This window comes from Salvia hispanica, chromosome 6 (genome assembly GCF_029641045.1).
Source record: "Salvia hispanica isolate PSC_SH4W2 chromosome 6, Shi_PSC_v1, whole genome shotgun sequence".
Classification (NCBI taxonomy): Eukaryota; Viridiplantae; Streptophyta; class Magnoliopsida; order Lamiales; family Lamiaceae; genus Salvia; species Salvia hispanica.
The window spans coordinates 2,943,683-3,015,771 of record NC_142697.1 but is presented as its reverse complement, the minus strand read 5'-3'; the positions used below and the strand labels follow the sequence as shown (position 1 = coordinate 3,015,771).

Genomic DNA, 72,089 nt, shown 5'->3' with positions numbered 1-72,089 from the left:
CATTTCTCGATGTGGAAAACAAGAATTTTATTTTAAAAATAAAATATCACCCTTAAATCCTCTTCTAGTCCATTTTAATTTGTACATAGTATGTTTTTGTAAAATATTTCTCTCTGTTTCAAATTTCTTTATGCGTTTTGATTATTTCTAGAGCATTATGCATTTTCTAAAACAAACCATTTTCTTGTAAAATATTTTAGTTATCTTCTAATACATTTTACTTTCTTCTCTTCTAGTGCAATTTATTTTCTAACTTTCTATTTAAAACTTTATTTGCATTTTATGCATTTTGTTTTCAAAAATTTGCTTCTCTTGTAAATCATTATGCATTTTTTTAAAAAAAATTCTATTTTCTTATAAAATATTTTAATTCTCTTCTAATGCATTTTATTTGTACCTTTTCAATGTTACATTCTTATAAATCATTTTGTGCTTTTTTTAATCTTTATTTTTAAAATATACAATAGTATTTAGCTAGTGATGAAATTGACAATATAAAATAGAGTGATGCTAAATGACCATATTATGACCAGCCATAATTTGTCTTTTAGCTGAAAATTAAATGAGTTTACTCAGTAATTAACTCGCCTTAAAAGTATCAAAACTCTTAAGACAACTCTACCCTTTACCTTAGTTTATAAAGTAAGTACTCCCTCCGTCCCATAAAAGTTGAGACAAAACTTTTGGGCACGGAGATTAAGAATTTATATTAAATAAATAGGAGAGATGAAAAAAGTAGGAAAGATAAGAGAGAATAAAGTAAATGATGGAATAAAGTAAGAGTGATTAGATGTTTTGTCTTTTGTTAAAAAAGGAAATGACTCAACTTTATTGGGACGGACTAAAAAGGAATACGACTCAACTTTTATGGGACGGAGAGAGTACTTTATATTCGTCCATCCAACATTATTTTTATTATTTTTAGAAGATATTTACGTTTTATTAGAGTACTTTCTATCCTTTTGCTTTTTATTCAGATTTTTATTTAAAATAATATTACTCGACATCTACTACAATCTTAAGAAATATGTTTATCATTACTATTATTATTTTTATTTTAATAAGTTAAGTATGACGAAAAAGTTATCATAATATGACCACATAGCATTATCCTTAAAATAATAACCTAAAGGGAAATGCTATGTGGTTGGCTGGCCACACTAATTATAATTTCTAAAATATTAAATATACTAAGTTCAATTTTGAGTGCTTTGGTGGTTTTACTTAATTGTCCTTTGGAATATTTTAAAGAGTACTAATGTTCTTTATGCATTTAATTATCCAATCACTATTGAATAACTACAAGTCTTTAATGCATTTATTCATCCTTCTTCGCCGGAGAATAATAAAGAATGGCTTCTCCACTGGTCTATTCTCACATATCCTTCAAGTATCTGCAAATTTCCCACCTTTTTATTCCATTTCTCATTTCTTATAAATTTTAGTTTATCTAACCTATCTCAATTAAATAAAGTGAATATTTCATCACTATATAGAAGTAAAATAAACTTTTAAAAAAAGTATTCTATTTATTAAAATCAGTCAAAAGAGAAATATAAGTATAAAATAATAGTAATAATATTATTTCATTAACATAATACGCTCTTTTTTGTTCTTATAATGTGATATATTGGTATATATAGTACATTATATTCTATTTCATATTTTAACACAATTAAATTATTAATCTATACTGTACATTATAAAATACATTAACACATACTATTAATCGATTGATTTCCACTTATATTCGATCTCCCTGATTAAATTAATTTCGATTGAACGATTATATTGTTAAATTTCTGTCTTAATATATCATAGTATAATTTAACGAACAATTTTGAATACGGTGGATCATATATTTAATAAAACAACTTAACAATATAAGCTAATGACACTCATCATTAATTATATAATTATATAACAATCATAATTCGTATAATTTTTAATGCAGTATCATTAATGAAAGTTAAAAAATTAAGCATTAAACCATCAATGAATAAAATATAAAAGAGGTTTTGTTTTATGAATTTTGTAGAATTGAAAATATGAATAATATTTTTAATATATTAAAATTAAATATAAAACAAATAATACTAAATGTGCATTAAACGATGAAGATATTCATTTAAGATTCTTACATTAAGATTCTTACACAAGGTACGTAGCGTATCATATTTCCTGCATTACATCTCAATAGTTAGTATAAATAGATTTATTTGAATAATTGATTGTTTCAATTGATTTTGGACCAAATTGAACAATTAAAGGTGCCGATTGATTCGTTGTTATTATTATTGGTATAGTTATCGTTGTTATTATTTTATAATATAATCATCTAGTTTAATATGATTTCTAACTATATTAAATATGGTATCATAATAACTATATGCATTATTAGATAAATATTAAAATAATTATATAATAATAATAATAATAATTCATTCATTCAGTACTTCAAAAACAATCCAAGTTAGAATAGTAACATCCTTTCAATCTCATGCTGCCACGCGACACATACAATGCAAAATAATAACGTTGTTATGCAAAAACATTAGAAGGCATTGTAGGTGAATTTTCCATAGATTGCATTGTATACAGTGTATTTTGTATTATAAGATTTATTTTTACATTATAGATATAGACGGTATATAATGCAAAATGAATTATCAGTAAAGAGATATACTATCTATAATATAAATTGTAAGCGAATTTCCACGGATTGCATTATAAACTTTATAATTTGCATTGTACACTATTTATTTGCATTATGGTGTTGTTATTTTGTATTATACGTGTCATGTTGTAGAACAAAGTTGGGACAATGTTATGATTGTAACGGTGGAAGGACACTAGTGCACACATATATATTAATTATCATTTAATAAAAATTAGTCAGTCACTAATTAGTCTCATGATTTAAATTTATACTATTAATTTAAATTGATTATTGTTTCATTTGAATAATTAAGGATTTGAATTGACTACCGATTTAATTTCACATATGATAATCCCAAATGATCTTCAATTCCAATGAATTTTGGTTGAAGTTTACAAATCACAAATAAGAATTTTAATTGTGGTTTAGTTCAACTTATCACTTAGGATATTTCATTTGATATTATGTACTCCCTCCGTCCCCCATTAGGAGTAGCACTTTGACTGGGCACAAGTTTTAAGAAATGTAAAAAAAAGTTGGTTGAAAAAGTTAGTGGAATGTGGAACCCACTTTTTTATATTGGTTTTATAATAAAACATGAGTGAAATGAGTTAGTGGAATGTGGGACCTACTTACTATTTATGGTAAAAGTGAAGTGCTACTCTTAATTGGGGACGGACCAAAATGGAAATTAGTATCTTATTCGGGGACGAAGGGAGCGGTTGATAATTAAATTTCTTTTTCAATTGATTTGAACAATGAGAATTCTTATTGCTTTTTAGATTTAATTGATTGAGTTTGAGATTTCGATAGTTCAATGATCCCACTAAATAATTGGAAATTTCAATTGAACAATTAAATAATATTAATGTTAAATTATAAGTATCCAAAAAGCATCATCATCATCATCATCATCATCATCATCATCATCATCATCATCATCATCATCATCATCATCATCATCATCATCATTATTATTATTATTATTATTATTATTATTATTATTATTATTATTATTATTATTATTATTATTATTATTATTATTATTATTATTATTATTATTATTATTATTACAACAATTACATTGATTTTCCTTTTCAACAGCTAATTATGTACTAGTATTTCACAAGTATATTACTTACATCTGTATCAATTTGTTAATTATGTAGTATATCATAGTTCACATTGTATACTTTGTATCAATTTATTATCATTATGTTTATATATATTTTTATCCATATACTATTCATGTATTGTTGAATAAAATTTAATTAATTTATTAGTATTATGAAGATATTTTATAATGTAACCTTTTAAAGTTAAATAACATAATAATTTAATAAATAAAAAGAAAAGGAAATCAAAATGAAAGAAATACAATGGGTTAGTCATCTTCTAAGTAATCTGAAACTTATCGATATCTTATTTTTCCTTTTCGTTTCACGTAATTGTTTGTTTTTTAAGATTCAGTTTTTGGATTTCACATTCACAGGCCACAGCCTACAACAAAAATTCCAATTCCATTATTATTGATTAGGGTTCAATATTGAAGGGATAAAGATTCATGGAATATTTGATTTTATTTCTTTAATTTTGAACTGTCCATTTTCTACTTATCTGTCCGAGAGAAATGGAGGAGAGAGGAGAGTGGCCGGAGAAGAAGGGTCGATGGAATTATGGAGGAGGAGTCATCGGAGATTTAAAAAGAGAGTGGGTAGATGTAGCCGAAATAAGTGGAGGCCAGAATTTATTACTCTTTGAAAATATGTGAGCAGTAAATTACAGCCAATAAAAAAAGATGTTGTGCAAAGTAATTAAAAAGATGTATAAAAAAACCGCTTTATGGCCGGCCATAGTCTGGCCATTTAGCATCACTCTAACCTAAATACCTAATCATACCAGTCTTTCAACATCTTAACTAAGTCGTATTTTCCCGTGAAGATGCTCTTGGGTCAAGTGTAAGAGCGTCTCTGGTGGCGCTCCTCCCACTAAGACTTCTACTAGGACTTCCCACAAAAACTTTCTGCCACGTCATCACTAGGACTTCCCATTTTACTGCCACATCACTTGGACTTCCTATGCACTAGGACTTCCCACTAGGACATCCACTAGGACTTCCCGCAATTATTCAATCTACGAACTTTTTTATTTACGGAATTAAAATATCGACACGGAATACGGGAAAATTCGAATACTTCATTAAAAAATTTACACAATACTTAAAAAAAATTACATAATTAAAAAAAATATATATAAAAAATCGGACATCCGACCTCACCACTATGGCGGACGTCCACCCGCCCGTGGATCGGACGTCCGAGCCCATCCGACGGGCGTTGGGGACGGGCGTGCGCGCCCTTCTTCTTCACTACAGCGGACGTCCGGTCGGACGTCGGTGACGTCCTACCGCGACGTCCGCCATTGGAGACGCTCTAATAGCCATAAAAAAGCTAAGTAAAAAAGTATTGACTCTTCGAGTTATAATTGCTCACACATGCGAATTTACAAACACAGTCAACATTGTTGGACAGATTCATTTGTGATCTTAATTAAATTTACTGGACAGCCTAATAAATTATTTTACAGAAAAACAGAACTAGTTATAAGTTTTAATAGAAAAGTAAAGACACCAAATCGTAGTAAGGTAATATTATCTCACATGTTGAATTAGTTGGTACTAGAAGATCATGAAAATAATACTTCTATACAGTTCTACTCATTTTAGAATGATTGTTATGTTTAATTTTATTATCTTTAGCCACCAGCTACACGCATTTAAATAAATATAGCTCTAACTGAGATTCGATTGGACTGGATTAACAAGGCATTTTTGCTAACTTATTAGCTCTATGTCCCTTTTCTTTAATAGAAATTTTTTTGCGATGATTAATTATTTAATGTTGACTTCTACTCCATCCGTTCCATAGTAATAGAGTCATTTTGTCATTTTGGTACGTTCCATAGTAATAGAGTCATTTACTTTTTTAGTAAAAGTCAACATATTTTTCCACACTTACTTTACTCTCTCTTACTTTATTCTCTCTTCGTCTCTCTACCTTTTTCATTTTCTAATTTACTCTCTCGTACCTAACACAATTTTTCTTAATCTCCGTGCCGAAAAGAAACGCCTCCATTACTATGGAACGGAGGGAGTATTAGTTAACTATAAATGATGTATATCACACCTAATGTGTCTAAAATAACAACTTAAATGGTACTCCCTCCGTCCCATAAAAGTTGAGACAAAACTTTTAAGCACGGAGATTAAGATTTATATTAAATAAATAGGAGAGATGAAAAAAGTATAAAGGATAAGAGAGTAAAGTAAATGATGAAATAAAGTAAGAGTGATTAGATACTTTGTCTTTTGTCAAAAAAAGAAATGACTCAACTTTTATGAGACGGATTAAAAAGAAATACAACTCAACTTTGATGGGATGGAGAGAATACTACATAAAGAAATTTGATATACATATATATCCTAATTAATTTACTAAAGTATAATTTATTCATTTACAGATTATGTTAAGGATCATCAATGCACCTTTAAACTCTACATTAATACTCCCTCCATTTCATTAAATATGAAAATTTTATTTTTCTACATGAGATTTTATATAGTGTTATTTTGTGAGTTTAGGAAGAGAGAATATAAAATAAGAGAGTGGAAAAAGTAGAGATGATATTGTTCATTTAAAGAAATATTTCATTTTTAATGGGACAACCCAAAAGAGAAAACATTTCATTTTTTATGAGACAAGAAAGAGTAAAATATTATTTACTTGAGTGTAATATTATTTGCTTTAGATCAAACCCTCACATATTTATTTTCAGATCACTTCTAAAGAGTTCATATTAATTAGAGTTAAAAACAGTAATATATCATCTTCATTTTTTCTTGATCTCTAAATCGATAAGTTTGAACCCAACAATATAAACCTCTTTCGCACACTAGAAACTTATCATGCAGGACATCTGAAGAAGAGAAATCGCCTGCGGTTATGAAGGAAACAAATCTACTCAATGGTGATGAGCATGGTTTGATGGATGAAGTTGTGAATTGCCTTCACGAAGTATCGTATCCGTCAGTCATGGTCTGTGCACTCACATGTGCGGTATCAGATATTCCTAGGAAGCTAGCAGGCAGAGAAAAAGATGTTGTGTGGCATGAGAGTATTGTTCAAATCGGATGGACAGAAAATGCCAAAGGACCGACAGGATTAGTTGTGGGTAAAGGTGGTGCAGTTAGTGATATATTTAAGATGAACAAACTGATCCCATTGTGTGCATTCGATCCTGGTATATGTGTTAGTTTTAGCATACAAAATTGTGAATTTCTTGCTAAGCAATTGGCAGAAATGGATCTACGTGATGAGAATGAGAAACTGCACATTGACAATGTTTTCTGGAATGCTATGAATATGCTGTCAGATGATAAGGAGCTGCCACATGAGGGATTTATCAAGTATTTGTTTGCCACAGAGACTTGTAGCCTCTGGCTAAACATGCCATCAAAACCCGTTCTCTTCACTAATGCTCAGAAATTTGAAGGAGATGATGGGAGACGTTTGCCTATTTGGTCTTCGTTCGATCCAGGAGGAGAAGCCTCGCCGAAGTTGTTGCTTTCAATTGTCATCGTTGCTTCGTGGTTCCCACTTTGAGGACAAGGTGGATTTCAACCGTGGGGGAGTTGTTACGATCCCCAAATCTTAGGTTTTCCCAATTAGTTAGTTATCTATTGATTCCCTATATCTTTCCATATATTATTTTCTTGTTTAGTAAATTAAGGTTTAGTATTATAAATAGGGAAGAATGTAATTATTTTAGGGAGAAATCAATGAAGAATTATTTCACCAACAAACTTGCGTAATACTCTTGAAAATCTAATCACTGCCGACGGAGGAGAATCTCCGCGCCAGTTCGTTTGTTTCAGCCGCCGACCCCCATTGTTGAGGGCGCCGGATTGTTGTATTTCGTTCGTGTTGCAGATTGATCTTCGTTAAGGGAAGGAGTTCGTAACAGAATGTCATTGGTGTCCTAGAACACAAAAAGCATTAACCCCAATATTTTTATAACTCGTTATCGAATAAATTAATTTCATTAAAATTTATGTGGGTTGTGAGTATGTGTGATAAGTGCCTCATCTTGCACGACACAAGTACGAACCCATTAGCTTTGATGCGTCCGCGCTTAGAGCTTTTAGTGTTGGACATAATTTATCATCATATATTCAAGAAGACATAATTGAATATAAGTAAAGCAAGATCTTCGAACATCATGTATTTCACGTAAAACCATAAACATAATAGGATCGAAACATACCTTGGCGATCCATAGCGAAAGCGAATGAGGAAGGAGGAGACGATTTCCTTGAACTCCTTTTTTTGGCGTAGTAGCGCAGCTCCAACTCGAAGGATTTGTTTCTCTCTCTTTTCCTCGTTTATGTGTTCTCTATAATGTGTGTGATTTGATGGGATCCCACACTTGTATTTATAGGCAGAGAGAGGACAAACCCTAATTATCAAACCCTAAAAGCCCTTTCCATCAAAGAGGCCCAAAATAATTTATTCATAATCATAAACTTGATTCTCAAGTCTCACGTAAATCACAAACATTATTCCTTACTTATATATTCCTTTCCTTAATATATGATAGGAAATATATTATTCCCAAATCAGTGACTATATATTAGTCAACTAACAATCGGCCATATACAATTATATATAACCTCAATTTCCTTGTTAGTCATAGGAATCATATTGTGAATTACCATTAATTGACTAATTAATCACATGATTAGGAAACATCCCAATAACAATAATTAATTAGGGAAAAATGTGTCTAATACCATGTTAATGTATTATATTAAATATCCAATTCTATTTAGGATTCTATCACATGTCACATATGTGAGACATAAAACTTACATTCTCCCACTTGGCGAACATGTGGGACACAAAGTTTTCGATTCTCCCACTTGTCACACGTGACAGAGCCACGATAAAATAGACATAACAAACATAAGGCGCGCATAATATTGGAATTTATAAATACTTTCATCATTGGTAAACATAAGTATTATATTAGAGAGACTACTAATGCGAGTCATGGCGGGCGTATATCATTCAATCGATACAGTTCCTTCCATGTACCACATCACCAATATCCACTCTAGTATAATCTATAAGTGACACCGTGTCCGTAATTGTCTTATTTCAAGACCTACTGCATTAATACTAAAAACGTACATATGCATTTCAAATAATAAGTATATGCAGAAAAAGTAGAAACAACTTTATTGAATTCAAAATATCCATAACTTAAGTGTCTGAACCAACATGGAAACATAAAGATTAGACGTTTCCATACCCAAGACCCATTTTGTTAACTTATTCCATAAATGTCTTAGGCGGTAACGTCTTAGTCAATGGATCATCAACCATAAGCTGTGTGCTTATATATTATATAGATATTCTTTGTTCCTGAACTTCATCTTTCATGACAAGAAACTTTAATTCCATGTGTTTTGCTCCTTTAATACTTGTCATACTTACAGAAAGATACGATTGCACTATCATCACAATATAATTTCAACGGCTTGGATATTGAGGAGACAATACCAAGGCCTGAAATAAAATTTTGCAATCATTAATGCTTCAAAGCAAACCATAAATTTAGCTTTAATGGAAATCCAATAATTTCTAGTTGATCAGATTTCCGTAATGTGAGCATAAAATCTTTTGTTCACTTTAAGTATCTCATTATTATCTTCGCAGTTCTCCAATGTTCAACACCAGGGTTACTTTGGTAACGGCCTAGCATTCCAACTGCAAAGCTGATGTCTAGTCTAGTACAGACTTGAGCATACATCAACTTCCCACAATAGATGTATAAGGAATATTTTCCACATCCTTACGTTCCAATTCAGTTTTTGGACATTGATCCAAACTGAATTTGTCACCTTTATGAATTTGAACAACACTTGGAGAACAAGCACTCATGCCATATCTCTCTAAAAGATTCGATCTATGTAGCTTTTATGAGATAATCCAAGAGTCCACGTGATTGATCACAAGATATTTCTATCATATGCCATAGGATGTCTCACACATATCTTTTATGTTGAAATTTTTAGAGAGATAATTTTAATACATGTAGTAATCCAATGTCACTATTAGCAAGCAATATATCATCAACATACAAAACCAAAAATATGAACTTGCTCCCACTAACCTTGAGGTATATACACCGATCAACAGTGTTTTCTTAAAACCAAAAGCAGTAATAGTGTCATGGAATTTAAAATACCATTGTCGAGAAGCTTGTTTCAGTCCATAAATTGATGTCTTAAGTTTGCAGACTAAAAATTTTCATTCCATTTCTTAATGAAGTCTTCAAGTTGTTTCATGTAGACTTCTTCTTACAAATCGCCATTTAGAAAAGCAGTTTTTCACATCCATTTGATGTAGTTCCAAGTCGAAATGGGCTACAAGTGCCAAAATGATTCTAAGTGAGTCCTTCTTTGATACTTGAGAGAAAGTCTCTTTATAATCAATGCTATTTTTTATGAGTATAACCTTTGGCAACAAGTCTGGCTTTAAATCGTTCGATTAAACCATTTATGTCGAATTTGGTCTTGAAGACCCATTTACACCCAATATACTTTTGTCTATCAGGTAATTCGACAAGGTCCCAGACTGTATTACAATCCATAGATTTTAACTCTTTCATCATGCATCAATCCATTTATTAGAATTATTACACTTAATGGCTAGTGAATATGAAACTGGATCATTACGTATTCATATATCACATTCGGATTCTTGGAGATATGCCACATAGTCATCAGAAATGACCACATTCGTTCTCATTAAGAAAACATCAATGACACTTCTAGAGATGCTTCTTCCACACCTATGTTCAATGAACTTGGCATCATCATTAGTCGTTCAAATGTTCAATATTGTTAGGCTATTCAACAATATTTGGCACACTTAATTCTTAAGGAAATGAGGGAAGAGGAAAATCTACCCTTATTTCACTAATGACCGCATTATGAGTGTTAAAACTCCCACTGATCTCACCATTCTCAAAGAATTATATATTTCCAGTTTCCATAATTCTCATGTTATCATTAGGATAATAAAACCTTTACCCTTTGGATTTATCTGGTAACCTATAAAGTAACCACTAACTGTCTAAAATTCAATTTCTTTTCTTGCGAAGAGTATACTCTAGTTTCTGCTGAACAGCCCCAAATATGAAGGTGCTGCAAACTGGGTTTTCTACCTGCCCAAAGTTCATAAGAGAGTCTTTGGTACAACCTTACTAGAAACCCGGTTTAATACATAAATAGCGGTTCTAAGAGCATAAATTCACACAACAATATGGGTAAGGTAGAATTATCATACTTTTAATCATTTCCATGAGAATTCAGTTTCGTCTCTTAGCAACATCATTCTGCTGAGGCGTACTTGGTATAGTATATTAAGCATAAATGCCAAGCTTTTCTAAGAATTTGGTAAAAAGTCCAAGTAATTGACTTATTTTAGTGGTACGATCATAACATTCACCACCTCTATCAGATCGAATAATTTTCACCTTTCTATTTAATTGTCTTTCAACCTCAGTCATAAAATAACTGTGTCTGAGATTTTTCTTGCAATAAATAAATCCATAACGTGAAAAAAAAAAAATCATCAATAAAGGTGATAAACTATTTTTATCCACCAAAAGTCGAGACATCAAAGGTCCGCAAATATTTGTATATATAATTTAAGGAGCTCATTGCTTCTTATGGCATTTTTAGTATTGTGTTTGGTTTGTTTACATTTAATACAATCCACACAAACTGTAATGCTTGTAAAGTATAGATTCGAATGAATATTATCCTTTATAAGCCTCTTAATTCTTTCACTAGAATATGATCCAGTTCCTTTATGCCATAAGAATGATAAATTCGAATGAATATTATCCTTTAGATGCTCCTTCGGTTGCAGTGTGAGCATGAGATGCACCCATTCCATACTTCTTCATCTTATGCTCCTCCTAGACCAATACGTTTCCCAATTCTAAGAGTCCACTAATCTTTTATAGTGAATCAATTTGGAATGGTCCAGATTGAGGAGGTAAGGAAATTAGGGTCAATTGGACAAGGAAATCCTCATTCATCTATAATCCTAATTTCAGCTTAGAAGAGATGTTATTTATGTCCATCACATGCTCGTACATAGTCTGAGAACCATTATATTGCATGCTCATGAGATCCTTCATAAGTTTCCTGCAATAGACTTTATATGCAGTTGTGAAGCGATCCTCAACATTCTGCAAACATTCTTTTGCAATGTCAGTCGTTGAGAGACTTTATCTGCAACGAATATTCTAATGAACTGTAAACTTAGTCCTATTAGATTTTTCCCTAGTATTATGGGTAATCAGCCAACTACTTTGATCATAAAATAATTGGTTTATCATTCAACAGTGTTAGGTCCTAGTCCATTACTTCAAGAGTGAACTTAAGTTTCTCTTTCCATTCAGAGAAGCTAGTTCCATTAAGTGCGGGAAAATTTGAGATAAACATACTAGTAGCAAAAAATATATGTTTTTACATTATAAGAGCAATTAAGAAATGAATGCTCACATATAAAAGCTTTGAATAATAACACGAACATTAATTTGAAAACCCATATCATGAGGCAATTATGAAAACTCCTTTGGGTAGTCTTCATACAATTATAAAAATCATGCTTTTAATATTCATATCTTAGTTCAATAATTGAGTAATAAAAAATTGGCGTTACCTTTGGGTAATCGACACCAATTTAAATTATTAACTTCATAAGTGTTTATTATGTTGCAAAGACTATTTCCTTTGGGAATCTAGACCTTGTAACAAACAAACTATTTAGATAATGAATAGCCACAACAAGCATGATGATTAATTGCATACATAGATTTTCATATTAACTTGATTATAAACTCTTCTCATTTTACCTCACTTTGGTGATTGCAAAATAAACATAATATAATCAAGAATGTATAGCAATTAATTGCTTAAGCAGGTTTTTACTTAATTTGATTATAAACTCCTAATATTTTACCTCACTTTGGTGATTGTAAAATAAACATAATATAATCAAGAACATATAGAGATTAATTGCTTAAACAAATTTTAATATGAGTTTGATTATAGACTCTCCTTATTTTGCCTCACTTTGGTGATTGCAAAATAAACATAATATAATCAAAATACATATTAAAACGAGAATTGAATTATATAATCATTCATTCCACCGTCTCGGTAGATTCATAATCATGAAACATTTAATTGAAATCTTAGTTCATCAATGCATATATTCAAACTCAATTTACATAAAATATATACACAATCAAAATACCCAAATTAATTCCATATACATAAATAGAATCAATATGGAAACAATATATTTCAAACATGGAAGGAAAACCATTAGTTCACGATAGAGAACATTAAAATATAAATTGACAATTCATCAATTAAAATATCCATGATTAAAACTATGAAAATAAGATTTTGATAAACATAAATCCTCAAAATCAATATGCATATGATGCGTGCATAATTATATGAAAACATAAATATATTTTTCACTGTTTTCTTGGTAATTGAAATTAAGAGAATTAAAAATACACACTTACTGTACAACATATTCTCTCGAATCTATGGCATCAAATAACCATCATTCAATTTAAATTTCAATTTGATAAGCGTACATAATTAGACATATAAAAATACGTAATACACGAATTGAACCAACTGAATTTGAAATCACAATCCATTAAAATGCCGACAGAGATTTACCGAAACCAAATATACAATAATACATAAGTCTCAATTAAGCATATGAATTCATTAAAGTCACGTAATACATGAATTGAATTCAGAATTCATACTATGCCAACATATTAAAATCACCGATTCATTCATAGCAATTTATTAAAATAAATTAACAAATATGGTTTTCAATCATACGAAAATACATGAGTTCTCAACCATGCTCTGATACCACATGTTGGACATAATTTATCATCATATATTCAAGAAGACATAATTGAATATAAGTAAAGCAAGATCTTCGAACATCATGTATTTCACGTAAAACCATAAACATAATAGGATCGAAACATACCTTGGCGATCCATAGCGGAAGCGAATGAGGAAGGAGGAGACGATTTCCTTGAACTCCTTTTTTTGGCGTAGTAGCGCAGCTCCAACTCGAAGGATTTGTTTCTCTCTCTTTTCCTCGTTTATGTGTTCTCTATAATGTGTGTGATTTGATGGGATCCCACACTTGTATTTATAGGCAGAGAGAGGACAAACCCTAATTATCAAACCCTAAAAGCCCTTTCCATCAAAGAGGCCCAAAATAATTTATTCATAATCATAAACTTGATTCTCAAGTCTCACGTAAATCACAAACATTATTCCTTACTTATATATTCCTTTCCTTAATATATGATAGGAAATATATGATTCCCAAATCAGTGACTATATATTAGTCAACTAACAATCGGCCATATACAATTATATATAACCTCAATTTCCTTGTTAGTCATAGGAATCATATTGTGAATTACCATTAATTGACTAATTAATCACATGATTAGGAAACATCCCAATAACAATAATTAATTAGGGAAAAATGTGTCTAATACCAAGTTAATGTATTATATTAAATATCCAATTCTATTTAGGATTCTATCACATGTCACATATGTGAGACATAAAACTTACATTTAGTATTAAAAAATAAAAAAAAACGAATTTACATATGGCAATTTATAGACCATTAGATCTTTAAAATCTTATGGGGTTAAATTAGTTGTAGTTACGTTGCATGTACTACCATCACGCGGTTAAATGCATTTCAACCGATTTTCATCTCCCTCCGAGTATCTATAGTGATTATTAGTTGGTTGCAGTTTCAACTATTAGTACCTCATTAATTGAGCTTCTAGGAAAAATATGATAACATAAATGGTAAATCTCTGTTTACATTAGCCAACAAAATTGTTTTTTTGTTCTCTCCTTTCTGAAGTAAATGCATATGAATCAAATTATGTGGACTATAAATTGAATATATACAATTTTAAGGAAAATAAAGTTTATGATCAAATTTCCTACAAATCTAATTAACTCAAAAAACCTCCTAGCTATTCTTGAGATAGGAATTGGGCATCATTACTCTCTGTCTCAGATCCATGGCTCCATTCCTCTTGCAGATGATGATGATGATTCAGTAGTGAACTCCTCGTCCTCCTCATCATCATAAACCGGAGCAAAGGATTCAATCGGATTGAAAGGGACAGATTGATCAACATCAACTCCGGCATCATCATCCAAACCTTGAAGGAAGGGATGAAGCAGCAGCATTTCACAAGTGAATCTGAAGTTAATAAGTCTAACAAAGCAGCCCTTGAGAAAATGGAATGGTTTGATCAGTTTCCATAATTCAATCACCTCCTTGGACACCCCATTGCCAAATTCAATCACCTCATGCCCTTCTCCTATCTTTGGAAGAGGATAGAAAATCGAATGGTTTGATCAGTTTCAATGGTTTACATATATATAGAGTAGAGCAAGGGAGGAAGATGAGTATGCATGGGACATACCAAAATTTGATCAAACTTAGTGACTTAAATGACTACTAGCTCTAAATTTTAGGTAGAATTAATTAGTAATTAATGTAATTATATTTTAATTTAAAATTATTTTTTTGGTAAGTACTCCCTCTGTCCCCCATTAAGAGTCACACTTTTCCATTTCGGTCCGTCCCCAATTAAGAGTCACACTTCATTTTTACCATAAATAGTAAGTAGGTCCCACATTCCACTAACTCAACTCACTCACATTTTATTATAAAACCAATATAAAAAAATGGGTCCCACATTCCACTAACTTTTTCAACCAACTTTTCTTTACATTTCTTAAAACCCGTGTCCGGTCAAAGAGTGACTCCTAATAGGGGACGGAGGGAGTAAAAATTAACTAAAATTTGGCATCGACTCCTAATTAGACTTAATATTGTTGACATAGGACTACAAAATATATCAATTTGACATAGCGTAATTTTTTTAGTATGTCATTAAAATATCAATTAGATTTAATATAGCGAATATACGAGTTTTAAAAAAAATGAGTAAGGAATCTATAGACCTAGAATTCCCTCATGACCATGTACATATATTAGTTTTGAATATATCTCTTTTATTTAGTTAAAATTGGCTGGGAGCACGCAGAAGAATGTAAATACTTCTAAAAAAAAGAGGATTTATAGAGAAAAAAGAGTAATGCACAAATAATATCCAAAAACAACCGTAGTAAATTTAATTAAATAGCACAAAAAATTGGAATGAAAGAATAAAAAATAATCATAAAAAAAGCAAGAAATTAAAAAAGAAGGTGATAGATGATCACAAGGCGAGTTGGATGAAGAAGCGCGGTATCAACCATGCAGCCATGTGCTTGTAGCTTTGCTGAGTCATGTGAATGCCATCCCAACTCAGATGTCTATCAACATTTTCACACACAGTAACATTAATTCCACCACACATTCTTTCCAAATCAAAGTTGTATTTTCCTCCTATTCCACAACAAGCCTTCTCTACCTCATATCCATCATGTTTTCCCAATTTGAGAAGATGTTGGTAAGCATTGTAATAGTCACCGTAGACGATGATTGTATTAGGGTTCTCTTGTTTGAGTTCGTGAATGGCTTTTTGAAGACGCTCGTTGTGGTCCTTTGCAAATTCATTCAGCTCCGTCACGCAACTTTGGTTGTCAAGGGGAGCGCCTTGGAATGCTGTTTTGTATATCGGCAGGCAGCCAATTGGAAAGTTTCCGGGAACAACCAATCTTGTTGCACCCATCTCTATTACTCTCTGCAACATTATTGATATTAATAAATTTCAATAGCAAATTAAATCATAACTTTTCACCGTTTTGCAATTGATTAATATTCTGAATAAATTTGTTTGTATTATTTATGTTCGTTTATCAATATGTCTTCACTGAATCATCTAGCAAATTTACCATTATAATGTAGAAGAATGCAAAATTTTAGATACGAAATATTAATCAGGAATTGTAAAAGGTAGAAAATTGATAATTTAATTTGATATTTTTGAAAAATGACAAGTTTCTCTAATTGATGCAAAGCAATATGTCAACTCACCTTAGTTCCATTAATCACGGCTTCAACCACTTGAGGAACCATGCTTTTCAATTCCTTTATTTGTTTTCCTTGAAAGATGGCGTAATTGTAATCGTTCCCACCGGTTTCTCCCACCATGAACAGTGCCCTTTGGAGTTTCTTCCAACAATCTATATATACTCACCAAACCAAACCAAACCAATTATATACGTATTCTACAACATATATATAGAGTATATAAGTACTAAAACAAAGGGTATATACATATATATGGTTTACCTCTCTTATCAACACATATGGAATTGAAGTAGGACTCCATCCAATCCAACTGGACGCTAAGTGAACTATTCGTCACCGGATTTGTTATGTTAAGAGCAGCCAACGTCTCAGACGGTAACGCGGTGGAACCAGCCAAGGCAAAGTTTAACAATCATAATTATATTAAAAGCAACTATAATAATTAACAAAAACAATTTAGTATTGATCTTACCAATATAGTCGATCATTAGAAAGCCGCCCTGTGGCTTCCTCAAAGAACGTTTGGCCGTACGGCAGCCTTGCGAAGTTCGTGGAGACCCCAACACGATACTCTCTAATAAGATTTCCAGTATCGCTAATTGAATCACCAAGTTGGTAAATCTCATTAAAATTGCAATACCTCAAAACGTCTGGAATAGCGCCAACGCATAAAACCAAACCAAAAATAACCAAAACACTAAATATAGATTTAAACGCCATTGACAAAAACCTAAAGTGGATATCACAAGAAAAAGGCAAACACCAATGTATATAAGAGGCTTATTGAATTCCAAGTTATCACAAGAGAAATTCCAAAGTTACGAAAAAGACAAACACCAATATATATAAGAGGAATATCGAATTCTAAGTTTGAAAGGATTAGCAATTGATATAGTTATCTTTTTTAAATGATATATTGTATTAATTTATGCTGAAGATAATAGTGTATATTAGTATTTTTTTATGCGTATTATAAGGGATCATGAAACATTATGGACTAAAGGAGTACATGTAAAAGCATTTTAAAAAGGAAAATAAATCTCGTAAGTACTCCTTTTTGTAACATGGTCTATGCGCAAGGTTAATTACCTATCAGAATTTAAATTTCGATAAACTTATTTGGTACTCCATCAAATAGGACTCGAATTGAGCTAATATTCTATCGTTACTCTAATTAAAAAAAAGGTAAACCATATCTCTTTTTAATAAACTAGATTTCTAACAACAATCAAACAATTAAACCATAAAAATGAATATCGGAGAGAACTATAATTCTATTTTAACTGTAATTTAACTAGATAAACCATATCTATTATAAACTAGATAAACCATATCTCTAATAAACCATAATCAAACAATCAAGCAACGGAAAGAAATACAGCATAGACGATCCATATGAGAAAAACTCTCAACAATGGCAGCGTATTCCACCTAAGTCTCATCATATAAAATATAAAGGTATACACAAGATTTAATTAACGTCCTATACACATGTGTTGATCTTGTTTATGTAGGTTTTGAAGAAAATTCTTTTTGTTAGTTAGGGTTTTTAAGTCCCATTATCTTCTTGTGAATATTTTGATATGTAAAAAAGGAGAAAAGTTTAAGAGTCTATACAATTAACTTTTGATACTACTATTAGATTTCTATTTGATAATTGCTTTGGAGATCAAATTTTGATCTGTTTTTCTTCACTTCTCATTCATTGACTAATTGTTGTTCCCTCCTTGCTTACATTAACATACTAACCGGCTGCGATAAACTTGACAAACATATTTTAGCATTACACATTTGATAAACTAATAGTTATGGGTCTTACTATCCACTAACACTACTTTAACTACTTTTCTCCTCCTATTTCTTACTATATCAATTTTGTCTTAATTCCCGTGTCATATCATAGGCCTATATTTTTATGTGACAGAGTGAATACAATAATACTTAATAATTAATTAAAGTCGACAAACTACAAGACTAAGCATACTTTTATAAGTATTTGGGTCGTTGAGTTTAACACCTCGTCCGGAGTGCGATGGGTTCGTGTTGTTTTGGACGTGGTTCTTCTTCTTTCTCTCTCGCCCTTGTTGCTCTTCTTCCTCTTCATGTAATCAGTCTTCTATACTCTTACCATTCATAGTAAAATTTCTACATTGGTGTTATACATATTTGTACCTTGACGGTGTTTAGGACGGTTTGATCTATGGACCCAACGTATAAGGATTGACATCAGAATCTAGTTTGATCACTCCAAGAACATGGAAACCTCCAATTTGTATAATAATTATTCTCTTAATGTGTATAATACTCCTTCCGTATCATAGTAGATGTCACACTTTCATTTTTAATTTATCCTACAAAGATGTCACATTTCCTTTTTTAGAAAAAACTATTTCTCATATTAATATAAATTTATTATTTTCTCTTTCCGCCTAACATACAAAACATCTTCTAAAATCCCATGCAAACGAATAATTAGGGTTGTCGAGCGAGTGGGAGCTAGGGAGGTGATCGACCGGCGACACGCAGACGAGGATGGACTCGTGCGCGTCGCCGGCAAGACCGCCGGTCCCGGAACGCCTCGGGAATCGCGGCTAACGAGTGGGAGAGTTGGAGCGATTACGCGGCGACGTGAACACGAGCATGGGCTCGTCCACGCCGCCGGCGAGATCGCGAGCCAGCAGTTCTCCAGCGTTCGCGGCGATCGACGGTGTGGGCAATCGACGCAAGCCGCTGCTCGTCCGAGAGCAGTGGAGACCGTACCGCCTGCAAGAACCCTAACCCTAACCTAACCCTAACCCTACTTCGACCCAAGTCGTGCGACGCCGATAGGGAGCGGCTCTGCCTTGAGCGGTGGCCGCTGCAACTCAGCAGCGAGGTCGCATGGGTGGAGGGATACGCCGGAGTTGCACGGCTTCAGCCGCGCGCTGTGCGAAGACGATGGAGGGAGTGTCGCGGCACTTCGGTGCCGGAGAGGGATAGCGGGAGCAGCCGCGCGTCGCGCGGGCTGCCGGCGACAGCTGGACGGCGACAGAAGTCCTGGCGTGATTTCGTTGTTCGTCGTACGTGCGAACCTCGTGCGACGAGATAACGATGAAATCTCAATTTTAATGATTATTTAATTCCTAAATTAATAGAAATCTTTAAAATACTATTATTTAATTGAAATAAAATATTTTGGGAAGATTTCTCTAGATTTTAGGAATATTTTGATTATTTTCTATATCTATGAATATTTTATATCCTAGATGATATAGATAAGAATAATTAAATAGTTTCCTAAATTATATTATATATCTAGAATCCTAATTAGGATAGATATGTAGGATTTCATTAAATAATAAAATATATTCTCTTCCCAATCTTAAATAAGGAATTAATTTAAGTTTATTTATTCATGTCCGTAAAAGATATAAATAATTAATTATTTTAGATAAATCTTATAGAAGACATGAATATGGATTAAACTTTAGTAATTAATATATTATCCTTTATTAAGATGTTTAAAAGATTATAAAAGATTTAATTATCCAGTTAATTAAATACCAACAGAATTTAATTAAGCCTTTAATCTGCACTAAGGCTAAGGATAATTAATGAAAAACCATAACTTAAATATCTAAGCGATAATTACGAACTAAGTTTGTATATGGTCTCCATCGATTGGTCCACAACTTATGAAGCTGATTTCTAATATTATCGCCACCCATGCTGTGGGGACAATAATCCTAAGAAATAGCGAGTTCATATAGGTGGACTTCTCATTTGTAAATAGTATGGACTAGAAAGTAGTTTCCAATATTATCGCCACCCATGCTGTGGGGACAATAATCCTAAGAAATTACAAGTTTCAGAAGTTCAAACAGAATTTACGAGATAGCTTGGTCTTGTTATCAACACATGAGCATTGTTATGGGAGTGTGTTGTAGAAACGAGATTCTGTAATGCTAAATCTGATGGTCGTGCTTAGGCAATATTTGGCGGCCATGCCGTGCTGCGGTCTCTGGACTATTCGTCGGTGTTGTGACCAGTAAAAATGTTAAAATTTTAATGCGTATTGACCTCTGCTTGAGGGTACAAAATTTTAATTTTACAGTTGTGAGAATTTGAAAAGTTTTATGGTTTAATCTACTCAATTTCTTCACATAAGTTTATGACAAATGGTAAATATTCTGTTTTGCAGTGCAACCTAAATCGTCAACATGTCTCTTAATCCTCTTTCTGCAATTCTTAAAGAAAACAAACTCGAGGGCCAAAATTACATAGAATGGAAACAAAATTTGGACATCGTTCTCACGGCTGATGAGTACAAGTTTGTGCTCACTACTCCTCGGCCCCCAGTGCCGGCGGCTAACGCCGCGCAGGCAGCGCGAGATGCCCATAGACGATGGCACAAGGCGAATGAGATGGCTAAGTGTTATATGTTGGCCTCCATGTCAACAGTGCTTAGACATCAGCATGCCGCTATGGCAACTGCCACCGAGATTATGGAAAATCTCACGAATCTCTTTGGTACTCAGAATCGAACGGCTAAGTCTCAAGCCTTTCGGAGTATCATGTGCAAGACTATGAAGGAAGGCTCGTCTGTGAGGGATCATGTCCTCGAGATGATGAGCCATCTCAATCAAATTGAGGTTTTGGGAGGCGTCGTTGATGCCGAGTCCCAAGTTACTATTATCCTTCAAAGTCTGCCCCCTAGCTTCCAGCAGTTCAAGCTCAACTTTGAGATGAACAAAAGGAATTACACCTTGGCTGAGTTGTTGACTGAACTTCAGTCGGCGGAAGATCTCATGAACCAAGCTAAGGCTGCGATGGTTAGTTCGTCACATCGTTCCTCTGGCCCTAGGCCTGGCGCATGAAAGAAGAAAGTGACAAACCAGGTCGCACCTAAAGATGCTAAGGGAAAGAAAAAGAGGAGGTCGGGAAAGAAGCAGACCGGAAAGTGTTTCAAGTGTGGAGAGAAGGGGCATTGGAAGCCAGATTGCCCTAAAAGGAGCAAGGCTACAGGTATGCACCAAGCTCTAGTTGTTGAGTCATGTTTGGCTTCGACTTCTTCTCATACTTGGGTTATTGACACTGGAGCTACTGATCATATTTGTTTTGATCCTGACTTAATGCAGGTGACGAGACGACTATATGATGGAGAGATCGAAGTCCAGCTGGGCGACGCTACTAAAGTGGCGGCCGTTGCAGTGGGAGACGTTTATTTGCGTTTTAGTAGTGATAGATTTTTGATTATGAAGAATGTTTTGTTGATACCTTCTTTTAGAAGAAATTTAATTTCAGTTTCTAAATTGGTTTTTGATGGATATTCGATTTCTTTTAATGACAGTTGTGTTATTAAGAAAGATGGTTCTTATATCTGTCGTGGTATCATGGAAAACAATCTGTACACAATCGTATCTACACAATATAATGATCGCAAATTAGAACTCAATAATGCATCGACAATTTCAAAGAAAAGAAAAGAACCTTCAAGTTCAATGAACGAAACATACTTATGGCACCTTGGACTTGGTCATGCCAACCAAAAGAGGATTCAAACACTCGTGGATCAAGACCTTCTTAAAGGGCTAGATACTGAATCATTTTCCACGTGCGAATCCTGTTTGGAAGGCAAGATGACCAAGAGACCTTTTAGAGTGAAAGGTAATAGGGCCAAGGAAGCACTAGAAGTCGTTCATACTGATGTGTGTGGACCAATGTCAACCGAGGCAAGAGGTGGCTTTCGTTATTTCATCACTTTTATTGATGATTACTCGAAAGTTGGATATGTTTATTTGATGCACTTTAAGTCTGAAGCTTTTGACAAGTTCAAGGAGTTTAAGGCTTATGCTGAGACGCATCATGGAAAACGTATCAAGAGCCTGCGATCTGATCGCGGAGGCGAGTACCTCAATGCCGAGTTTTTGGACTACTTATCAGTAGAGGGAATTGAATCCCAAACGACTGCGCCGGGCACACCTCAGCAGAATGGCGTAGCTGAAAGAAGGAATAAGACCTTGTTAAACATGGTCCGATCGATGATGAGTTATGCACGACTGCCCATTTCGTTTTGGGGACATGCCTTGCTTTCCGCAAGTCATATCTTAGACAATTTACCGTCAAAATCTGTTCCTGCTACTCCATATGAGTTGTGGACTGGGCGTAATCCCAATCTAGAACATCTCAAGATATGGGGCTGTCCAGCTCATGTTTTGGAAAAGGATCCAACTAAGCTGGGCTCAAGGACAGAGGTATGTTTGTTTATAGGGTACCCCAAAGGTTCGAAAGCTTATGAATTCTATAGTCTCCGAGACAAGAAAGTCATTGTGAGTACTCACGCGACATTCTTAGAGGAAGACTTTGTTATGAATCATAAACCCAGCAGTGAGATAGCCCTTGAAGAGCTTACTTCAGTCACAAGTTCCATTAACCAAGAACAAGTACCTATAGTACAACCAATTCCCGAACCTTCAACTTCTACACCTAATATTGTAGTGCCGGGCCGCAGTGGGAGGGTCTCTCATGAGCCCGAAAGGTACATTGGTTTGGGAGAATCTATGGATCACTCCTTGGACAGTAGTGTACCAGATACCTGGAATTTTAGAATTTTGCAGAGGCGCAGGCGGATATCGATCATTGCGAATGGGTGAAAGCAATGGATTCGGAACTACAATCTATGATTGACAAAGACGTCTATGATTTGTCCGTCCTACCCAAAGGCTGTACTGCCATTGGGAGCAAGTGGATATACAAACGTAAACGTGGACCCGATGGACGAGTTAAAGTCTTTAAAGCAAGACTAGTGGCTAAGGGGTAATACCCAAAAGGAAGGTGTCGACTATGACGAGACCTTCTCCCCAGTGGCCATGCTCAAATCGATCCGGATACTGTTGTCTATAGCAGCTTACATGGATTGGGATGTGTGGCAGATGGACGTTAAGACTGCGTTCTTGAACGGTAGTCTTGAGGAGACCATCTATATGGAACAACCCGAGGGTTATGCCGTCAAGGGCAAAGAGCACATGGTTTGGAAGCTTAAGAAGGCCATTTATGGTCTCAAGCAAGCATCTAGATCATGGAATCAGTGCTTCGATCAAACTGTTCATAAGTTTGGATTCGAGAAATGCCCTAACGAAAGCTGCGTGTACAAGAAGGTAGAAAAAGGGAATGTGGTGTTCTTAGTTTTATATGTAGATGACATTCTTCTAATTGGAAACAATAAAAAGATGTTGTCATCAGTTCGAACTTGGTTGTCTAACCAGTTCGAGATGAAGGATATGGGAGATGCGGGTCACATCCTAGGTATCAAGGTCCTTAGGGATCGTGAGAAAAGGACGTTGTGCTTATCCCAAGAACCCTACATCGACAGTGCACTTAGTCGTTTTAGCATGCAAGATGCCAAGAAAGGTTTCTTACCTTTTAGACATGGCATCCATTTATCTCAAGAGATGTGTCCCAAGACAGCATCTGAGATAGCAGAGATGAGAAGGATACCATACGCTTCGACAGTTGGTAGTCTCATGTATGCTATGCTTTGTACAAGACGTGATATTTGCTTTGCTGTTGGCATGGTAGCAAGATATCAATCAAATCCTGGCCAAGGACATTGGACTGCAGTAAAGAACATACTCAAGTACCTTAAATGGACTAAGGACTATGTTCTAGTTTACAAAGCAGGTGAGCTATGCCCTTTGGGATATACTGATTCAAACTTTCAAGATGATCAGGACTCGAGGAAATCTACTTCTGGTTATGTGTTTACCTTAGGAGGTGGAGCCGTAATTTGGAAGAGTGTAAAGCAGAAATGCATTGCAGACTCTACCATGGAAGCCGAATATGTGGCCGCTTCGGAGGCTGCAAAGGAGGCTGTATGGCTCAAGAACTTTCTTATGGACTTAGGTGTGGTTACGAATCTGCCCAAGAGCATCATCATTTATTGTGACAATTCTGGTGCTGTGGCTAATTCGAAGGAACCAAGAGCTCACAAAGCGAGCAAACACATTGAGAGGAAGTATCATATCATCAGAGATATAGTGCAGAGAGGAGACATACAAGTGGTCAAGATTGCGTCAGAGAACAACCTGGCAGATCCTTTTACTAAGGCATTGGCGGTCAAACCGTTCGAGCGCCATGTAGAAGGAATGGGAGTTCGACTCGCTCGAGACCTCAACTCGCTTTCAGTATAAGTGGGAGAATTAGACGTAGTGCACATTTTTTTTGTATACTAAGTGTAACGCCCCGGAATTTAAAACCCTAATCTTAGAGCCCTAGAATTAATTGTTGATGACGTGGAATCGAGAATGCTTTAATTTCATGAGATGAGTCTATGTTGAAAGTTTTAAAAGTCAAACTTGTTGATTTGATGATGTGGCATGTGTTTTATTTATTGTTATGTGGCAAATTAATTGTTTAAAGGTGAGTGAGAATGTTGGAGAAAATTTCCATAAATACTTGTCACCCTAATTCTTGTGAATTTCGAACCCTAGCCCCTTTTGTGGAGGATTTCTATTTTCCCGGATTTAATTTAATCCTTGGGATATTTATTTAAATTAAGTTCTAAGAGCCAATTATTTCCTTGTTTAGAAACACAAAAATCGAGCCCCCTTATTTCATAGTGATTTTTGAAAATCACTATAGTTGGGAAGGAATGTATTTAATTGATTTTATTTGCTCCCTTACTTAATTTCCTTCCATACCTAGAATTCAATTATTCTACCAAATCTTTCCATATTTCAAGAGAACCTTACCATACCTTATTTTAATTGATAGTCAAAATCCATACCTTGTTTAAATAGGCTAGAAATCGCCTATTACCTTGTTCCATGGAGGATTTTCCTTATTTTTATTTTGCTCCATAATATCTTATTCTATATGGAAAAGTACCAAAAACAAAACCATGGCTAATTAAACTAGCCTAATTTTCGAAAATAGGGAGATATTGCCATCTCCTATTTTTGTTAATTTTCCTTCTCTACTTCATCCTATTATTTTATTTTATTTAATTATAAGGCAAAAGATCTTACCAAATATTCTATTCTTATTACCTAAAGATCTCATTGGACTCTATAAATAAGAACCAACCCCAACCCTAGCCCCCATAGTTTTCGAAAATCCCTCCCCCATATGCTCTCTCAATTTTCTTCCACTTTACTCCATAAATCCTTCATCTTTTGAGAAGAAATCGAAGTTTAATTCGTGGATATTGAAGAACCAAGCCTATACTTTGTTTCTACCGATCGATTTTCTCTAAAAAGGTATTTTCGTTTAAGAGTTATGTTGTTCTTCTTATACCTCTCCTTTTCTTTTTCTTCCAACCGATTTAATCGGTGTTCTTGAACCTTCATGCATATTATTGAGAGAAAACGGGATAAGAAGGGATATGGAACATGTGTGTGTGTGTGTGCCGAGAGGGTGAGGTGTGTGTGTGTGCCGTGTGTGTGTGTGTCATGCGTGTGGTGTGTGTGTGTTGAAGTGTGTGTGGTGTAGTATGTTCTTGATGGCTAAATACTTTTGCATGACATATGATGATAGATCTAGGGTTGAGATGCTAAGAAATATATGTATGCTAAGCGTGACTTGAAATTAGTAATTCATGGTGAGTGCGACTTGAAATCTATTGGTCATGAAGATTTAGGTGAATCGTTGGGAAAGAGAGAAGTAACGAGACATGCATAAGTTAAGAATTATAATTGAACCTAATTTGTGAATACGTGCCTATGTGAATTTAAAGGTGAAACCTCGGTTGCGAAGCCAGATAACGGGAAAAGCGAAACTACTTGAAATCTAAGCAGTCAAGGTGGGCTTTACTCTCAAAAACTCTCTTTTATTTTGTCAAAGATAATTATCGGAGCTATAAGGGTGGTTTAACTGTTATGCCATGCCTATGTTTGTTTTATTGTGAGATTGTGTGCCTGATGCCTAGTTTGTGAGTTCGCTCCATTGGGCTATAGGGCTATGGATATGATATACGAATTCGGGTCTGAGTATGGGCCGCAAACGCTACCAGGCTGTGTACACGAGGGGATCGGGAGCCGTCCTAGCTAGTCGGCCGGTCTCGTGGGCGAAAAGCGTGGCCACGCTTTCGTCGCACCATGGAAAGATTGTGATATGTGATTGTGGAATTTGATGAGAAAATGGGGAGTTATTTTGACTGGCCAGTCTATGGAAAATATTTTGTGATACTCGTGATATTTCTCTTAACTGCTTAAAACTCGAGTTCACTTGGTAAGGGTGGCATAACTTATTAAATAAAATGTTTTGGCAATGAGCTCACTGAGTATTTCAAAATACTCAGCCCTGCATGTGTTTTCCTATGTGCAGGTTGAATGATGACGAGCGGTGGCGGGTGTTGAGCAGCTTAATTAATAACCATGGATGTGTTGAACTCTAAGTGTAGTTGTGTCACCATACATAGCTATGCTCCTCTCTTGGTCGTTTTCCGCTGAATTTTTGATACTCTTTGGAATTTCTTTTGGGATATTTACGTCTTACTTTTGTTTGTGGCCTTAGCCCTTTTCTCGTGATTTTGTCTTGGATACTATGTCGTACTCTTAAGGTTTTGACCATCATTTATGATATCTATCTTCCTTTAATTTCTAGGTTAAGTTGTTGCATTAAATACTCTGATATTTCTTCCAAATCTTTTGGTCAGTACTCTCTAAATGAAACCCTAGCCTATGTTTACTTCTTTTGAGTTGGTGTCGGGTAGCAGCCGCCGCATTTATTGTACCCTAGGAGAGCGGGCTGTTACAGTTGGTATCAGAGCCTCAGTTCTTTCCGCTCTGGACCCAAGAGTCTTTTTGAACTTTAGGTTGTCTTTGTAGTCGTGTCGTGGATAAATTAAAACGTGGAAAAGCTCAACACCGCAACTCGTATCATTCAACCGCGAAGAAAGAGGTACTAAATATTTTGTGATTTATGTTTGAAACTTGATGCTTTTGGAAACGCTGTGAATGAGAAGTAACGTTTTCCTAATGAGGATATGTTGAATATGAGAACTTGTGAAAAGCATGCCTTATGTGTTAAGAATTTTATGAATGCGAAGCGATGCTTCTTGAATGTTTGCTGAATGTTGTATGAGAACTTGAAATGCGAATGTGATTGTTTGAGACTATGTTGGCTTGTTGTGATGCCTAGACTTGGACTTTCGAACCTAGCATGCTTTAGCGAAACGATCACAGCGCGTGAACCAACTCTAGGAACGCGAAAGAACTAGCTTAAGGCCGTTTGTGTACATGAAGACTCGACGAAACGTGAACAGAAAACGCACGGTAAGATTTTCTTGCTGAGTCCTTTCTTGGAATAAATAAGATATTAATTAATTAAGTCCATAGCAGACAATAATTAATTAATGGATGTTTCTATCTTAAGCGCGGGAAATAAATATAATTTATTGAAAACCCGAAGTACTTGTAATTTCGGATTTGGATGGGGAGTGCAGTATTACTTCTGTAGTGGCTGCTCGTAATATTCCAATTTTAAGCTTATAGTAAATTGAGTTTAATTTAATTAGTAAAAAGCTAATTGGAGGAGCCCATATCCAAAGCCTTCCATAGATCCCTGTCTGGGCCCAATATGTGACTTATTATAAATAAGAGAATAAAGGAGACAGAAAACATACTAATGATTTTTTCTCAAAATTTTTGGCCCCTACTCCTTGTAGTAGTCGAATTTTCTCTCCTCCGAGGGAAAGGATTTATGTCTTCTCTATTTAAGTCCTAGTGCGCTGGTGAGATCAGCCCACCCTGATATCAGTTCACAGTCCGGGAACCAGTCAGAAGATCCGTGGTTTTGTACTGAAGATCTTCACGAGGAGAAGGCTTGGGAAGAATTCAAGACTGAGATCTACGACAAGTACGTACCCAAGAGTTACCGAAAGGCGAAAGCCGCTGAGTTTCACAATCTCACCCAAGGACGTCTGTCTGTAACCGAGTACGACCGTGCACTTTGTGACATGACCCGCTACGTGCCAGAACAGACCAATACTGACGTGAAACTGGCCGATAAGTTTCGTGAAGGTCTTAGGCACGAGATTAGGATGGCTTTGGCAGTTCGTGGAACCCTTACGTACGCCGAGGCGTTAGCCCTCGCTTTGGATGTAGAGGCAGCAATGCCAAAGGAGAAGAGCGTAGGGAACACCGTGACGACACTGCCCCCGCCGCGACCCAACCATGATAAGAGGAGATGGGAGGGGAGTAGGGTTCCCTACGACAACAAGCGATACCGCCCCACTCAGAACAGGCCACCGTACGAAGGAGGACAGTCTTCGTTCAACCCAAGGAGTGACCCCCGTGCCAGACCACCCCAGTGCAGCGTTTGCACGAGGTACCATTTCGGGGAGCGTAGAGGACCGAACCCGACGCGGTGTTTCAACTGTGGAGGAAGCGGTCATTTCTCGAGGGAATGTCCGAGCAAGGGAAACGGATCGAGACGGAACCACCAGGGTTTTCGTCAGCAGCAAAGAACGCCACCTACAGGCTCGGGAGTGAGCCGGAACCAGCCCCTGCGGCTGCAGCAACCCGACCGCCCAAGACTTCCAGCCCCGGCTAGAGCGTACGCAATAGAGCAGAAGCAGCCCAAGGTCGAGCAAGGAAAGCCCGAAAATGGAAATCTAGCAGGTATAGGCGAAATCCTTGATACCCCCGTCGTTGTTTTGTTCGATACAGGCGCATCTCATTCTTTCATATCCGAGTTGTGTGTTCAAACCCTAAGCTTGCCTACTAGGAAATCCGAACATAAGATGATGGTGTCCTCACCAGTAGGAGGAATGATAGAGATCTCTCGTTTTTGCTTGAACATAGAAATCGTACTAGGAGAACGTAGGTTAGTGGCTCGCGACCTGCAAGTTATGGCGATGAAAGACGTTGACGTAATCCTAGGAATGGATTGGTTGACTGCGAATTTTGTGACAATTCGCTGCAAGGAGAGGCTAATAACCCTGCAAACTCCGGGTGCGAAACCCATCGTTTACCACGGAATCTCGATGAACCGACGAATAGCTATAGTCTCCGCGTTACAAGCCACTGCTATGCTAAAGAAAGGACGCCCGGCCTATCTTGTTTATCTCCACGGAGAAGAGAAGGAGGAAGCGAGGCTTGAAGACGTTGCTGTCGTACGAGATTTTCCCGATGTCATTCCCGAGGAATTACCTGGACCGCCGCCCGATAGGCAGTTAGAGTTTGCGATCGATCTCGAACCTGGAGCCGCACCCGTATCAAAGGCGCCGTACCGCATGGCACCTAAGGAGTTAGAGGAGTTAAAGATTCAGCTGCAAGAGCTCATGGACCTAGGTTTCGTTAGGCCCAGTGTTTCGCCATGGGGCGCACCGGTGCTCTTCGTTAAGAAGAAAGATGGGTCAATGAGGATGTGTATCGACTATAGAGAGTTGAACAAGTTGACCCTCAAGAATAAGTACCCGTTGCCAAGGGTAGATGACCTGTTCGATCAACTCCGAGGAGCCGGAGTGTTCTCTAAGATGGATCTGAAGTCCGGATACCACCAGTTGAAAGTGCGAAAAGAGGATATCCCTAAAACCGCTTTCCGTACCAGATATGGTCACTATGAGTTCGTCGTGATGCCGTTCGGTCTAACCAACGCCCCAGCCGTGTTTATGGACTTAATGAACCGCGTTTTCCACCCGTACCTAGATACGTTCGTCTTAGTGTTCATAGATGATATCCTAGTCTACTCGAAGAACGAGGAGGAGCACGCGGAGCACCTACGGATCGCGCTGGAGACGTTGAGGAAGGAGAAGTTGTACGCCAAATTCAGCAAGTGTGAATTCTGGCTGAAGGAAGTCAACTTCTTAGGGCACATCGTGTCAGCAGATGGAATCCGAGTGGACCCCGCCAAAGTTGAGGCGGTGCAGCAATGGAAGTCGCCATCGACGCAGAACGAGATTCGGAGTTTCCTGGGTTTGGCAGGATACTACCGAAGGTTCATCGAAGGATTCTCGAAGATAGCGAGACCAATGACCCAGCAGCTCAAGAAAGGAATCAAGGTGAGTTGGACGCCGGAGTGCAGTATTACTTCTGTAGTGGCTGCTCGTAATATTCCAATTTTAAGCTTATAGTAAATTGGGTTTAATTTAATTAGTAAAAAGCTAATTGGAGGAGCCCATATCCAAAGCCTTCCATAGATCCCTGTCTGAGCCCAATATGTGACTTATTATAAATAAGAGAATAAAGGAGACAGAAAACATACTAATGATTTTTTCTCAAAATTTTTGGCCCCTACTCCTTGTAGTAGTCGAATTTTCTCTCCTCCGAGGGAAAGGATTTATGTCTTCTCTATTTAAGTCCTAGTGCGCTGGTGAGATCAGCCCACCCTGATATCAGTTCACAGTCCGGGAACCAGTCAGAAGATCCGTGGTTTTGTACTGAAGATCTTCACGAGGAGAAGGCGCTAGCTATCTTCGATTCTTTGGAGAATCATCAAGGTATAATGGCTAAACCTTAGAACAGCATGTTTTAGGTTTCAATTAATTTAAAGCATGTTATTATTTGAGTAATCAGAATCTAGTTTGATCACTCCAAGAACATGGAAACCTCCAATTTGTATAATAATTATTCTCTTAATGTGTATAATACTCCTTCCGTATCATAGTAGATGTCACACTTTCATTTTTAATTTATCCTACAAAGATGTCACATTTCCTTTTTTAGAAAAAAACTATTTCTCATATTAATATAAATATATTATTTTCTCTTTCCGCCTAACATACAAAACATCTTCTAAAATCCCATGCAAACGAATAATATTCCCCAAGTGTGCCATCTATTATGGGACGGGGGAATAATATTTATTAGTTAACATATACTCCCTCCGTCCCCGATTAAGAGTCACACTTTTCCATTTCGGTCTGTCCACAATTAAGAATCACACTTCATTTTTACCATAAATGGTAGTAGGTCCCACATTCCACTAACTCACTTCACTCACATTTTATTATAAAACCAATATAAAAAAGTGGGCCCCACATTCCACTAACTTTTTCAACCAACTTTTCTTTACATTTCTCAAAACTCATACCCGGTCAAACTGTGACCGCTAATGGGGAACGGAGGGAGTACATAAATTTATACATACAAACGAATCGATAATGATAAATAAATATATAAATAAATAATGAACAATACTCCATGTAATAATATTGTTGTTCAATTAAATTATAATAATAGATGATAGAGTACTAATATAGACTAAGAATGATAGAGATCTATCATGTAGTTATAAATAAATGACATTTATCCCATATTGAAACAAAGAGTAACACATCCAAGAGTGCATGGTTATAAAATAGAATAACCCAACACACTCTCTTCCAATTTTAAGTATGAGCAATTGATTTTTATAAATAAAAACTGATTTGAAAAATCAATTTCCTAATTTTTTTTTTGTTAAAAAGCTGACAAACCACTAGTTCTGATGTCACGACCGCACTTTGCTAAGGATGGCAAAGCCGGGAACCCGTGATTAGGGGTGGGAATTAAGAAGAGGGAAATAGAAAGGGGATAAACAATGACTAAATATTCACTTAGAAATAAAGGGGAGACAATTTCAAATAAACTTTTAATCACCAAAACTTGAATGGAAGTCTTACTCTTCAATAAATAATTATCAGAGTACAGAAGAACACTCGAGGTTAACTAGAATCTTAATACGTAGCGGAATGAACACGGTCACACGTATGGGGACATGCACCGCCTAGAGCCTCTACTTAAAATAAAAGGAAAATCATAACTCTGTTCAGCATTCTCCACCGTCACTGCTCAACCTGCACATTTAGAAATATATGCAGAGCTGAGTATAAAAATACTCAGTGAACACATTGCCGAAATATACATACATAAAATGAAAATATTGTCATGCCATCACAGTAACACTCGAGAGTTTTCTCTTCAAAGGCCCAAGCTTACTAAATTATTTGTGAGCTAAAGTTCGACTGAGTTCTTTCTGTACTTTTGCCATACCTGAACACCAAGTGCCGTGGAGATGGTGCTCTCCCACGGTCACCTACATCTTTCTCCAGCCGGAGAGGTGGCCACCTCCCACGGCCTCCATAACTTTATTTGTGACCCGTAGAAGGTGGCCACCTCCACGGCCACTTGTGTACACTAATCCGAGTAGGGACACCACCCTCACTTGAACCCGAATTCGATTCTTACGTTCCAACCAAACAGATAGGCATAAAACAAATCATTTATGGCAAGACAACATCATTTACATTAACAACAAACATAGATTCACATTTTCATATTTTCATCCACATTAGTATGTAGGATAGAAAAGTTCACATCTATTGCTTTCTAAGAATTTTAGAAATCATTCTCCAGTTCTCAACATGACTTTCCTCGCAGGTCTCTCTTTTTCAAAAAAATAAAATAGCAAGCTAAATTTAGTTTTAAGAAAGATACTAACTTGATGATATGCATTCTTTTCCTGATCAGTCTTCTCTAAGTCTTATTTAATTAAATCGAAGAATTTGATTATTGAGAGAATTAACTCATCAATCAATTTGTTTATTCTTGCCGGGGTTCTCTTTAATCATTTTGAAAATATTTCACATTTTATTTTCATAATTTAAATTGCACACTAGCTTATCAATCTGAAAATTAAATTTAATTCGAAACTAGCTCAAAGGATTATTTTGTGTCTCCTAGCATAAAAAGAATCACTAGTGTTAATTTCACATTAGGCTCCAATAATTTCCTTTCATCCCCAGTCCAAATAATTATGAGTTGGACTCTTAGTGTTAATTTCAGTTCAAAGAAACAAATCCCTAGTCCGATCCGGAGGCCCAAAAGAAAGAGCTAGGCCTAAGACCCTTCTTCTCCCTCCTCACTTTCTTCATCTCGAACCCTCGTTTTGGAGAGAGACGGTATTCCCTCTCTCTAAACCTCTCGCCGTCAGCCTCCGGCGACACCTCTTCTCCAGCGATCATTCACCTTCGATCACTTCATTCTATCAACCTCTTTCCCCTTCTCTCTCCCTACCTCCCTCTCTCTCTTGCGACGACTACCGCCACTACCACGCCTCTCGCTCGCAAAGCCGCTTGCATGCGGCGGTTGAGCTCATTGCCGTCACTCTCTCTCCCTCAGCGTTCTCTCGATGTTTTACGGAACAAGAGATTTCTCTCCCTTCCCGTTCCCGACGTCGTCACACAGTGCGTGCGGTGGTTGCTGCGGATGCGTGACAGCAGTTGACCACCGTCGCCTCCTGACTTTCTCGGCCCAGCCTCGCGCCGCCTCCAAGGATGTCTCTGGCGAGTTTAGATCCTTCTCTCTTTCTCTCTCTCACAGCCTCTGTCTGAATGGAATCTCCGCCGCTGCACGAGTCACCATATGCCGCGCTCGGCCGTCAGCTTGGGCGGCCTTCTTTTTCTCGCACGTCATCATCGCTCATCGCTGCATGAGACGGGTCTCGACACCGTCGTCCTTCTATGTGCTCGACGGCTTCTCCGGCAAGGTAAAGCTCCTTCCTCTCGCTATTTCTTATTATTTAGATTTACTTATCGAACATTAAAATTTGACTAATACTACCTCCGTCCCCCAAAATTTGCTACACTTTGACCCGACACGGATTTTAAGAAATGTAATGGAAAGTGAGTTGAAAAAATTGGTGGGATGTGGGTCCTACTTTTAAAGTATTAATTTTATAATTAAATGTGAGTAGGAATGAGTTGGTGGAATATGTGGTCCACTACCAAAAATGGTAAAAGTGAAGTGTATCAAATTTTCAGGAACGGACCGAAATGGTAATATGTATCAAATTTTTAGGGACAGATGTAGTAATTTCTAATTTGACAGATTGGGTAATTTCTAACTATTCTAAGGTAATGGTATTTTCGTGGTCGTCGCCCAATACTCAATACTCACTGGAGTTGTCGCCGGAACTCATAGCTTCAAATATAAGCTTTCCATCTATGTACTTATTACTTTCATAAGATGTATTTTGGTTATTTCATGTCTTTGGATGAACTTAAGCATTTTTTTGTTGTTTTAGAAGATCATGTGGGTGAAAGCTATGTTGTTAAATTCCTAGATCTTGTTGATCTTAATCGAGACAGATTCTATATTTCTCATAAATTTTCTACATGCATGCTTGGTTTTTAAAACTAAATATAATATAGGTAAGGAGTTAGAGTTGTTGGATTGATAACTTGGTTTCCAACTAGCTGCAATTTTCTATTAGTGTGTATAGACGCCCCAAATTTTGGTTGGATTAAGCGTTTTATATCACCAATAATTATAACAAACATCACAAATTTTGACATGTGGCAATGTATTTGACAAGTGTCAAATACAAGAAGGAGTCACGATGGCATACGATGGCAGAGGTGTATTGTCTTTTTCATCTATTCACTTTGCATATATTACTTCCGTGTCACTCCTCTTTTATTTTTATTCTTCTTCTTTTTTTTTTGGCCAAGTAATGTCTCTTGATCTATAGTAACCCACCTCTAGTTATGTTTATTTTTGAGTTTAGGCACATAAACGTGAAGTCTTAAAATTGCTCGGAGGTGTAGCGACGCACGCCATTGTCGAACAAGCTGTCCGAGACATGCATGATCTTCTTATTTACTTATACTATAGATTAGCATATAATATAATTATCTTGTAAAATTTATATTCTATCAGACATTAAAATTCTCACTTTGGATTTATATTTTCATTTATGTAGGATCATTACAAACTTCAATTTCTTATGAATCACAATAAATGATTCGATGGAAAACTTTTTATTTACAAATTCCAATATTTTTTTTAACAACTAATATATGAAAATTCTTCATACGTCATTTTCTAGAAACTATATATATAATATTTCGTTACGTATGATTCTTAGCATTAGAACTCGTACAAAAACTCGGGTTGTTACATCTGAACTGGAACCTAATGGGATGAGGTTGACAGCGGAAGCACAAATAAATCAGAAAATTAGATCTATTTAGAAAATTATTTAGACAAAACCTATTCGCGTAATTATCACATACATAATGCTCAAAACTTGAATTAAAATATGCTTTTGATTAATTGAAACCTAAAACATGCTTTTTTTACGGAGATGATTTAATATCTTCTTGATTCTCCAAATAATCGAAGTTTGCTCGCTACTTCTCCACATGATGATCTTCAATACTAGACCACGAATCTTTTGACTCGTTCCTGAACTATATTTCGATACCAGGGTGGGCTGATCTTATCAAAATATATAGGACTTGAATAAAGAAGATAGAACTCCCACACAAAGTAGAGAGGGAAAAACCGGCCCCTCCTAGAGAGAGGGGGAATGAAAATTCTAAATAAAAAAGTATTTTGTGTCTCATTTATTCTCCTATATCTATTAAGTTCGCTCTGGCAGATATCTATGGAGGTTTGGATTAAGCCACACCCAATTGGCCCATTTCTAATTAAATTGAACCCCAAATTTAATTCAAGCTCATATTGGAATATTATTATCAACCACTACAGTAATAATATTGAATTACCCATCCAAATCCGAAAGTACAAGTAATCTGGATTCACTTTTAGAAAGTTATTTCTCACGCTAAAGATAAATATCCATTAATTAATTAATAATTGCCTATAGACTTAAATAATTAATATCTTGTTAATTTCAAGAGTGGACTCATCAAGAAACACTTATTTTTTATTCATGGAATAATCAAATTCCAACTAGCTAGGTTCCGAATAATAAAACATTGTTTCGAAAATAAAATAAGAGTTTTTACCTCTAACAGTACCGGCAAAAAACCACTGGTTCCAGGTTTATACTTTTTTTAAACGTGAACTGCCAGTTTTTTAAACTATGAACATGTCTAGTTGCAGTGGTTGGTAGGCAGGCTGAAATCGCGATGCACTCACCTACTTCAATATGGACAACGGCTGCTCAAAGAATGATGGGTATACGTTGCCCCAGTATGGATCCCCGGAGGGATTGCACGGCGGGTGCCTGTAGCTTGTAGTGTGGTTGTGGATCAGGTCGCGTCGGCGGACAGAATACTTTCACCCGACAATCTGTGTCGTCCAAACATATCTAAAATTTATCCATGGCATCTATCAATCGATCAAGTTTTGTAATGATAGAGTCCCTCCATTGCGAGAATTTTAGGAGCGGGATCTCGGGGTTGCGATGGCCGTCTTCAGTTAGCACGAGGCACAAGCTCTCCTTCTGTATGATACCTGGGGCGAGAAGTACCGATAACCACATTGGCTGGGCTGCTTTCGTCCCCCCTAGGCATGCCCCATGGGCCATTGTTGGCGTATTGCGGGGTCGAGAAGGTCTAACGGCGGGTGAACGTTGTGTGGGGTATTGTGTAAGCGGTGTGGCGAAGCTATTCAGTAGGGAAATCCAGACCAGGTAGCGGTTGTGTATGGTTGTGGTTGAATTGGTGATGGTTATAGTCAGCGTAGTTGGACGAAATGATGATTCATGATTGCAATCGGAAGATGTGATCACGATGAAAGCACTAGTTGTTAATGGAGTTTCCCTTGATGGTTGCCGGTGGTGATAGACGATCGGTGGCCCGAATTTGGCTCGACGATCAGGAAGCGGACGCGCGGGAGATATTTCTCGTCGCGCGGATTGGAGCTTGGTGGCGAATTTTGCGGTTCGGCTGACGAAGGGGTAGGGTTATGTATAGGGTTAGATTGGTACGGTATACCGTACCGAAATGGGCATACAACATACTATACCGTAAAGTATGGTATGAGAAAATACGATACTGTATCGTACCGATTTTTTCAGTATACCGCATTTTCGGTATATCAAAATATGAAAACAGTTACCTTACTGACATTTGCGGGATACCGCAAGTCAAACTTGTTTGATTATATAAAATATTGAAAATAATAAATATTATAAATATTATAATATTATAAATAATAATCCCTCCGTCCTCGATTAAGAGTCACACTTTGACCGGACACGAGTTTTAAGAAATGTAAAGAAAAATTGGTTGAAAAAGTTAGTGGAATGTGGGACCCATTTTTTTATATTGCTTTTATAATAAAATGTGAGTAAATTGAGTTTGTGGAATGTGGGACCTACTTACTATTTATGGTAAAAATGAAGTGTGATTCTTAATTGGGGACGGACCGAAATGAAAAAGTGTGACTCTTAATCGGGGACGGAGGGAGTAAATATATTAAATATATATAATTATTAACAGTGCGGTATAATACGATATACCGCGGTATATACAAAATTCATACCTTTACCGTACCTAAATCTGTCGGTAAGGTATCATACCGTACTGAAAAATGCAGCATAACGAAATTCGGTATTTTCAATATTTTTTTAGTATGGTAAGGGCGGTATTTCGGTATATTTTACCAGTCCTAGTTACGCATGCGGGGTTTTTCTGTCGAGCAGATTTGGATAGCTACGATTTGATGAACACAATAGATTGGTAGAGAAAATAGTTTATTCCCATGAATGATAATCATAACAATTTATTCTATTTATAATACAGTATCATAACTTATCGATCAAGAAAACATATATCTAAACATATAGGAAACATGAGATTTGATCTCCTGAGCGCCGTTACGTCGAGACGTAGGGTACTGCTTATGTGGCTATTGAATTGGAATTATAACTTATTTTATTATTTTTATATAATCTTCTCTGATCATGATGTCTCTTCCAAAAGCCTACATTGGTCAACGAACTATCCCCATATGAAATCTGATCAAAATATGGGGTCTGCTCGCTGCATCACTAATTTTGTCTTGCCCGGATTATTGTTCAATAGTATTTAGCGAACAACTTTTTTTTTTCAGTTACGCAATGGAGTTTTTGCACGGTGTAATATTTTCCTCCGTTAATGCCTTATCGTGGCGGCAATTCTCCACGAATCTTCGTCTCCAGATACTCGCAAAACTTCTCCCCAAACTTCATCCTCACGTTCCTGCGCCAAATTTTCTTTTGATTTCAAACTTTAGCATCAGCCCAACAAAAATTAAACCACCGATGCCCAAATTCGAAAAAGGGGTGAGTGGAAATAAGAAATTTGTTTAAGTTTTTCGTCATTTTTTTCTGAAATTTGAGAAGGAAGAGAGTGTAAGTGGTTTTACATATCACGCCTTCGATTTTGTGATTTCTGAAATTTTGGGAGAAGCAAGAAATCAAGATATCCTGTGAAATTTCGGTTTAGAGAAAAAATTATCACAAAGATGAAATTATTGGGTTATGTGTAATGTAGATGGGGAATATAATCTGGAGAAAATAAGATTTGAATGAAATTGTAGAGATAAGAAGAATTAGATCTGCGACAGATTTTTTGATCCGCGTGTATTTGATAGAGATGAAACTGCTTTGCAACCTGAGACTTGAGAGAATATTAGGGATAATAAATTAAAATAATAGAAAATTCATATTCCACCTCTTCTGCCACGTAAGCAGTCGCTTAACTATCGCTCATATATGACGCTCAGGAGATCAAATCTCAAGAAAATATATTGTGAATCTAAAGTAACTGAATTCGTATAATATAGGATCATATCGGTTGATATATTTGTTTTTTTATTCTCTAGAATATCTTTTCACCTACATATTATAAATATGAGCTCATTTTCTGAAAAAAACTTCACGCGTCTTCATAATCGTTCTCAAATGAGTCATATGTCTAATTGCGGTGGAATGAGTCATATGTCTAATTGCGGTGGATCTGGCCACAACAAAGTTGACTCCGTTTCCAAAACCAGTCCCCCTATTTCTGTAGGAAGCAAACAAGCCCAGTCCCCCTATTTCTGTAGGGTAGAAGCAAAGAAGCCCAACAGACATGGCTGCTAATCATATACTCCCTTCGTCCCACAAAGATTGTCCAATTTTTCCATTTTCGTCCGTCCCATAAAGTTTGTCTCATTTCACTTTTACCATTTTTGGTAGTCGACCCCATATTCCACCAACTCATTCCTACTCACATTTTATTATAAAACTAATACTTTAAAAGTAAGACCATCATCCCACCAATTTTTTAAACTCACTTTTCATTATATTTCTTAAAACCCGTGCCGGATCAAAGTGGGACTATCTTTGTGGGACGGAAGGAGTATTAACAATCGTAATTATATTGAAAGCAACTATAATAATTAACCAAAAAAAGTTAGTATTAATCTTACCAATATAGTCGTTCATTAAAAAGCTATTGGAGCAACACCCTATAGCTTCCTCAAAGAAGGTTTGGCCGTACAATATTCTTGCAAAGTATGTGGAGGCCCCGATAGGATACTCTCAGATTAGATTTACGGCATCGCTAATTGAATCTCCGAGTTGATAAATCTCATTAAAGTTGCAATTAATACTCAAAACGTGTTGCAATTAATACTCAAAACATTAGGAATATTAGAGCACTCCCAATGGCACTCCCTTATTTCTCCCTTATTTCTCCCTAACTCCTGCCACATCAGCGCCACATCAGCATCACATTTTATCCCCAGTTTTTAGCCAACTGCTACATTGGTTTCTCCCTTATTTCTCCCTTATTTCTCCCTAACTCAACATTTCATTTTTACATCATTATTTTTTATATTATTTAATTTTCCCTACAAATGTATTTAATAAATAGACTAATAATGAACAATTCATCGTTGTATTAATCATTGGAAAATATAATACAACGAGAAAAAAAAAAACTACAAATAAAAAACGCAAATAAACAAAGATTTAAAAAAAAAAACTAAGACGGAGGGGCCGGAGGGGCGTCGGGATCGAGGCCCATCGTAATCTGCAGGCTTTGGATGCATTTCCAGAGGGCCGCCTTTTCTTCAGGGGTCCCGCCGCCGGTGAAGTACAGCGTGTACATCTGCGTCAGATTGGCGACATTGCTCGAATAAGTGGCTTTTTCTAAGTCGATGTGGGGTTCCGACTCGACTTCCGACGTTGTGCCCTTCCCCTTCCGCCTCCCCTTCGCCTTCTTCGCTCCCTCCGGGCGCTCGTGCGGACCATCCCCACTCAAGTCGATGTGGGTCGCGCTCCCCTCGCTCTCCGAAACGCTAAGTCGCGAGCGCACCGATTTCCCGTGCAGCGCGACGTGCATCCCCGTCCGGAATTTGGGGAGATCCTTCAGCTGATCGTAGATGTTCCAATACTTGAACCCCTTCGACAAGTACTTGCCACAATACCTCTGCATGGCCTCATCTCGGACCATATGCTCGTTCTGGCCACTGGGCATGTTCGCCAACAAGTTAGAATAAATACCGTTGAAGTGGCCGCAGTCCCTCATGAGGCGCTCCCAATGCCGACGGATCGCCTCGCTGCCGTGGTCCTTCATTGAGGCAGTCTTGTGGCTCCTGTACTTCGCGGCAACCCGCTCCCAGAATATGATCTCAGTCTGGTAGTTGCTGCGCTCCGCGTTCTGTGACGTGTCCGCCCAGCAGGTGGCTATCAGCTCGGACTCTTGCAGAGTGTAAGTAGTCCTTACCTGCTTCGGCCTCTCATCGGAACCCGTATCAGTCGCAGCCGACGACGCCGGCGCCTTCCCCCTCCCGCTCCTAGAAGGCGGCTCGGTGGGCGTTTCTTCCACCTCGAAGTCCTCCGCGCTCAGTGTCGCGGCCTGAGATTCTTGGTCGCCCGGGGTTGATCCGGGGGTGTCGAACTGGGGCCGATACACATCGTCGGCTGGAGAGGGCATTCTGCCGGCAGAGTTGAAGTACGGAGAAAGTCTCCGCGCCGGAGGAGTCTGCAAAGGAGACGGACCCGTGTATGGAAGTTGGCCGGGAGGAGAACCCATCGCCAACAACGAGTGCATCCACTGCTCGTTTGCTTCATCCGTGTTGGGAATTTGTGAACTCGACTCTTTCCCCTTACCCTTACCCTTACCCGAGCGGGAATTTTTCTTCCAAAAGCTCATAATTTTTGGAAGATTGATGAAGATTGAAGATTGGGAGAAGAGATTGAAAATGGAGAGAATGAAGATTGTGGGTGATGAATGGAGGAAGTGGAGGAAATATTTATAGGGGTGGGATGTAAAAATAGCCGTTGGGCCGGAAAAAAAAAAAAAAAATTAAATATCGCCGGATTATCGCCGAGCGTCGCTCACAGTGGCCGGCGATCGCTCGGCGATAATCCGGCGAAAAAACGCCGGTTGGCGAAATATCGGTAAGATTATCGCCGGATTATCGCCGATTTCACCACAACGGCCGGCGATAATCCGGCGATGTTCGGCGATTTTTCGCCGGATTTTCGCCACCCCCATTGGGAGTGCTCTTACAACTTTAATGAGATTTATCAACACAGAGATTCAATTAGTTAGGCTGGAAATCTAATCAAAGAGCGTTAGGAATATTGAACTTTAATGAGATTTATCAACACAGAGATTCAATTAGTTATGCTGGAAATCTAATCATAGAGTATTCTGTCGGTCGGTGCGCGATGAGTGTTTTTAGTGTTTTAAAAAATTTACTTTAACATTTTTTTTCTTCATCTTCTAGGGCGTGTGTGAGTGTCTTCTATCTCCACAAATTACTTGATATGGTAATATAGTGATTTCTATTTATTTTTATTTTAGGTGGGAGCTATAGAGAGTAAAAAAGGACTAGACATAGTGTTTTATTTTTAAAGTGTATTTGATACCATAGAATTGTTGAATTTAATTTGAAACTGTAACATTCATTTTCAAATTTAATATTTAGTGCAGCAAAATATTTGAATTTGTAATTAAATTTCAAATATTTTAAATTCAAAATAATTATAAAAATTTTATATTATCTCTAAGAAAACATACATAAACACACATTTAGCTTAGACACACATGTGACACAACACACACGCCGCAGTGTTGCACACTCACATAAAAAAAACACAGCACACACAACACATACACCTTTCCCATGCAACTCAAAATATATTAAAAACTTATTTAATTAAAAGTCAATGCCAATCTTTTACTCTCTCCTTCCCTTAAAATTTGACACCATTTGACTCGGCACGAGTTTTAAATAATGTAATAAAAAGTGGATTGAAAAAGTTACTGGCATGTGAGTCCTACTTTTATATATTAGTATTAAAATAAAATGTGAGTGGAAATGAGTTAGTGGAATATGTGGTTCACTACTAAAAATGGTAAAAGTGAAAGGTGACAAATTTTTAGGGACGATCAAAAAGGAAATAAGTGACAAATTATTAGGGACGGAGGGAGTATTAATTTTTTTCCTTACCAAACAAAAGAATTTGAAATTAAAATATATTTTTAAAATTATATAATTTTATTAAATAGAAAATTTGAAAATCAATTACTATTAAAAATCCAAATTCCATTTCATAAAATTGAAATTATATATTATAACAAACATACTCTTCACGAAATTAATCTTACTTCTCAAGTTGCACTACATGTCTTCTTTTTTACTTCTTTTTATCTTCTTCTTTAAACATATGAAATATCTCTCATGAGAGAGTCTTATGACATGTAAGAATGAGTTGATTTTCTGAATTCTTTTTCGTTCTGCATTGACCTTGCACAACGTTTGAGCAACACCTTATCCATTCAGCTGGCATACACAATTGAAATAAAAGTGTATCGTAATTTTTATATATTTGACCTAAATTTTATACTTGTTCATTACGCGGGATCTTGCATAAATTAACATATCGCCACTAGGTAATGAGTATCATTCATAGAGATAAAATACATTATAAAAAAAGACAATTTGTGAACCTACAAAGGAATAAACAAAGACTAAAATATATAAATAGCTAGGAAGATGGCTTCATTCACGTTGAGCTGCGAGGTACGTAGTACAAGAATAGATGGCTAGCTCGTCGATCAGCTTGCAACAATCCAGTTCGGCAGTTTAGAGCTTTTAGTATTAAAAAATAAAAAAACGAATTTACATGTGGCAATTTATAGACCATTAGATCTTTAAAATCTTATGGGGTTAAATTAGTTGTAGTTTCGTTGCATGTATTACCATCATGCGGTTAAATGCATTTCAACCGATTTTCATCTCCCTCCGAGTCTCTATAGTGATTATTAGTTGGTTGCAGTTTCAACTATTAGTACCTCATTAATTGAGCTTCTAGGAAAAATATGATAACATAAATGGTAAATCTCTGTTTACATTAGCCAACAAAATTGTTTTTTTTGTTCTCTCCTTTCTAAAGTAAATGCATATGAATCAAATTATGTGGACTATAAATTGAACATATACAATTTTAAGGAAAATAAAGTTTATGATCAAATCTCCTACAAATCTAATTAACTCAAAAAACCTCCTAGCTATTCTTGAGATAGGAATTGGGCATCATTACTCTCTGTCTCAGATCCATGGCTCCATTCCTCTTGCAGATGATGATGATGATTCAGTAGTGAACTCCTCGTCCTCCTCATCATCATAAACCGGAGCAAAGGATTCAATCGGATTGAAAGGGACAGATTGATCAACATCAACTCCGGCATCATCATCCAAACCTTGAAGGAAGGGATGAAGCAGCAGCATTTCACAAGTGAATCTGAAGTTAATAAGTCTAACAAAGCAGCCCTTGAGAAAATGGAATGGTTTGATCAGTTTCCATAATTCAATCACCTCCTTGGACACCCCATTGCCAAATTCAATCACCTCATGCCCTTCTCCTATCTTTGGAAGAGGATAGAAAATCGAATGGTTTGATCAGTTTCAATGGTTTACATATATATAGAGTAGAGCAAGGGAGGAAGATGAGTATGCATGGGACATACCAAAATTTGATCAAACTTAGTGACTTAAATGACTACTATAGCTCTAAATTTTAGGTAGAATTAATTAGTAATTAATGTAATTATATTTTAATTTAAAATTATTTTTTTGGTAAGTACTCCCTCTGTCCCCCATTAAGAGTCACACTTTTCCATTTCGGTCCGTCCCCAATTAAGAGTCACACTTCATTTTTACCATAAATAGTAAGTAGGTCCCACATTCCACTAACTCAACTCACTCACATTTTATTATAAAACCAATATAAAAAAATGGGTCCCACATTCCACTAACTTTTTCAACCAACTTTTCTTTACATTTCTTAAAACCCGTGTCCGGTCAAAGAGTGACTCCTAATAGGGGACGGAGGGAGTAAAAATTAACTAAAATTTGGCATCGACTCCTAATTAGACTTAATATTGTTGACATAGGACTACAAAATATATCAATTTGACATAGCGTAATTTTTTTAGTATGTCATTAAAATATCAATTAGATTTAATATAGCGAATATACGAGTTTTAAAAAAAATGAGTAAGGAATCTATAGACCTAGAATTCCCTCGTGACCATGTACATATATTAGTTTTGAAGGGGAGTGTTATATTGCCAACTCAATGCTTAATTGCTAACTACAACTCAATAATAGTCATTAGATATTCAAATTAAAGGCCTAGATCATTAACCACAAAATATCAATACAATCAAAAAAAAACGTCAATAAGGCTATATGATTAATTCCAATAAAAATCAATAGGGGTATTAATGTCAAGTTAGTTATAACTAACTTTTAAAAGAAATCCCAAAACTTTAAATTCATATAACATATATCAAATTAAAGATAATTTTATAAGGATTCCAACGATATACTACATGCATATGTTCCGACATCAAAATTTGAAAAAAAAAATCTAGAATTTTCGTATTTTTCGTACACAGACTAATGTCAATACAGCTAAGATAATATGTCAATATAAAGCATATATAATGTCAATCCTAAATTTGTGTTGACATTCTCAAAACATTGTGTTGATATTTTCGAAACACTATATTGACATTTTCATCCAAAACCCTAATTTGGCGTTTCTTTTTTTAATTTTTTTCGATTTAATTAATAAAAACGAAAATTACACGTGGCAAATTGTTAAAATCATGTGGCCTTAAATTAGTTGTAGTTAGCAATTAAATGATGAGTTAGCAATTGATCACTCCCCTAGTTTTGAATATATCTCTTTTATTTAGTTAAAATTGTCTGGGAGCACGCAGAAGAATGTAAATACTTCTAAAAAAAAGACGATTTATAGAGAAAAAAGAGTAATGCACAAATAATATCCAAAAACAACCGTAGTAAATTTAATTAAATAGCACAAAAAATTGGAATGAAAGAATAAAAATAATCATTAAAAAAAGCAAGAAATTAAAAAAGAAGGTGATAGATATGATCACAAGGCGAGTTGGATGAAGAAGCGCGGTATCAACCATGCGGCCATGTGCTTGTAGCTTTGCTGAGTCATGTGAATGCCATGTTGAATGAAGATCGTTGACTCATTAATTCACAGCTCAAGACTTATCTAGACTTAGTCTTTGTTAGTTTTCAAAATTCCTAATGTTTAGCTATTTTCTGTTTTCGTACTGGTCCTATTTCTTAGCTATATTCAGTTTAGCAGTTGCATTTTTATTGTGTAGAGTGCCTATAAATAGCACCTCATTTCAATGGAATAAATAAGTCTTTTGAGTCATTCTTCTAATACACAAAGGCTACGTTTATTTCCTTCTTCTTGCTTTACTCTACTCTTTGTTTCCAACATTTGTGGCATCTAGAGCTGGGTTCAATTACGATGGCCAGCAACGGAAGTTCGATGAGAGTGCTACACAACCACTCATTCCAGTCTTCAAAGGAGAAGGCTATGAATACTGGAGTATTCGGATGCAGACTCTACTGAGGTCTCAAGATCTATGGGACTTCGTGGAGCAGGGATATGCAGATCCCGACGAGGCGAACAGATTGCGGGAGAACAAGAAGAAAGACTCGAAGGCGTTGGCGATCATCCAGCAAGCGGTGCACGTTAGCGTCTTCTCCAGAATTGCAACGGCGACCACCTCGAAGCAAGCTTGGTCAACTTTGCAGAAAGAATTCAAGGGAGATTCAAAAGTCATCGTCGTGAGATTGCAATCACTTCGACGTGACTTTGAAACGCTGATCATGAAGAATGGAGAATCTGTGGCTGATTTTTTGTCGAGGGCAATGGCAACAGTCAGTCAAATGCGATCTTGTGGAGATAAGATCACGGATCAGACCATCGTTGAGAAGGTGCTCAGAAGCTTGACTCCAAAGTTTGATCATGTTGTAGCTGCAATTGAAGAATCAAAGGACCTATCGGTTTTTTCATTTGAAGAACTGATGGGATCTCTTCAAGCTCATGAGTCAAGGATTAACCGATCGTTTGAAAAGTCTGATGAAAAAGCTTTTCAAGTGAAAGGTGAATTCTCCAATCGGAAGGAGTTCTCTACGGCAAGAGGACGAGGCAGAGGAGGTTTCCGAGGTCGCGGACGTGGCCAAGGTCGAGATCGTGGCGGTCGATCTGATGCAAAGCAATATTTTGGTGGACAGCAAGGTGACAAGAGCCAAATTCAGTGTCATAATTGCGGCAAATATGGGCACGTGAAAGCAGATTGTTGGTCGAAGGAAAAACAAGCAAATTGCGTCCAAGAAGAGGCGAATGATAACAAGTTATTCATGGCGGTTGCAGACGTCGTGGATGTGCCGAATGATGTGTGGTTCGTGGATAGTGGTTGCTCGAATCACATGTGTTCCAACAAGGAGATGTTCAAAGAGCTCGATGAATCTCGCAAGATTCAAGTCAGGCTAGGTGATGACAAATCTATTCAAGTTGAGGGGAAAGGTACTGTTGCAGTAAAGGATGGCCATGGTAACACCAAACTCATTTATGATGTCTATTTTATTCCACACTTGGCACATAATTTATTGAGTGTTGGGCAATTGATATCTACTGGATATATGGTGGTGTTTGATGATCGTTTATGTGTCATCAAAGAAAAAAAATCTGGGCAAATCATTGCAAAGGTTTGCATGATGGAGAATAGAATGTTTCCGCTGCGAATATCAAATGTGGAGAAATACGCTCTTGTTTCTAGCACGCAAGAGGCGTCGAGGCTGTGGCATTTACGATATGGGCATCTCAACACCAATGGATTAAAGCTTCTTCGTGAGAAAGGTATGGTTCATGGGCTGCCTAAAATTGATGATTTTGATTTATGTGAAGGATGTATCTATGGGAAACAGAGGAGGAAATCCTTTCCTAGTGGTGTATCGTGGAGAGCTTCTAATTGTCTTGAGCTCATTCATGTTGATTTGTGCGGGCCTATAAATACAGAGTCGATTGGTGGAAGTCGGTATTTCTTTCTAATTACCGATGATTATAGTCGCATGAGTTGGGTTTATTTTATGAAAAATAAATCCGAAGCCTTTGAGAACTTCAAGAATTTCAAGGCTATGATGGAGAAACAAAGTGAGAAGAGCATCAAGGTTCTTCGTACAGATAGGGGTGGTGAGTTTTGCTCTAATGAATTTAATCATTTTTGCGAGACTAATGGAATACGCAGAGAGTTGACAACACCATATACGCCGGAGCAGAATGGTGTGGCGGAGAGGAAAAATCGCACCGTTGTAGAGATGGCGAGAAGCATGTTGAAGGCGAAGCATCTCCCCAACTCCTTGTGGGCAGAAGCTGTTGCTACTGCCGTATTCTTGCTGAATTTATCTCCTACAAAAGCTGTTCAAAATCGCACACCATATGAAGCTTGGGGAGGTACGAAGCCGACGGTGAGCAATCTAAAGGTTTTTGGATGCGTAGCTTATGCTTTGGTGAGCTCTCAACATCGTCGAAAGCTTGACGAGAAATCTGAAAAGTGTATCTTCATTGGGTACTCTTCTCAATCTAAAGCATACAAGCTATATAAACCTCCTAGTGGAAAAGTTATTATCAGCAGAGACGTTGTTTTTCATGAAGATGCTGGCTGGGATTGGGAGAGCAAGCAAGATGACCCATATACTCTCTTCCCGCTGGACACGAGTGATGCAGATTCTGGTGTGAATTCGCCGCACAGCAGCCCTCCGAATTCACCACAAAACAACCCCATAAACTCACCAAATACTACTCCTCCAAATACGCCTCATACCAGCCCTATAAATCCTCCAAACTTAAATACACCACCTTCATTAAGTAGTTGTTCATCTCTCGAAACACCCCCTCCACGAGGCTATAGGTCTCTAACTGAACTTTATGAAAGATGTACTTTTGCTCTTATGGTTGCGGATCCAAATCGGTTCCATGATGCTGCTGGAGAAGAGAAGTGGCAGAATGCAATGAATGAGGAGATTGCAGCAATTGAAAAGAATGGAACTTGGATGCTGGAAGACTTGCCGGAAAATAAGAGTGCAATTGGCTTGAAGTGGGTGTTCAAGACGAAGTATAATGCAGATGGGAGTGTGCAGAAACACAAGGCTCGTTTGGTTGTCAAGGGCTATGCGCAGAAGCAGGGCATCGACTATGAGGAAACGTTCTCTCCGGTTGCTCGCTTCGAAACCGTGAGAATGTTCTTGGCTTTGGCTGCACATCTTAAGTGGCCTATCTATCAACTTGATGTCAAGTCTGCGTTTCTGAACGGAGACTTGGAGGAGGAAGTCTATGTCGTGCAGCCGGAAGGATTCGTTGTTGAAGGCATGGAGGATAAGGTCTACAGGTTGAAGAAAGCTTTATATGGCTTGAAGCAGGCTCCGCGAGCGTGGTACAGCAAGCTGGATTCGTTTTTCCAGCGAGATGGATTTGAACGAAGTGCTAACGAGCCTACATTGTATGCAAAGAAGGGAAGTAATGGTAGCTTGCTCCTTGTTTGTGTATATGTTGATGATATAATATATATGGGATCTTCTAACTCTCTTGTTACTGAGTTCAAAGAGAGTATGAAGAATATGTTTGAGATGACAGATTTGGGTTTGCTTAATTATTTTCTTGGATTGGAAATTAAGCAAGGAGAAGATGGAGTGTTCGTTTTCCAGAAAAAGTATGCCGAGGATCTTCTCAAACGCTTCAACATGACGAATTGCAGAGCTGCAGTTACTCCCATGAATATGAATGAAAAGTTGCAGCTCAAAGATGGTACGGAGGAAGCTGATGCAGTAAGCTTTCGGAGTCTAGTTGGAGGTTTGATTTATTTAACGCATACGAGGCCCGATATTGCCTTTGCCGTTGGTATGGTTTCCAGATTTATGCACAATCCAACACGTCAACATTTTGGAGCTGCAAAAAGGATTCTTCGCTACATAGCTGGAACTCAAAATTTTGGTATTTGGTACTCAAATGTTGCTGATTTTGAGTTGGTTGGGTTCACGGACAGTGATTGGGCAGGTTCGGTGGATGATAGGCGAAGTACTTCAGGCTTCGTGTTCAATCTTGGGTCTGGAGCTGTGACATGGAGTTCGAAGAAGCAAGGAGTAACAGCGCTTTCGACTGCAGAAGCAGAGTATGTGGCTGCTACTTCTTCAGCTTGTCAAGGAGTGTGGTTGAGAAGGTTATTGGCTGATTTCGAGCAGGAGCAGAAGGAGGCTACTGGAATTTTCTGTGATAATCAATCAGCTGTTGCGATTGCAAAGAATCCAGTTATGCACGAGAGAACGAAGCACATCGATATTAAGTTTCACTTCATAAGAGATTTGATTAATGAAGGGGTCATCTCTTTGAAGTTTTGCAGCAGCCTTGAGAACTTGGCTGATATTTTCACCAAGTCGTTGTCTTCGGAGAAGCACATCAAGTTCAGAAATATGCTCGGAGTGTGCAATTATGAATCAAGGGGGAGTGTTGAATGAAGATCGTTGACTCATTAATTCACAGCTCAAGACTTATCTAGACTTAGTCTTTGTTAGTTTTCAAAATTCCTAATGTTTAGCTATTTTCTGTTTTCGTAGTGGTCCTATTTCTTAGCTATATTCAGTTTAGCAGTTGCATTTTTATTGTGTAGAGTGCCTATAAATAGCACCTCATTTCAATGGAATAAATAAGTCTTTTGAGTCATTCTTCTAATACACAAAGGCTACGTTTATTTCCTTCTTCTTGCTTTACTCTACTCTCTGTTTCCAACATGCCATCCCAACTCAGATGTCTATCAACATTTTCACACACAGTAACATTAATTCCACCACACATTCTTTCCAAATCAAAGTTGTATTTTCCTCCTATTCCACAACAAGCCTTCTCTACCTCATATCCATCATGTTTTCCCAATTTGAGAAGATGTTGGTAAGCATTGTAATAGTCACCGTAGACGATGATTGTATTAGGGTTCTCTTGTTTGAGTTCGTGAATGGCTTTTTGAAGACGCTCGTTGTGGTCCTTTGCAAATTCATTCAGCTCCGTCACGCAACTTTGGTTGTCAAGGGGAGCGCCTTGGAATGCTGTTTTGTATATCGGCAGGCAGCCAATTGGAAAGTTTCCGGGAACAACCAATCTTGTTGCACCCATCTCTATTACTCTCTGCAACATTATTGATATTAATAAATTTCAATAGCAAATTAAATCATAACTTTTCACCGTTTTGCAATTGATTAATATTCTGAATAAATTTGTTTGTATTATTTATGTTCGTTTATCAATATGTCTTCACTGAATCATCTAGCAAATTTACCATTATAATGTAGAAGAATGCAAAATTTTAGATACGAAATATTAATCAGGAATTGTAAAAGGTAGAAAATTGATAATTTAATTTGATATTTTTGAAAAATGACAAGTTTCTCTAATTGATGCAAAGCAATATGTCAACTCACCTTAGTTCCATTAATCACGGCTTCAACCACTTGAGGAACCATGCTTTTCAATTCCTTTATTTGTTTTCCTTGAAAGATGGCGTAATTGTAATCGTTCCCACCGGTTTCTCCCACCATGAACAGTGCCCTTTGGAGTTTCTTCCAACAATCTATATATACTCACCAAACCAAACCAAACCAATTATATACGTATTCTACAACATATATATAGAGTATATAAGTACTAAAACAAAGGGTATATACATATATATGGTTTACCTCTCTTATCAACACATATGGAATTGAAGTAGGACTCCATCCAATCCAACTGGACGCTAAGTGAACTATTCGTCACCGGATTTGTTATGTTAAGAGCAGCCAACGTCTCAGACGGTAACGCGGTGGAACCAGCCACGGCAAAGTTTACTCCGTTCCCAAAACCAGTCCCCATATTTTTGTAAGGTGGAAGCAAAGGAAGGCCAGCAGACATGGCTGTTCATCATATATTAACAATCATAATTATATTAAAAGCAACTATAATAATTAACAAAAACAATTTAGTATTGATCTTACCAATATAGTCGATCATTAGAAAGCCGCCCTGTGGCTTCCTCAAAGAACGTTTGGCCGTACGGCAGCCTTGTGAAGTTCGTGGAGACCCCAACAGGATACTCTCTAATAAGATTTCCAGTATCGCTAATTGAATCACCAAGTTGGTAAATCTCATTAAAATTGCAATACCTCAAAACGTCTGGAATAGCGCCAACGCATAAAACCAAACCAAAAATAACCAAAACACTAAATATAGATTTAAACGCCGTCGACAAAAACCTAAAGTGGATATCACAAGAAAAAGGCAAACACCAATGTATATAAGAGGCTTATTGAATTCCGAATTATCACAAGAAAAAGACAAACACCAATATATATAAGAGGAATATCGAATTCTAAGTTTGAAAGGATTAGCAATTGATATAGTTATCTTTTTTAAATGATATATTGTATTAATTTATGCTGAAGATAATAGTGTATATTAGTATTTTTTTTTTTATGCATTTTATAAGGGATCATAAAACATTACGGACTAAAGGAGTACATGTAAAAGTATTTTAAAAAGGAAAATAAATCTTGTAAGTACTCCTTTTTATAACATGGTCTATGCGCAAGGTTAATTACCTATCAGAATTTAAATTTCGATAAACTTATTTGGTACTCCATCAAATAGGACTCGAATTGAGCTAATATTCTATCGTTACTATAATTAAAAAAAAGGTAAACCATATCTCTTTTTAATAAACTAGATTTCTAACAACAATCAAACAATTAAACCATAAAAATGAATATCGGAGAGAACTATAATTCTAGTAGGTTTATGTAGGTTTATGTAGGTTTTGAAGAAAATTCTTTTTGTTAGTTAGGGTTTTTAAGTCCCATTATCTTCTTGTGAATATTTTGTTATGTAAAAAAGGAGAAAAGTTTAAGAGTCTATTATATTAACTTTTGATACTACTATTAGATTTCTATTTGATAATTGCTTTGGAGATCAAATTTTGATCTGTTTTACTTCACTTCTCATTCATTGACTAATTGTTGTTCCCTCCTTGCTTACATTAACATATTAACCGGCTGCGATAAACTTGACAAACATATTTTAGCATTACACATTTGATAAACTAATAGTTATGGGTCTTACTATCCACTAACACTAACTTTAACTACTTTTCTCCTCCTATTTCTTACTATATCAATTTTGTCTTAATTCCCGTGTCATATCATAGGCCCATATTTTTTTGTTGCGGAGTGAATACAATAATACTTAATAATTAATTAAAGTCGACAAACTACAAGACTAAGCATACTTTTATAAGTATTTGGGTCGTTGAGTTTAACACCTCGTCCGGAGTGCGATGGGTTCGTGTTGTTTTGGACGTGGTTCTTCTTCTTTCTCTCTCGCCCTTGTTGCTCTTCTTCCTCTTCATGTAATCAGTCTTCTATACTCTTACCATTCATAGTAAAATTTCTACATTGGTGTTATACATATTTGTACCTTGACGGTGTTCAGGACGGTTTGATCTATGAACTCAACGTATAGGGATTGGCATCAGATGCTAGTTTGATCACTCCAAGAACATGGAAACCTCCAATTTGTATAATTATTATTCTCTTAATGTGTATAATAATCCTTCCGTATCATAGTAGATATCACACTTTCATTTTTAATTTATCCTACAAAGATGTCACATTTCCTTTTTTAGAAAAAACTATTTCTCACATTAATATAAATATATTATTTTCTCTTTCCGCCTTACATACAAAACATCTTCTAAAATCTCATGCAAGCGAATAATATTCCCCAAGTGTGCCATCTATTATGGGGCGGGGGAATAATATTTATTAGTTAACATATACATAAATTTATTCATACAAACGAATCGATATATAAATAAATAGTGAACAATACTCCATGTAATAATATTGTTGTTCAATTAAATTATAATAATAGAAGATAGAGTACTAATATAGACTAAGAATGATAGAGATCTATCATGTAGTTATAAATAAATGACATTTATCTCATATTGAAACAAAGATTAACACATCCAAGAGTGCGTGGTTATAAAATAGAATAACCCAATACACTCTCTTCCAATTTTAAGTATGACCAATTGATTTTTATAAATAAAAACTGATTTGAAAAATCAATTTCCTAATTTTTTTTTTTGTTAAAAAACTGACAAACCACTAGTTTTGAATTGGAACCTGATGGGATGAGGTCGGCAACGGAAGCACAAATAAATCAGAGAATTAGATCTATTTAGCAGATTATTTAGACAAAACCTATTCGCGTAATTATCACATACATCATGCTCAAAACTTGAATTAAAACATGCTTTTGATTAATTGAAACCTAAAATATGCTTTTTTACGGAGATGATTTAATATCTTCTTGATTCTCCAAATAATCGAAGTTTGCTTGATACTTCTCCACATGATGATCTTCAATACTAGACCATGAATCTTTTGACTCGTTCCCGAACTATATTTCGATATCAGGGTGGGCTGTTCTTATCGAAATATATAGGACTTGAATAAAGAAGATAGAACTCCCACACAAAGTAGAGAGGGAAAATTCGGCCCCTCCTAGAGAGAGGGGGAATGAAAATTCTAAATAAAAAAGTATTTTGTGTCTCATTTATTCTCCTATATATATATTAAGTTACATATTGAGCCCTGTCAAATATCTATGGAGGTTTGGATGAAGCCACACCCAATTGGCTCATTTCTAATTAAATTGAACCCCAAATTAAATTCAAGCTCATATTGGAATATTATTATCAACCACTACAACAATAATATTGAATTACCCATCCAAATCCGAAATTACAAGTAATCCGGATTCACTTTTAGAAAGTTATTTCTCACGCTAAAGATATAAATATCCATTAATTAATTAATAACTGGCTATAGACTTAAATAATTAATATCTTGTTAATTTCAAGAGTGGACTCATCAAGAAACACTTATTTATTATTCATGGAATAATCAAATTCCAACTAGCTAGGTTCCGAATAATAAAACATTGTTTTGAAAATAAAATAGGGGTTTTTACAATATCTAATCACTCGAAATATGATTTCTAGTAAAAAAACTCTAACAGTACCGGCAAAAAACCAGTGGTTTCAGGTTTATACTTTTTTTAAACGTGAACTGCCAGTTTTTAAACTGTGAACATGTCTAGTTGCAGTGGTTGGTAGGCGGGCTGAAATCGCGACGGTTTTGCTCTTGTTCATTCTCCGATGTGGGATATGGTTTGCTCCCTTTCAGTAACAATGCCACTAATCCTTAAGGTGCCTTGGTACTCTAGAATTGGAGACTCGGATTTCGAATTAAAGTCTTCAATTCTAAATTCTGTAAGAATGTTTGGATTTGCATGGAATTATTAGCTCATACTTTGCACTTAATTTTGTACTTTGAATTCTATAGCCAAAACAAATAGTGGGATTATATAGAAGGGATGTGATCAAATACTAACCATCTTAATGTACTACTTGCTAACTAAATCAATATATTATATTAAAAATGTCAACAGATGAAATTAAAGAATACCTTGGAATTCAAATTCATAAGGGATTTACTTGTCTATGTATTGTTCCATTCGCTCTGTTAGGTCCCTACTTAACCTCAATGGTTCTGCCACGATGCCTTTAAAGCCTATGCACGATGGATACACTCCTGTAACCATGACATATTTGGTTGTTTGAACATAATTTCTTTTCAAAAGAAAGTAAATGGTTAATTCCACAAAACAAATAAATCTTTTTTACGAGGTACAAATATAAATTTTTGGATTTGTTCCAAATTGACCATAGATAAATTGCCCTTGACATGAATATGTCAACACAAATTTGTGTTGTCATTTTGTAAATGTCGAGATAAATTTGTGTTGACATTTTTAATATAATGTGTTGATTAGTGAACTAGTAGCAAATTGAGCAAAATGTCAAGATAAATTTGTGTTGACATACTTTGTTGACATTTTTAATATAATGTGTTGATTAGTTAGCAAGTAGCACATTAAGATAGTTAGCACACGAACACAACCGTATATAGAATTTCAAATAGTTATAAAACTATTTACCTATCAAAACAAACGGACCATAATATAGTACACACAATGCACACTCTGCACGCAAACGCAAAACGTAATGGTGATGAATAGGAGAAGAGTGGCATAAGCAACTGCGCTGTGGGGTGATTGGGACATGGGTAAACAACATTTGGATCAATATCCTGTGGCTGTGCAAAGAAGGTTGAGCTCGTATTCAGAAACAGCCCAGCACCTCGCTGTGTGTCCAACCTGCTTGATTTGATCACTGATGACTCCTCATTAACCTTAACGAATTCGGTCGGGAATAACCCACTACACTTTGCTGCATCCGCGGGGAACTATCACGCTGTGGAAATGCTGGTCACCAGATTTCCTAAGCCGCTCTCCCTTTCGAACAATATCAACAAATTCCCCCATCAATCCCTTTGCTGGTGATGGAGGCCTCACGCTTGTACTTCTCATGATCAGATCTGACTTATTTGGTGAGTAATCTATCTAGATATTTATAATCATAATGAACATCAAAACAGCTTCTAATTATATATACTATATGTGAATTACAATGAGCAGATATAGCGTTGGATTTGATTCGCATGTATCCCTATATGGCCAGGATGAACCCTGAGTTCATTGGTAGAGTTTTGGAGAAGATAGCATCCAGAGCGACAGCATTCTCCACGGACGAGGAAGATCAACTCGGCTTCTGGAAACATCCCATATACTGGTGTGAGTATTTTATTATTTTAGCTGAGTATTACCTTAAAATTTTAAAGGTATTTTGAAGATTGATATGAAGCCACAATCTTTGGACACTGAGAACAAAACTATTCTAGGCAAGTGATTCATGTAGACATTCAAAACTAGTAATAATTTATTATCTAAAATGGTTTTGGTACAGAGGCTCCAAGGTGGCGTAAACTTGTCCAAAACATGCACTCAAATCTTTGCCATGTTATCAAATACTTAGGTAATAATTGAATCTTATTACTCTCAGGCAATCTGTATTTTTTCGCATGTTGTTTGCATTTCAGTGCCTGGCATTAATAGGTTTCATGAAAAGAAATTAATTCGTGAGAAAGCGCTGGAGCTTGTGAAATATTTATGCAACCTTATAGAACCTTTAGACTACAGACAAGCACAAACTATCTGCAACAGGCCATTATAGTAGCAGCTGAATCAGGAAATAATGATGTTGTAGAAGAAATTGTAAGGACACTTCTCGTTGCAATTCATACTAGAAACTATTTGAATCAGAAAAATTTCTCCATGTGGCCGTCAAGAATCATTGTGAGAAAGTGTTTAATCTCATATCTCGTAAGAGCAACTACAGAATCAACTATTCAGAAGTAATCGACAATTCTGGTAATTCAATCCTTCACTTGCCGCATGTTTGGCACCTCCTAACAAGCTCAATTTAGTATCGGGTGCAGCTCTCCCGATGGAACGTGAATTACAATGGTTTCAGGTATATTCTTATTTATAGTAGCATATTTGTAGTAGAATAAAAGCAATCAATCTTATTTTCGTTTGGTTTTTAACCAAGAAGCTGGTAAATTTCTTAATCCATTTACCAGGCTACATCCAAATAAGAATGGAGTAACAGCTGAAATGATATTTACTAGAGAACATAGAGAGCTGAAAATAGAAGGAGAGAAATAGATGAAAGATACGGCTAACTCATGTACTCTTACTGCAGCATTGATTGCTACAGTTGTATTTGCTGCCGCTGTCACAGTTCCTGGCGGCAACCAATCAGAGTCTGGTTATCCGATGTTCTACAAATCAAGCGCATTCACAATATTTGCAATTTCAGATGCAGTTTCGCTCTTCACATCAACCACATTGCTGTTGATGTTCTTGTCCATTCTCACCTCGTGTTATGCAGATTGCAGAGCAAGACTTTTTTATGCATTGCCCAAGCGACTTTGCATTGGTCTGCTTACCCTTTTCCTGTCCATCTTGTTCATGATGATTGCCTTTAGTTCGACGCTGTATCTAGTGTTTGGGCAGAATAAGGCATGGAATCTATTGCCGGTGGCTGCACTGACATGCCTTCCCATTTCTTCATTCTGCAGTTTCCACTTCTCAGAGATCTCATTGGCAAACAGAGTGATCGTCCATTTCACTAACTTCACTTAAATATACTCCCTCCGTCCAGGCTTAAGCGAGACGTTTCTATTTTGGCACAGGAATTTAGGTAGTGGTGTTTAGTGAACTAAATAATTTATAGTAAAGTAAGAGAGAGAGTAAAGTAAGAAAGAGAAATAGAGGAAAAAGTAATAGAAATGATAAAGTAAGAAAGAGAAAGAGAGAATAAAGTAAGAAAGTTGATAAAGTAAGAAAGAGAGAGAAAGAATAAAGTAAGAGAGATGATAAAGTAGGATGTATGAGGGGATAAAGTAGGAGAGAAGAGTGAGTTGATTGTTGTCAGAAAAGGAAACGTTTCACTTAGATTGGGACGTACCAAAAAAGAATACGTCTCACTTAAGAGGGAGTACATATCACGCTTTGCGTGAGTTTGTTGTTGTTTTTCTAAAATTTAAAGTATCTAAAATGGTCCCCGTACCTCTGTTAGGTCTTATACCGTTGCCAGTGGTTATGTTATTAATTCATGCATTTATGTGACTTTGAGTTGTAGAAAATCAGACGTTTGTTATTTCTTTTCTGCTCCGTTTGGTACACGGAATTGGAATTGAATTGGAAGGAATTGAATTCAATTCCAAATCCTATGTTTGGTAAAACGAAATACTCCCTCCGTCCCACTTTAGGAATCTCGGTTGGAATATTCCATAATTGGTAATAGGCACCACATTCCACTCACCTTATTTCACTCACATTTTTATTATAAAACTAATACATAAAAGTAGGACTCACATTCCACTATCTTTTTTCATCAACTTTCCAATATATTTCTTAAAACTCGTGCCGAACTCAACCGGGACTCCTAAAGTGGGACGGAGGGAGTAATTGATATAGAATTGAATTTGAAGTATTTGTGCACATACTATACACAAAATACACACTCTCACACACACTTTACCCAAAAACACACTACACCCAAAATACACACACTAAACAACATTTCACACATTTCACATACTTCATGCACTTCACACACGCTACACACATTTCCCACATAACACCCACTACATGCACTACACATACCTCACGTACTTCACACACTACACACATTTCACACACTAAACCCACTATAAACACTAGAGACATTTCATACACTACACACAATACACACACTACGCACACTGCACGCACTACACACACTTAACACACTACACATATTTCGCACACTACACACATTATACAATATACACACACCACACAATATACATAAAATACACACATTATACACAAAATACACACATTCCACACACTACACAAAATACACAATACACATAAAATACACACATTCTACACGACATACACAACCCACACAAACTGCACATGCACACACTGTGTGTAGTATGTGTATTGCACTGTGGTGTGTGAAATGTGTGTAGTGTGTAATGTGTGTAGCGTGTGTGTAGTGCGTGTAGTTGGTGAAGTCAGAAGTGTGTGTAGTGCGTGTAGTGTGTGTAATGCTTGTAGTGCGTGTAGGGTGAAATATGTGTAGTTTGTGAAGCGTGTGTAATGTGTGTAAAATGTGTGAAGTGCATGTAGTGTGTGAAGTGTGTGTATTGTGTGAAATTTGTGTTGTTGGTGTAGTGTGTGAAATATGTGTAGTGTGTGTAGACTGTGTGTAGTGTGTGAAATGTGTTTAGTGTGTGTTGTGGATATATAGTGACTCGTCTAATTTTATGACTATTTGAAATTCCAATATTTTGATATGGAAGTCAAATTGTGGAATTTAACGCTCCAATTCCAATTTCAGATTCCCAAACACACACGAATCATGTATTTACGTGACTTTGAGTTGGAGAAAATCATGTATTAGTATATATGTTGACATCTATGCAATTTATTTTCTTTTAATAGTTATAATATATACTCCCTTTGTTCCATAGTAGTGGAGACATTTTCTTTTAAGCACGAAGATTAAGAAAAATTATATTAAGTGATTTAAGTAAAAGAAGAATAAAATAGAAAAGGGAAAAGGTAGGAAGATGAATAGAGAATAAAGTAAGACTGTAAGAGAGAGTTAAATAAGTGAGAAAATGTGTTGACTTTTACTAAAAAAGGAAATGCCACCACTATTATGGAACGTACAAAAATGGTAAAATGTCTCCACTATTATGGAACAGAGGGAGTACATATCAAGATGAATTTGTAAAAGGTGGTTGAGTGCAGTGTTTAACTAAGCTAAGTGGCTGCCAAAATTGAAAAGAAAGCATGTACTTGTTGTCTCCCAAACCCTATTACCCAAGGTGTAAAACCAATGGATAAAAGCTTACAACCAATGGTCCTTTCACTTAACTTCTAAAAGCGGATATCTCTCCTAAATCTACACCATAAGGCACGAAAATTAAGTGAGAGGAATGACTAATTGGCTGCCACACAACTAAGCAAGAGAAACACAAAATGAACACTTAAACTACCTAATCATCCATTGAAAACATCAAATTAATAGCTGAAACTTAAAACACTTAAACAAGATGAAATAATGCTCAAGAACACTCAAACATGGTGGAATAATACTAAGAAAACGAAACCCAGACGACGAAAATCACGAGATAAACCGGCAATCTTGCACACACGTTTTTCCCTTCCATTTTCTTCCACAAATTGAAACACAATCAAGTAAATAACTTAGAGAAACTGATTTAAAAGCTTTGAAAGAAATTTTAACAAAACAAGAACATAACCAACTCCAGAACTAAACAACAAGCTAAAATCGAAAATCAAACAAGAACTAAATACACAAACACTTAGAGAAATTACTACTTGAAATGAGCTTTTACAACAAGTACAACAACAATAACTAAAAGTGAAAATGGTGTAAAAGAACTCCAAAGTTTAGAACAAGCAACCTGAGAAATAAACACTACTACTAAATTACTACTACTTCAACCCATGGAGAACAAAGATCTTGGCAGCCTTGAAGTTGAAATCTATCTTCTTAAGGAAGAGATAAAGTTTCCTAGAGAGAGAATAAACTAAAACCAGTGTTTTAAAAACCGGTTTGAACCGTTCGGTCGGACCGGTTAGACCGCGAACCGGTGACCTCTCCGGTCCGATTCACCATATAAAACCAGTGGAGCATTGTACCGTGCCGGTTGGACCGAAAACCGGGAACCGGTTACCAAATTTTTTTATTTTTAAAAAGTAATTAAAAATTAATTTAAAAAAAAATTACACCAAACTTTCATTTCATATTAACCCATACTTGTATTGGGCCTATGAATTTATAAAAACTAACTAAAAATATCATGTCTTTCTTTATAGAAGTATTCCACAAGATTGTTTTTTCATTTTTCAATGTGGGATGAAAAGCTTGTTTTATAGTCATCTTTTACAATCTTTTGCCTTTACTTTTCCAATGTGGGATGTAGTTTGTTTTGTTAATATGTACTACTTCATATTATATCAACTATCAATTTAAAACTAATTGTATATGTATAATTAAAAGCTATATACATATTTTATATCATAACTAAAATTAATAAATCTTAATTAACTTTCAAATAAAGTTTTAATTACTAATGCTTAGATTGAAAATAAAATAACAGGAATATATAATGGAAGAAGTGTTCATAACATGAAAATTAATACGTAGTATAATAAACATATGAATATGTATTTTTACATTACTAGTATTACTCGTTAAGAATTGGTATATATATGCTTTACCTATACTTATATATCTATATATTATTTGAAATTAAATTATATATTGCATTAATGCTTGTTTATTTACATGTTTTGAAAACAAGTGTTTTATAATAAATAGGTATTTAATTAATGGGTTGGGTTAGTGTGCTAACTAATTACAGTAATAACTAATAACTTTCAATTCAGTGTATTAAAATTATCAATACAAAGACATAATTATATCAATACAACATGTAAATTTAAATATCAACACAAAGACATAAGTTTATCAACACAATAAGATTGATAAATTTATGTCTTTGTGTTGATATTTTTAACATACAAAATTGATATTAGTTATTAGTTATTACCATAACTTAGTTAGTATTTGATCACACACCTTTAATTATATACTCATATATGTATAAATGCTACAGTAAAACGGTTAGACCGATGGTTCGACAGGTTGGACCAGTTGAACCATGAACCAGTAGCCTCGCCGGTTCGGTCACCGGTCCGGTTTTTAAAACATTGACTAATACTAAACTAAAGCTAAGAATGATAAGTGACTCAGTGTTGTTGGAAAGTCAAAAGGGTTTTCAATACATATATCCAATAAAAGATATTTTCCTTTCTTTTTTACTCTCCAAGGGCTGAAATGGGCGTGTGTAGCATGTGAGGTTTGTCCTTGATAAGTGTGTGCAAGTGGTTTTAATCATTTTTCAGTCGGGTTCAAACTGGCAAGTCCAACACGCAGTTTGGGTCTTCCGATTTTTTTTTCCAATTCTTGCACATTTTGCCTCCTTTTTGCATCACTCAACATAAATGCCTTTCTACAATGCCTCCAAAGCATAAGCTCAATTCCCTGCCAAAATAGCATCTTTTCATGCAAATATTCAACTAATAAGTGCGAAAAGTGATCACATCCGAGTGACGAAAACTAGCCTATCGTACACTAAAAAAATTGTTCTCAACTATAATAATTCTAGAAATTACGTTAATAATAAAAACTTGAATTGTCTGTTTTTCTATAACTTCTACTCTCTCCGTCTGCGAATAGGAATCCCGGTTCATTTTTTACTATAAATGGTAGGGATACCAATCGGGCCGGCCCATCGGGCTTCGGGCCTGACCTACTCGGGTTGCGGGTCAATCGGGTGCAGACTAATTGGAATATTGGATTGTGATTTCTTTCGGGTTATAAAAGTTCAATCCTAACCCTAAAAGCTCGGATTTTGGGCTAGCCCAGTCGGTTAATCGGGTTACTACCGATAATATTAACATTCGATCAATCCAATAAACAATGATGAAAATTAGCTATACTCATAAAATATAAAATATTTAATTATGATAAATTTGAGATATATGCTCAAACTCAATCATAAACATGATCAAATACTAATATTGGAGATATTTTGTGAAATTTTAATGCATGTTTTAGAAATTTAAACATTTTTTATGTGAATTTGAAAATTTTAATTTATTTATTAATTACCCCCTCCGTCCACGATTAAGAGTCTCATTTCTAAATGGTGCGGATTTTAAGAAATGTTAAGAAAAGTGGGTGGAAGAAAGTTAGTGGAATAGGGGTCCCAGTGTTAGTGGAATGTGGGGTCTCTTTACATTTTATGATAATTATGAACCGGGACTCTTATTCGTGGACGGACCAAAATGGAAAAATTGGACTCTTATTCGTGGACGGATGGAGTATTATATTAATAAAAATTCAATATACAACTTTTATATTTAATATAAAATTGAAAGTTATATTTTAGTGATCTATATTATACATTTAATCAATGAAATGTCGAATTAGGAGTAAAAAAATAGAGTATTGAAATTTTATCGGGTTTTCGGGTCTAGCCCTAACGGAATGAGGGTTATTCGGGTGCGGGATAATCGGGCTTAATTTTATCGGGCTATAAATTTTCAACCCTAACCATATAAATTTGGCGGACTATTCGGGCCAGCCCATGAGTTGCGGGCTACACCGACATCCCTAATAAATGGAGTAATAGGGTCCTACATTCAACTAACTCATTCCACTCACATTTCATTTAAAACTTGTACTCCTTCCGTCCCATTGAAGATGACCCACTTTCCTTTTTGGTATGTCCCTATCAAGATGAGCCATTACCAAAAATGGAAACATTTTTATCTTTACTTATTAATAATGCTCTTCATTATTGACTAAGCACCATAATAACAAATAAATTATTAATCATTTAAAATTTTACAATAATCTTGCAATAAAATCTATAATTTGGTGTGCTTCATGATGATATATCAAATGAATGGTAGTAAATAAAATAACAAAATAAATTTTTCGAATATAAGGAATAGTTTTACAGTTAAATTTACTAAATATATATTGCTGTTTTCTAATCATGAATAATATTGACAATAATTAAATTAGTTGAACACGTAATTTGGCGAATAAAGTGTAAAAATGAGAGAACGTTGTCATTAGTGGCGGTTCAAAAAGACTTGATGATTTCATGACAAATATAATAAATATATAGAAAAAGATCTATGATCAGATCCCTTAGAGAAATCTTAAAGCGCCTATCAGCAGATCCATCTCAGAGCCTATCTCCCTACAATCAGAATCCATCTCAGAGCTCATCTCATTTCAACATCATTACTATTTTATTTCACTTTTAATTGTTGATGTAAATTAAAAACAACGTAACATATGACAAAAATATATTTCATTTTAAAAACTAAATAGAGCATAAATGTCTAAAAAATATAAATAAAATTACATAATAAATTCATTCTTCGATATATTACAATATTGAAGAGAAATTAAAAGACATTTCTAGCGAGAAAAAAATGTGAAGTAGATCATGTGGGTGTGTGAAATGAAGGAGAAGAGATTGGGGTATTTATAATAGGAGAAGAAAATTAAAAAAATTAATTTTAAAAAAAAATATGAACGTCGGCTCCGCCATCGGCCCGAGCCTCCGCAATCCATCGCACGGCCGATGCGGAGCCTATATGCCAGGCTGGGGCGATTGATGGGACATGGGGCGAAGCCGTAGGGGATGAGCGATAGGCCCCCTCCCCACAATCGAAGCCTATGAGACCCGATGGGGGGGCCAATCGCTTGGCCCTTGCGATCGGCCCCCATTGCTAGTGCTCTTAACACGGGACTTCACACTTGAGAGGCAAAAAGGTATATACACCTACTGCACTAGTATTGGTGTTTGGGTAGGCATATACTCCCCCGTCGTCTCATATAAATATGTCATATTTCCTTTTTCACCTGTCCCATACAAATAGTCCATATCCATTTATGGAAACTTTTTTCTCCTTCTTTACTTTATTATTTATGGGCTCCACTATCTACCACACAATTTCAACTACTTTTTTTCATTCTCTATTACTTTACCAATTATGCATTAACACCCGTGCTCATATCAAATGATTTATTTTTATGGGACTGATTATACTCCCTCTATCCCATTAAAAATGAAACGTTTTCTTTTTTTTGTTGTCTCGTTAAAAATGAAACATTTCCTAAAATGAAAACAACTTTATATCTACTTTTTCATCTCTCTTACTTTACTCTTTCTTTTCATTAACTCATTAAACAACACTATATAAAATCTCATGTTGATTTCCAAATATTTCATTTTAAATAGGACGGAGGGAATATCTATTAAATGGAGTATGAAACGGGGCCATGTGACCCCTAGGCCCCATAGTGGCTCACTGCTTACATTCATTTCAGATATCATTAACTAGAAACAAATTTTGCATAAAACACGATCAATTTGCATTTATAAATGAATGATCAATTTGTGTTGAAGAAGGCATGGGTGCTCTTACTTTTCCGTCCATTTTCTTTATTCTTGTTATTGTTCTCATTTCGCTTTGATGTCTTATTGACCACTTATGGTTGTGTTATTTAGATTGCAATTTGCGACTATATTATGCATTATAATGTTGTGGTTGAAATCCACCAATTCATGTTTGTCCTTTCTTTGATTGGAGGATCTAAGAGCATTTCTAACAAGGAAAGATAAATGAAAGAGGGGTCCATGATCAATTGAGATTTTTAGGGTAATTGAGAAATGAGATGCAATATCATCCACTCATTTTTTATGAAATGAGTGGTCCAGATTTTGCCACACAAAAAATATTCTTAGATCAATTTATTATGAAATGGCAGAATGGTAATTTCATAATGACACATCTTCAACTCCTCCTTTCTCTCTCAATTTCCTCTCGGCCGCTGCCCTCTCTCTCCGGCTCCAATTTGTAGCGCTCGCCGGTGCTACTGACCGTGCAGCCTATCGCCACTATCAATCGTCTTCTCCGATCATCAATCAAGCCAGAGACGACGGCGCCTCCAGACACGTCCTCTCTCTCGCGCGCGGTTTAAAGTCACCGCTGTTCACCGTGCTTCGCCGCTCCTGCTGTACGAAGCTCCGAACAGCCTTCGCTTCTCACGCCGTCGCTTCGCCGGAAGCTTAATTGTTGATTCGATTATGGATGTGGAAGTATTAGGCTTTGCATTATCAATTGTGTTGGATGTGAACTGATTTTTAGTGAGAGAAATTGCTACCTCTGTTTTCGCTGCTGCTGTTCGCGTTTGTCGCCGGAGCTCTGTGTAGAATGCAGAAAGTCGACTATTTTAAGGTTCATCTTCGCGATTTTCGCTGTTTTTATCAAAATCCTTGAACATTTGGGGAAAAATCTGAAAAGATTTCTGCTCATTTCAATGCTGAATTTCGCTTTTATATCGCGATTTAAGGAGAGATCTCGCATTTTTTTTTATTTAATTCGATTTATGCCTCTCTGCTTCGCAAGTCACTTGCATTTGCTCGTTGACATAATAACGTTTGTTGGTGACATAAATTATATAGGTCGTTGACATAAATTTTATGAAAAATGTTGTTGACATAAATTATATGTAAAACATTGTTGTTGATATGAAATATATGTAAAACGTTGTTGTTGACATAAATAATATAGGTTGTTGACATGAAAATATCTGTTGTTGGCATTAATTATTTGTAAAATGTTGTTGTTGACATAATAGTTGACATAAATAACGTTTGTTGTTGACATCGTAGTTGACATAATAGTTGACATACATAACGTTTGTTGTTGACATCGTAGTTGACATAATGTCTCAGTAGTTGACATCACGAGAAAATGACAATTATGCCCCCTAGTTGACATAATGTCTCAGCAGTTGACATCGCGCGAAAATTGTGAATGAGTGGTTGAAAATGCATCTTAGTTCTCAATTATGCCCAAAAATCTCAACCTAACAATACCCATGAAAGGTATTATCTATTTACCTTCTCATAAAGTGAAATATACTCTTCTTAAAAATAACACATTCCAAAGAGAAATAATATATAAAAAGGTAAATCATATTTTTAAAATTAAAATAATAGTACCAAACATTAAAATCCACAAAGTGTAATACCTTCTCAAATACCTTCATTTACCTCTCCACTTGGAGATGTTCTAATTGACGTTATCCCTTCTTATTTTACCTCTCCCCTTGGAGAGGTAAAGATACCTCTTTAAAGGACGGAGGAAGTAGTATTTTTATCAACTATGTCTTGCGATGTGGTCTTGGTATTGTATGCCGGTGCATAGAGAGTAGTAGTCTTCTCCGAGTGTTAACAATTGTTTCCTCCGTCATGTAATAGGAGTCCTATTTGATTATGACACGAGTTTTAAGAAATGTAAAGAAAAATAGATTGAATAAGTTAGTAGAATATGAGTCTCACCTATATACATTAGAGCATCCACAATGGATGCCCGATCTCACGCCCGATCGTCCGAGATCGGGCTCGGGCGTCGTCGGGCATCCATTGCAGATGTCGGGCGCGCCCGAGGACGACCGAACATTCAATTGCGACCGATCTCTCGCCCGATCCATCGGGCGTGAGATCGGGCGCCCATTGCGAAAAAACGCCCGAGCCCGATCTTAAAAAAATTTTTATAAAAAAAATGATTTTTAATTATAAAAACCGATTTTTAATTCTAAAAAATCAATTTTTAAATTAAAAAATCATTTTTTAACTTGAAATAAAAAACTATAATTTCACAACGATCCATACTAAAAGACGGATACGTGAATTAGTGAAAGAATATATTTTGTAGAATATAATCCTTTACACTAAATGAGCAAGTTTTGCATTACTTGAGTAAACCTTTTATAGATAGGTTTTCAACTCCAACTTTCATTGTGATTTCGATGTGGGACAAATGGTAGTTTTATAGATAGGTTTTCAACTCCAAATTTCTTTGTGATTTCAATGTGAGACAATTAGTTTTACACTTAAAAGAGAGTTTTTTGTTGCTTTATGTGAAAATTTGTTTGATTTCAATACATAATCTATGTTTAGCCTAATGGTAAAAATTTGTAAAAATTTGTGTGTTCAAGCCCCAAACTCAACATATTCTTTTTATTTTGACCTTTATTATTATACTTTTTCCATTTTATTCGATTAATGTAAGTGTTTTATTTAAATTTATTGTGTTCTATAATAGTGTATTTATATTTTTCTATTTTTTTATTTGATAAAAATTAAATATGAAATTTATAAATTCTTTTTTTAAAATTAAGTAATGCATGATTTTCATTTAATTTAGTATTTAATTTTTCTATTTATAATATGTGAAAATATAAAAAAAATAACATTAAAATTGAAATGAAAAATGGATAAGAGATAGGGCATCCACTAGGGCTCCACCATTGCAGAAAGATAGGGCATACTGATGTGGCAACCATTAGGGCTCTCTCACTAGGGCTCCCACTAGGGAATCCATTGTGGATGCTCTTAGTTTTATAACAAAATGTCAGTGGAATATGGGTCTACTTATGGTATAAGTGAAATAGGACGCTTCTTTTGGAACGAACCGAAATGTCAAAACATGACTCTTATTGTGGAACAAAGGGTGTACTACTATAAATGTTGATGCAGAAATCGCTTGGGTTCGTCGATCAAACAATACTTTTGCATATGTTCTAACTCGTAACTCTTGCAAGTTTCTTGCTTTGATATTTTAATCATTTATTGTTGACTACTTTTATTCGATAGTTTGCTTTTTCCCATCTAAAAGATTTAGTTGAATACTTCCCCTAAAAGTACTAGCTCCGTTCCATATTAATAGTCATTTTTCTATTTTTAGAAAGTTCTAATATAAATAAGTATTTCTATTTGGCAAAATATAATAATTCCTTTTACTTTATTCTCTCTTCATTTCTCTTTCTAATTTATTCTCTTTTATTTTATTTATCATCAAATTAACACATTATTTTTAAACTCTGTACTGAAAAAAAAACTCAATTAACAAGAAACGGAGGGAGTATTCTTATAAATATCCCAGGTTGCTTATACTAGAATATATTTGGATCAATAAAAAAGATGTTATTTGAATATCTCTCATACATAAATATTCTTACAGATATGCTTTTTATTTGCTCCATTATAAAAGCACTTCAAAATACTTCAATAATAATAATCTTAGCTAATTTAATTTTTATTTCGTATATTATTATAAAATTAATAATAGTATATAAAAATATAATTTATACTATTTCATTAAATTTTTCCATCCATTTTAATTTATATTTAAAAAAAAGTAACTGAGTGAAGTAAGTCAACTAAGGATGGACAAAAGGGGTATAATCAAGACAAAAGAAATGAAATATAACACCTGGCATATCCTTTTAAAAATTGCAACTTGGACTTTAATGTTAACCACTTGTTTGTACCAAACATATCCACTACTATTGTTCGTTCTTTATTATTGTGTTAGTATAAGCTACATATTCTTTCAGAAAACACCCTGATGGCAGCTTATGCAGCCCTTGTTTCACTAATGAATATGATAGATTCCATCAAAAACCATCATTCCCCTCCCATCTCTCTCCACAAACCCCAAATTCAGTCTCTCATTGAATATGGTATATTCCTACTGGAATTTCTCCAAGCATACAAGTCCCCTGTTCCTAACCACGACGAAGCAGATCCATTGGAGATGCGTATTGCTGATGCAGCTTATGCGGCTGAAGATGTTATTGAATCTCATATTGTCCACAAAAATCAGCTCACTAGATCCATTAAAGATGCAACTTATGCGGCTGGCAGATCCGAAGTAACCAAAATCAGATGCTCCTTCAATTGCTTTCGAGGTACCAAGGATTCGAGAAATGTCTCATCAAATCATAATGATGATGACGATGATGAACCGAACAAGTTGCATCAAGATATGCAAAATGTGATAGAAGAAATGGATCGGATTAAGAGAGTGGCTATGGAGACCAACGCAGAGGAGGTGGTGGTGCTATGTGATCAACGGCGTAGATCTGTCTCTTCTTCCATTGGGAGGAAGAGTACTGGCACAATGGTATTCTCTGATCATGTCTTACATGGGATCATGGAAAAGCTCGTTGCGGATGAACCTGGACGCCAAGTCATTCCCATCACAGGAATGGGCGGGATAGGTAAGACTGCTCTTGCTCAAACTGTTTATTCGCAACAAGTTATTAAGGAGCGATTTGATATTTGTGCTTGGGCTACTATTTTTGAACATTACAACACGAGAGAAATTTTATGTGAACTTGTTTCTCAAGCCACTAACAAAGACAAGAAACAATTAAGTGAAAGCAGTGAAGAAGAATTAGGATTAGAGCTCTACCAATATTTGTCGGGTAAGAGGTTTCTAATTGTAATGGATGATATGTGGAATATTGAGTCTTGGAATGAGATACAATATTTCTTTCCTAACAACGAGAATAACAGTCGAATAATGGTGACGACTAGGCTATCACAATTGAGCTCACAATTAAATAGTCATTATAGCCATCAAGTGGAATTTCTTGATGAGGCGAGCAGTTGGATCCTATTATCCAAAATAGTGTTTGGAGATGAACGTTGTACTCTTGAATTGGAGAAAATTGGAAAGGAAATTGCAAACAATTGCAGAGGGCTCCCTCTATCAATTGTTGTAGTGGGTGGTCTTTTGAAAAATATGGAACAATCACAAGAATGTTGGGCAACAATAAGGAACAACTTAACTTCAGTAGTAAATTTGGACAATGATCAGGATTGCTTGAAATTGTTGAAAATGAGCTACAACCATTTGCCCGTTCACTTAAAGCCTTGTTTTTTATACATGGGGGTGTTTGAGGAAGATGATGCGATTAGCGTCTCAACACTCGTCAAACTGTGGGTTTGTGAAGGATTTCTTAAACCAATAGATGGGAGAAGTTTGGAAACAATTGGGAAAGGGTTTGTAAAGGATTTAATAGACAGAAATCTCATTCTAGTTGATGAATTGGGATCTACTGGAAACATAAAACTAGTTAAAGTTCATGATTTGGTAAGAGACCTCTGTCTAAACCAGGCCAAGAAAGAAGGGTTCTATCACGTGATAGGAGAATATAGTCCTCGAGGCGTAAATATCCAACGCCGCATTGTTATACGCAAGACTATTTCAAAGGATAAACTCCTTGATGACTTGCAATGTATGTCACATGCTCGTTCCGTTATTTGCGAGCATGGGAAAGTTCCATTATGCCAGAATTTTGAATTGTTGAGGACAATTCATGCATACAAATTCCGTACATTCGAATACGAAAGATACGTGAATTGCCTTGTGTCTGGATATGTTAACTTGCGACAGCTCGCTGTGAAAGCTGCTAACATGTCCTCAATATTTTCTTCTTTCAATCACTTTTGGAATTTGCAAACATTGATTGTTTCTTGTCCATGTGAGTCTATTGGGCCTACTGAGATGTGGAAAATGCCTCAATTGAGGCATATAGATTTTGGAAGAAGATTGCTTCTCCCGGATCCTCCGAGTGATGCTGGAGTCATGGAGAATCTAGTGGTACTTGAAGGAGCACTTAATTTTAAGTGCGATAAAGAAGTGGTTAAGAGAATTCCCAATATCAAGAAATTGAGGATAAGATATTCAGGGAGCAAGGGAATGGACGATGATGATTATTATTGTTTGAGCAATATTAAATTTCTATGTAAATTAGAATCTCTTCATATATCGTCTTGGTACGATTTTAGTGGGAATGCCTCTTTGTATAAGATTATCTTTCCCCGAACACTCAAGAGTTTGACTCTTGATATGGAAGATCACTTTGAATGGGAAAACGTATTGCAAAAGATAGGTTCGTTGCCCCTTCTTGAGAAGTTCAAGTTGTGGGAAGGGTGTTTTGGAACAGGCAAGTGGGAAATATTTGATGGGCAATTCCCTTGCCTCAAATACTTGGGATTGTTTTCGATTCCTAGCCTGAAACAATGGACTGCTGAAGCGAGCTCCATCTTTCCACGACTGGAGAAACTACGTCTTTTTCATATAAATGGATTGAA

At 35.9% G+C, this 72,089-nt stretch overlaps 2 protein-coding genes and 2 pseudogenes across 2 annotated transcripts in view; 2 read left to right on the top strand and 2 right to left on the bottom strand.

Annotated features, from left to right (window-relative positions):
- Positions 1 to 16,111: 16,111 nt before the first annotated feature.
- Positions 16,112 to 17,589, bottom strand: LOC148923050 (GDSL esterase/lipase At5g03980 pseudogene; annotated as a pseudogene).
- A 26,525-nt stretch (positions 17,590 to 44,114) lies between these two features.
- Positions 44,115 to 51,940, bottom strand: LOC125197992 (GDSL esterase/lipase At5g03980-like). Its single transcript, XM_089061380.1, has 6 exons — positions 51,924 to 51,940; positions 51,630 to 51,842; positions 51,372 to 51,520; positions 50,694 to 51,078; positions 45,974 to 46,052; positions 44,115 to 44,307 (listed from the first exon to the last, which is right to left on the bottom strand). Exons 1-6 carry the CDS (start codon positions 51,937 to 51,939, stop codon positions 44,115 to 44,117), a joined length of 1,035 nt encoding a protein of 344 aa, XP_088917506.1. The 5' UTR covers position 51,940.
- Positions 51,941 to 56,564: 4,624 nt separating this feature from the next.
- On the top strand, positions 56,565 to 58,088 carry LOC148923049 (uncharacterized; annotated as a pseudogene).
- An 11,419-nt stretch (positions 58,089 to 69,507) lies between these two features.
- Positions 69,508 to 72,089, top strand: part of LOC125206096 (putative late blight resistance protein homolog R1A-3) — a 2,841-nt gene continuing 259 nt past the window's right edge. The window contains exon 1 of the mRNA XM_048105399.2: positions 69,508 to 72,089. This exon is cut by the window's right edge and continues 259 nt beyond it. Coding sequence (XP_047961356.1) covers positions 69,553 to 72,089 — 2,537 coding nt within the window. The 5' untranslated portion in view covers positions 69,508 to 69,552.

Excerpts from the sequence above, each read along its gene's own strand:
- LOC125197992 (XM_089061380.1), bottom strand. Across the intron at positions 46,053-50,693 it reads TGATAGACATCTGAGTTGGG|ATGGCATTCACATGACTCAG; the intron begins ATGGCATGTTGG and ends TCTTCATTCAAC. Across the intron at positions 44,308-45,973 it reads TTCTTCATCCAACTCGCCTT|ATTCACTTGTGAAATGCTGC; the intron begins GTGATCATATCT and ends TATTAACTTCAG.